The sequence below is a fragment of the Ptychodera flava genome (assembly GCF_041260155.1).
Source record: "Ptychodera flava strain L36383 chromosome 23 unlocalized genomic scaffold, AS_Pfla_20210202 Scaffold_23__1_contigs__length_28996876_pilon, whole genome shotgun sequence".
NCBI classification, from domain to species: Eukaryota; Metazoa; Hemichordata; class Enteropneusta; family Ptychoderidae; genus Ptychodera; species Ptychodera flava.
In genome coordinates, this window is record NW_027248277.1 from 18,546,978 (window position 1) to 18,619,066 (window position 72,089).

Here is a 72,089-nt window from a genome sequence, read left to right on the forward strand (position 1 = left end):
AGACCGTCGCCGATAAATAATTCAAGGAAACAAAAAAGTCGATAACCAAAGCGACGTTTTGAACGCTTAGAATATCCCAACGCTTTGTGTAATAAATCATAACCTTTTCTTTCAAAATAGCTGTTGACAGACATTAGTTTCCAACAACAAAAAAGACATATAAGAAAATCGTTGGCGAGCTTTCGGACAATCATAAAAACTGGAGCGTGAAAACAATCCTCATTTGTGACCAGGGTACAATGGGATGACAATTCACAGTGTTAGTGGTAGAGACAGATAGTCACAGGATGATCGTATCTCCAGCATGATTTTGTCATCACATAAGACTAAAGAAATAGTCGGACATGAGTTATGATTTCACTCTAATCTTTCGAAGTTTGTTCATGATTCGTCCTGTTACCGAGCACTCACCCTTGACTTTGACCTCCGTCAATGGAAATTTCATGATGAGACGGGGGCGAAAGATGATTAGAAATCTCTCAATAAGGTTAAAATGGCGTTATATTGTTTTAAGTTCATTCAATTTTTGAAAGGGTAGGTTGAAGGCGGTAAAAAAAATAGCGTCAATGACACTGTAGCTCCAATCCTGGACTATTTAGTGTTTGTTCTCTGGTCAGATATTTGAACATGTGTGAAAGGGATAAAGTGCATGAAGTGAAAATACTTAAATGAAATGTACTGGAGACAGTGAAATATGTTTAATGTAATTATTCAGAATATAAAATGGTTAAAAATACAGAATGAGATATATCGAATACTGTGATACAACCATTAACTCAACAAGTCATTTACAATGACATAGTCCCCACTTGTAAAAGGAGTATTAGTCTTGATGGGGCAGGAAAATATGGTCATTAAGAAGTATCACTGGAGTGTATATGTTGAGATCTATGGGCACATAGGTCTATGTCGTTGTTCCCAATTTGAAACACATGTGGCATGTCTAAGTTATGGTTCTAAATCGGGAAAAAAGATCAGACCTCTAGCAGTATTGGCCAGCCAAGAAATACATATGCGCATTATAAATGAGGTACAAGATGTGACATCTTAAGGTCTAATATCCTATCAAAATTGGAGGGTATAGAACTTGTGGTTACTGAAATATGCATATATATGTATAATCAAGGTCAAAGGTCATCGAGGTCACATGACATTTTGAAAAAAAAAATTATATTGCTAATTAATCCCTATATGCCAAAAAATCAGATCTCTAGCTCTATTCGCTTGCCCAGAATTAGATGTGTACATAATTAATGAGGTAAAGCGTGTGTTGTCATAAGGTCTCCCATCCTACTAAATACAAAGGACATAACACTTATTTATTGACATAAACATATATTTTAGGTAAAAGGTCATCGAGGTCACATGACATTTGGTCAAATAATTTCTCTCCTATAGTTATCCCTATATACCCAAAATCAGACATCCAGCTCTATTGGCTCGCTCAGAATGAGATATGCGCATAATTATTAAGGTACAGTATGTGGCGTCATAAGGTGTCCAATCATACCAAACATGAAGGGTGTAGCACTTGTGGTTACCGAGTTATGGAAAAATATGTATATTTGAGGTCAAAGGTCACCGAGGTCACGTGACATTTTGTCAAAAAATTGTATTGCTAAGTTATCCCTACATACCAAAAATCAGACCTCTAGCTCTATTGGCTCGCTCAAAATTAGATATGTGCATAATTAATGAGGTACAATATGTGGCATCATAAGCTGTCCCATCATACCATACATGAAGGGTGTAGCACTTGTGGTTACTGAGTTATGGACAAATATGTATATTTGAGGTCAAAGGTCATCCAGGTCACGTGACATTTTGTCAAAAAAATTGTATTGCTAAGTTATCCCTATATACCAAAAATCAGACCTCTAGCTCTATTGGCTCGCTCAAAATTAGATATGCGCATAATTAATGAGGTACGATATGTGGCGTCATAAGGTGTCCCATCATACCATACATGAAGGCTGTAGCACTTGTGGTTACTGAGTTATGGACAAATATGTATATTTGAGGTCAAAGGTCACCGAGGTCACGTGACATTTTGTCAAAAAATTGTTTTGCTAAGTTATCCCTATGTACCAAAAATCAGACCTCTAGCTCTATTGGCTCGCTCAAAATTAGATATGCACATAATTAATGAGGTACAGAATGTGACGTCATAAGGTGTCCCATCATACCATACATGAAGGCTGTAGCACTTGTGGTTACTGAGTTATGGACAAATATGTATATTTGAGATCAAAGGTCATCAAGGTCACATGACATTTTGTCAAAATATCCGAGATATATGCGTGAACGGATGGACTTACGGATGGACTAACAGACGGACATGACCCAATCTATAAGCTCACTTGACTTCATCTGTGGGGACTAAAAATTGTGTCACTGCATCCTTTTTGCAATATGAATACGATGAGAAACTAAATTTTATTTTTCGTGGCCTTATACATGGGAGTCTATGGAGATCTGCCTTATACATGGGAGTCTATGGACGTGTAAACTAAAGATATGCAAATTTCACCACGATTTGCCCAAATTTGGGAAAGGTCACTCCTATGCACTTCCATACCAAGTTTCAAATCAATCGGACTTGTGGTTTCAGAGCAGGAGATTTTTGACCAAAAATGGGAGAAAATTACAAAAAAAATCATGAAAAATAGCAAGTCCAAGATACTGACCCAAGATGTGCACAATCATTTCATGTCAGCCCAAAGTACTTACATGCTAATTTTTCATGTAATCTGCTCAGTGGTTATTGCGTTTTTTCAATTTTGACTGTTTTTACATTTTTTCACTTAATTTGCATATTTTTGGCAATGACAACTTCATTTGAACAAAATCTCATCTACAGCCCATCATCCATGTACACACCAATATCAAGATGAAATGTACAGCGGTTTTGGAGTTTTTGATGTTGACGGACAGACATACAGACATACAGACATCAGACGTACAGACATACAGACATACATACATACAGACATTTCCCTAGCCTATAAGAATAGCTTCCATTGCCATATATACATATGGCTATGGGAGCTAAAAACCGGACAATTTCCCACAAACCACGTTTGCCGTAATTTGTGGCAAGGCGTCACACTGTGGACCTATTTGTGGAGTTTTCTGATAATGGGCCCAGGGCGTTTATTCAAAAAATGGGTAAATTGTAAGGGCCACACCTGGAGCTTAATAAACGCCCAGAGCATTAATTTGGTAGAGTAACCAACGACCAGCAAGAACTTATATTTGAGTTGAAGCTCATATAGTAACAAATATGGAGTAAATTAAATGTTGTGTATAAGTTCTTTTTCTTTTTTGATCTTTTCCTCAGCCAATTCTGATAAATCGACCTGTGTCTCAGAGGGAAACAATGTTACACTTTCTCTGATCTGTGAATGACGTACATGATACAATACAAAAAGACGTCTAAACATAAACTGCTACAATGTATCAATGTCTATCTCAGGATCATTCCATTTGCAGTTATTTTCAATACAGTAGGGCAGGGGTTTCATTAAGTTTTAAGTTTGAAGTAGGGGGCCAGAATGGAAAAGTAGGCGGCTTGCAGCTGCCATGACCACAAAGCGGTCATCGTCGGGGGAGGGTCCCGAAGGCCGGAAACCCTGAAAAATGAGCTGAAATTCACTTTTTACAGCTCACAGTCACTTGATAGTATTTTCAGGAGAATTGTCAGGAGTGTTCTGGGGCAATTTGTGTTCATATCATAAAAGCCATTTTCCTGGGAGATTAGATATGATAATTTATAATTAAAAATGATAAAATGTGGTAATGTTGACGATATTTTGAACAAAGAAAACTGAAGTTTTTAGAGCCTCTATGCTTTTAGAAGGTAAACTATAATAATTCACTATTATTAATGATATAAATTTGATATGTAGATAATATTAAATTATACAGTGTTACATCTAGACAGGGGGATAGGGGATTCCCCCTCTGTTGAAATGTTGGCACCCCAAATTAATTTGTCAAGGGGGACCACTCCCCCTCCCCCATGTGCCAGTCACACCTTAGAGGTACACGTAGAACACATGAACTGGTGAAATGCCCCCCCCCCCCAATTTTCTGGTAAAGGGGGAAAATCCCCCTTGTTGATGCCACCCTGGATGAAACACTCATATTTTAAGCACAGTAAATGAGAAACTTTTCATTAATGTATAATGTTATGCTTAAAATTAAGAACCCTGATGTTTTGTATGGAAATCTGTAGATGATGAACTTTTATACCACCGGGGAGGCAAAAAGGATAATTTATATAACAATGATGATAAAAATTAACAATCATTACCATATTTCGCAAATAGAATCAAAGACCCTCAAGGTTATTTGACTATATGGGTATGCAAAGTAAGAACCTTGATATAGGATATGAAAATTTGTACGTTCAGCTTGTGAAACTTGTCCGTATCATTTCAGAAGGTAAAAAATGTTTTAGCCAATGAAAGAGTTCAATTTTCCGAAAAAGTAGCCGGCGAAATCTTGAGAGTAACCGGTCAATTTCGCCGGCTGCCGGCTCTTAATGAAACCCCTGGTAGGGGTGTCTGATGTTGATAGCTGCAGTCAGGAAGCCAGAAACCTATATTTTTATTTTGTTTGCCACACAACAGTCATCATGATGACAGCTCATAGGTAATTTTTAGTGTAAGGGCCAGGCAAATTGTGATGTCACTGGTAAAGATCAAGCAAAACTAAAATCCAAAATAAGCACCCCCCCCTAAATAATCGCCCATGGGCCTGCATGTGGAGAAAACTCTGGTACTAATTGGCCTTTTTTGGCTTAGTAGCACCCACCAGTCAACAGCCTGTTTCTTCTATAGTTGTGGTACGCACAGTATGCATTGTACTTGTATTGCTGTCAATATTTGGCTGCTGTGTACGACGATATCATGTTGTCGCACTTCACAAGTTGGACAGACAAAGGCGAGACACATTGGCTAACGATAGTACAATAACAACTACACTATTGAATAAATGGTTTGCGAGTAATACAGGTTCAACCCTTCAGTGCTGTATTTTTCCCGCCAAAATTTTAGTACAACATTCTACTACCGTAGTTGTTATGAATATTTCTGTAATTTTTTCGAGAATTTTTACCAAATGGACATCACATTTCATTGGCTACACTTTTTAGTCCCCACGGACACCGTCCGGGGGACTTATAGGTTTGGTCATGTCCGTGCGTGTGTGCGTGCGTGCGTCCGTGCGTGCGTGCGTCTGTGCGTCCGTCCGTCCGTCCGTTCACGCAGATATCTCAGAGATGCCTGAAGCGAATTCATTCAAACTTGGTACAAGGATTACTTCATATGTCATACAGATGCACGTCGATTTGTTTTGTGATACGATCCAATATGGCTGCCAGGCGGCCATTTTATTACGATTTTTTCATATACAGAGCCATAATTCAGGCATGTTTCAACTGATTTTATTCAAAGTTGGTACAAGGACATTGACCAATGTCATAGATATGCACGTCAATTATTTTTGTGATACGATCCAATATGGCCGCCGTGCGGCCATTTTGTTACGATTTTTTCATGTACAGAGCCATAACTCAGGCATATCTCAACCGATTTTATTCAAAGTTGGTACAAGGACATTGACCTATGTCATACATATGCACGTAAATTTGTTTTGTGATACGATCCAATATGGTCGCCAGGCGGCCATTTTATTACGATTTTTTCATGTACAGAGCCATTACTCAGGCATGTTTCTACAGATTTTATTCAAAGTTGGTACAAGGACATTGACCAATGTCATAGCTATGCACATCAATTTGCTTTGTGATACGATCCAATATGGCCGCCGTGCGGCCATTTTGTTACGATTTTTTCATGTACAGAACCATAACTCAGGCATATCTCAACCAATTTTATTCAAACTTGGTACAAGGACATCGACCTATGTCATACACATGCACATTGACTTGTTATGTGATACGATCCAATATGGCCGCCGTGTGGCCATTTTATTACGTTTTATCATGTCCAGAACCATAACTCAGACATTTATCAAGCAAGTTTATTCAAAGTTCGTACAAGGAGATTGACCAATGTCATACATATGCATGTTAATTTGTTTTGTGATACGATCCAATATGGCTGCTGTGCGGCCATTTTGTTATGATTTTTTCATGTACAAAGCCATAACTCAGGCATATTTCAACCGATTTTAATCAAAGTTGGTACAAGGACATTGACCTATGTCATACATATGCACATTGATTTGTTTTGTGATTCGATCCAATATGGCCACCATGTGGCCATTTTATTAAGATTTTTTCATGTCCTGAACAGACATCTATCAAGCGAATTTATTCAAAAGTATTTTTATCACAGACCTAATGAAGAGGACTCTATCCTCTCTGAGGACCTGTAATCAAAGCACCCATTAACAAGTGGGGACTGTGTCATCAACGATGACTTGTTAATCAAAATTTTACCAAAAATCTGAAAAAATAGAGAGGGGTACATTTTATAAAGGTGACAAAAATTGACTTTGACGCTCAAAGGGTTAACCAAGTAGATGGGTGAAATGCCAATGTTATTCTGTACAACTGTAAATAGCTGGGCTGAACTTTATACATTAAAACACTATGAAATTTGTAAAAAAAAAAAAACTGTCAAAAACTATAATCGTGACCACCCACATCTTCTCACAGGGATACTGTTTTTAAATGTACTAAATTTCTGTACTAAATTTCATCAAACTTGACAGTCTCTCTAGAAACAGAGCTCTTTTTCAAAAATTACTAATTATGCAAATTAGCACTGGTTATGCACGCCACAGTCAAACAATGGATGTGACGATGTATACAACAGAGTATTATCCTTGTGCAAAGTTAGAACAGAATTGGCTCAGACATGTCTGAGATATCTTGGCCGGACAGACAGGTGGACGCATGGAACCCAAACCATAAGTCCCCCGGACTTTGTCTGCGGAGACCAACAAACAGAAGAAAACGATTGTGTTTCTGTAATTTGTAATGATATCCAAGTTTATTTCTGTTGAAAATAATCTAGAAGAACAAAACAAATTTTGTATGAATTTGAAAAAAAAATCGAGAGAGTTGAGTGTCCATGTATACAGAGTGGTGAAAAAAGGAAAAATATAAATACAACACTGTGACAAGCACTCCAGATTGCAAACTAAACTTGTCAAATTTTGTCAACCCATTTTCAAAGCAGTCTGGTTAAACCCCATTGTTTTCCATGGTGAGGTTGAAACCATGTACACAAAATGAGGAAGTTCACAACATAGGGGGAGGGGGTGTCGGACGTAATCACATGACATGTAAACCGATAGCTTCCTTTGTGGTTTGTGCATTCTCAGGGGAAAACAAAAACTAAATTTCAACAAAAGTAGCAAAGGAAATCAATGCCATTTTCTTGGATCCACTGGATCAATAAACATTGAAACACCCTTTTCATAAGTCTAGCGCCCTCCTGTGGCCACTGTCAATTTGAAGTCAAACCAGGGCTACTGGGGAAAACCCTCCCAGCTGCTGCCCAGGTTTTTCCCAGTGGCCTCGCTTTTACTTCAAATTCACAGTGGCCACAGGAGGGCGCTAGACTTATGAAAAAGTTCAATGCGCGCCGATTTTCTAATTACATATTTCAGTCAATATTTTCATGAGATAATGAGCTCTTCGTTTTCTTGTGTCGTTGATGTTTTGACTTTTTTCTGTGTCTTTTGGTGATGTTACTATTGGTACCTGAAATAGAAGAACAGTTATATTATCCAGCAACTTGCAAGGTTGGCTTGGTTTCGAAAAATGCTTGATTTAAGAAGCAAGTGGTCCATTCAATGTGAAATAATAATAGATCAATGTAGTAGAACTTATAGATACAGTGTTGCAATACTACACTAGTCCTTATATGTTATTAACATAACAATAAAACATATGGATACAGTGTTGCAGTACTAGATAGTCCTCATATTTTATTAACATAATAACAAAACATAATGGATACAGTGTAACAGTACTATACTAGTCCTTCTATGTTGATAACATAACAATAAAACGTATGGATACAATGTTGCAGTGCTACAATAGTCTCCCTGGATTATTAACACAGCAATGAAACAAGTGGATACAGTGTTACAGTACTACGATAGTCCTTATGTGTTAATAACATAATAATAAAAAATACTATTACTAATACTATTACATTAGTCCACATAATGAAATATGTGGATACAGTTTTGCGATACTACACTAGTCCCCCATGGGTTATTAACATAACAATAAACATATGGATACAGACTTGTAGTACAACACTAGTCCCCCTAGTTTAAGAATAAAATTCCTATTCACAGGCGCTGGGCTACTGTGAAGTGTCTTGGAAGCCTTTAGCTGAATGGTTAGCTGAAACTCAGTTTTCATAGAATTATTTCCAAACAGCCAATAAGCTACTCAATAGCTCAAGTTACATACTCCTTAAGTTGCTGTGAATAGTGACAATCTACCAATCAAATATAACCTTCCAAGACACTGCATGTTTCCAGCAGGCGCCAGGTAGTGATGGTTGATTTTATTTGAAGAAAAGACCAACATAATGATTGTGAATAGACTGAATTTGCACTGACAGACTCATCATAGGATATGCACTATTCCTAAGTTTCTCATGATTTAAGACAAAAGCTGAAATAAATTATCCTAAGAATCTAATCATTTGTCCTACAAGGCTAATTCGATGGCAGAAACTAAAACACCATGACACTTTTTTCTGAATCGAGTTTGAATGTCCATACCATCTGCCTCATCAGCTTAGATACCACTGCTTTATACCTGATTTACACTCACGATTACGCTTGGCAATTACGCTAGGCTCCTACTACTGTAATTTCAAACAGCTCATGAAAACTGAGACTAAGCAAGGAGGGCCTTTACAAAGTTTTCAAATAGTAATTTCACTACATCTTGAGAATAGCCATTGCCAAGATGTTGATAGTCACAGTTTAAAACGTGACAAGCAAGTTCTTGGAACTCCATGCTTTTAAAACAAAAGTAACTGTACTGTAAACATTGGTGGTGCTAAACAATTGTGGAGTCTACACCTACAATTCATTCTTACTGCTCCTATCACAATGTTCCATAAGTATGTACAAAACACCAGCATTCAAATAACTGTAGGTTACTATTTTTTAATATGGATTTACTTTCTGCCTTTCAACATTTAAAATTTTTCACTGGAATTGAAACTCACTGGCTTTGCTGGTAATACAATAGAATATATCATCATCTAAAATTCACTAGGATTTGTATGCCTGATGCGTATGTATCAGTGAACAAACTGAAACGAGATCATGGTGTATAGTATTGCCAGGGTTCTCCACAGCTCGGAAAAGCAAATCAGTAGCAATTTACATAACGATGTGTGCATTCCTTTGAATCATAATGAACACATGAATAGAACGCTCTAAAAACACAGGAGTGTTCATTCCATCCCTCAATATCCCCTTGCAGAGAACCCTGATTGCTAATGCTTTCCATATGTACGGTACAGTCATGTGGAATGAGTAACACATAACATGGGAACCCCTGTACTGTTTCCGTTGTCCCTGTCCCTATTCAATTAATCTTCCCGGAGGAATTCCAGTAACATGAGCTGGAAACGCTTGGTGCCAGCCTTAAAGGGCCAGTAGCTATCGTTTTTGATGATTTTTTTAAAACTATTTTTGTTTTACATGTCAACCATAGTTCCTTGTTCTACTCCCAAAGTATGTTGAGATATACAGTATTCAGCTTGTCAACTCAACCTGTACATGTGTAGACTGCATTGTTATTGTTGACAAGTGAATTCTGGTGCAGACTAGAATTCAAATGTACACAATATACTAGTGCATTTTACATGTGTAGACGCTGTGATGGCAAGGTAAATACTGGGTATTTAAATATACTTTTGGGAGTAGAACAATAACTTGCAGTTGTCACACAACATGTGTGAAATAAATCATCAAATATGCGCAGACTGCTACTGTTTCTTGTTCAACTACCCAAAGTGTGTTGAGATATACAGTATTCAGCTTGTCAACTCAACCTGTACATGTGTAGACTGCATTGTTATTGTTGACAAGTGAATTCTGGTTCAGATGAGAATTCAAATGTACACAATATACTAGTGCATTTTACACAAGTAGATGTTGTGCTGACAAACTAAATACGTATTCACTAGGGAATGGAACATGAACTTGTACTTGACATACATAACAGAAATAGTGAAAAAAATCATCAAGAGTTACCCATACTATCCCTTTAAAACAAAAACAGTTGTTACTTACTTGCTGTTGAGTTGGAATCAGCAGGTGATGCATTAGCTGAGCTGCCATCCCAGGTAAATGCATCGCGTAGAAAAGAATTTTCAGTATCTTCATAGCTGTCAATATCTACATGGATGTCATCCGTCTCTCCGACAGTTCTAAAAAGAAAATCCAAACTCTGGTTAGATACCTTGTCATAAACATTTTTTTCTAATTTTAAGTCAAACCTGTCTTAGTGGTCACCCTTACAGAGCGGCCAGATACAGGGATTACCCTGGCTCAAGAACTGCATGAGATAAAATCCCCCATGAAAAAAACAGTGGGAGAATTTCAAAGTCTGTGGGAACCTAACTTACCCTGACTATTGGTTAATTTGCATAACAATACACTCAGTGTGACAGTTTTCAGACGACCCCAGTTTTCGGACATTTAGTGACATGCTGTTTGTTGTACTCACTTCGCTCCATATTGATAGCGTTTTACAAGTCGTGCTACCGCATATTAAGTCAGGTGACGCTGCCGTTCCGCTTTGGATATAGTCTTTTTTTTCGGTAGAAGCTATTTCGGGCTACAAACTTGGGGTATCAACACAATGTCTTGGTAAATCAGAAGTTGTCACCTGCAAGGTATACTTACCCATCAGGTCGTATTCTGACTGTGTCATCGTAAGATCCTAAGAGCTGAGCTCTGACAGCTCGTCTTTGTTCATCACTGTGTTGAGGACATCGGTGAGATCTGTAATGAAGGAAACAAGACACATTAAGGTAGTATACATGTATGCATTGAAAGTGAAAGGCCTCACTGTTGTTAACTCTTTCCTCAATGAAACTTTCAAAACATACTCTCACTAAGTCAAAAATCAAAATCGGGGGTCACTGTGCAAAGTTTGGTACAAGAGAAACAAATCACCTAACATTTACCGATATTGGAAATTCAAAATAGCCGCCATCCTTGTGGTAAAGTTAGGGGGTAAAAGTAAAATTTTTGATTTTCCAAAAACAAAGATGGTGGAAATTTTTCTTACCCTAAGAGCTTTAAAACGAGCCCCTACAAGTGATACATCAGAAAAGAATTGTAAAAATTTGAGTTCTAATTTCTGTCCCCAAGGCACATTCCATCTCAATGGCTATATGGGTAACATTCCATGACACATTCTTATGTCTAACAATACTAAAGTGTGTGTAGATACAAAGGCTATAATTTGCATACTCTTTTGTTGTGAAAATGTCTTCATTTACCGTACTTGTGCGAGTATAAGCCCCCGGTTCGGCAACACTAAACAGCAGTAAAACTAGGGGAGGGGCTTATACTCGAGCAACCCCATGTTATCTGGCATGGACGCTTAATTTATGCTAATTTTATGCACGATTTTTTTCAACACCACTCGATCTTTCTATCGCTTTCAAAATCGACTTACACATCCAAAGAAATTGATTGTACAATCTCTGAATACAGAAGTGAAATTTTGGTGAAATTTCAGCGTCGAAAAAAACCCCAAACTTGAAACAAAGACGTCATGTATGCTGCTGATCAACAGGGTCAGTAATGTGAACTGGCATGCATTGCCTACACGGAAAGGCAACTCAATATTCCAGTATCAAACTGCCTACATCTTGTGAAAACAACAACATAGCAGTGGGAATTGTAATAGTCACCAGGAAAAGTCTTCACAAATGAAAAATTGCTTCAAACAAGAGAAATTGCATGTTTCAAGCATGAAACATCGTGGGCCGTGAATGAAAATAAACAATGGCGGATGTGAGTGAGACTATTCTATTTAGGCGACGGGGGTGAGCAGGGTCAAAGAATCAAGATAGTATGGAAAAACGTGTCATTTTCCTTACAATATTGTCAAGGGAACTCCAGTTTCCCATTGTTTAACATCTTTTAATAGTTTCTTTATTATCTAAAAGTAATTTTACCATGTTAAATGACCAAATATACTCTCCTAACCTTTCTGTATTTGAGTTACACTAGGGTAGGGGCTTATACACGGATGTAATACATTTTCTAAAATCCTCTAAAATCAGTAGGGGGGCTTATACACGAGCAGGGGCTTATACTCGGATGAGTACGGTATGTAGTTATAACCATACCAACAGGTTGCTCAAAAAACAGAGGAGTGGATTGCTCCTCAAAGTCCTCTTGTGGGGAAACCTGATCAGTGTTCCAAAGCTTAGCAGAGTATGGAGTCTATGTAACGTCAATGAAAACACCAAAAACTGTCCAAAAATGTGTTGAGTCTCTTGCACTCCCCAACTGGTGTAATGTAAAACACTTTGAATTAGCTGCATGCTTTTTTAGAGATTTTGGTAGTTCACTGCAAACAGCAGGTTTTTGATGTAGCTCAAAAGCCATCCCAATCATAGCAAATATAGGGAAAACTTAAAATAGTGGCATTTTGAATTATATGGTATGATCTTATTTAACGCTTTGAGTGCTGTAATTTTCCCTCCAAAATTTTAGTGCAACTTTTTACAATTTTATATGAATTTTTCTCTAATTTCTTGGATCAAATGGACATCATATTTAATAAGCTACAAATTTTAATCAAAATTTTGGCAAAAATCTGAAAAAAATTGACTTGGGTATATTTTATAACGGTGGAAAAATTTGACTTTGCCCTCAAAGGGTTGAATACACCCACCTGTATAAGTGCGTATTGAAATACACATAGTTCTATGCATGTTTGCGCATGTGGGTTGGTTTGTACCATGGCCCATTTGAATTCCAGGTTTGGTATTACATTGCTTACCTTGTACACATTTTCCTGGTATGTTCTGATATGACACCACAGGTGTTCATCAGCAACTGTTTCCTCTCTTCCATGGACAGAGATTCATATCCGTTGTATGGCTGTAAAGTGGAACACAGGGAATGGTTAACAGGGCCTGTCTGCTGGGATATGGAGGCTGGGTTCTCATTGGGCAATTTTGGGTTGAGTAGAAAAGTTTCAATGGTTCACTTGGTTGCTAGGTTATGGAGGTTGGGTTCCAAGTGGATATTTTGGTTTAAGTGGAAGAATCTCAATGATTTACTTGGTTGCTGGGTTATGGAGGCTGGGTTCTGATTGGACAATTTTGGGTTGAGTTGAAAAGTTTCAATGGTTTACTTGGTTGCAGGATTATGGAGGTTGGGTTCTGATTGGGCTATTTTCTGTTGAGTTGAAGAATCTCCATGATTTACTTGGTTGCTGGGTTATGGAGGTTGGGTTCTGATTGGGCTACTTTCTATTGAGTTGAAGAATCTCCATCAATGGTTTACATGGTTGCAGGATTATGGAGGTTGGGTTCTGATTGGGCAAATTTGGGTTGAGTGGATGAATCTCAATGGTTTACTTTGTTGCTGGGTTATGGAACTTGGGTTCTACATGGGCTATTTTGGGTTGAGTGGAAGAATCTCAATGGGTTACTTTGTGGCTCAGTTATGGAGGATGGGTTCCAAGTGGATATTTTGGGTTGAGTGGAACATCGTTAATGGGTGGTCAACTGGTCTGATAGAGCTTAATGTCAGATATTTGTGCTAAAGAGAGACAGTGTAAATACCTGATTTGGGATATGCCAATATTGGTTTGGAATCAGGCTTTTTTCTCAGTATAACTTGAATGAGCCTGGTGAAATGGGATTTTGGGGTCATCAGGCCTTAGCACCTGCTATTTTGAGTGACCTGAAAGTGTACATTCAAATGGCTGACAAGGCACAGCCTGGTATGGAATTTGCTACGCCAAGACTTAATGATGTTTTGTAACCTAGGCCTCGGCAAATAGGTTTTTGTTTTCTGTTGGGTCACATGGTTAAAAAATAACATACTCTTAGAGAGCAACCAACACCAGTTTTCCATTTGGAGTCCGGTACATTTTCACGGTCTGGATACCCTATTATATGTACCCAAAAAACTGAAATCAGTTAGGGGCCATTTGTGCCCCCTCTTCATAAAAATTTAAAGAAACTACAGTTGCACAAATGTATTGTACCTGATATGGGGACATACTTACCTTACCACTGTATGAAATACCAGACTCTGAGTGTACACTACCTGTATCACCTTGGAAACAGAAAGATAAATATGTATTAAAATATAAAAATATCAAATAATCTATGGTAATAACAAATGTGAAAATATTAAAGTGAGAGACACAGTGCCATTGGCATTTCTCGAGATGGACCTTCATATTTCATGTATATATACAATGTACTGACTGGCCACTCACCCCCCTAAAACTACCGGTAGACAGTTTGGGATATTGCCTTTCAACAAGTGTGCACTCACACAGTCTTTGAGTCACTTAAGAACATTCTGGAAATTTCTTTGCATCTACTCTACACCAGTGTAAGTGATATGTACAATTTTCTGGTGTTAGTGAGAACTCTCTTGACTCAAGGTTGAATCAGTTTAAATAGCAATGTGGAGTAGCTTGGGAGGTTATATCTGATTTCATTATTTACAGCAACTTAGGGAGTCTGAAGCTAGGGCTATTCTCCGCCTGATTGGCTGTTTGGCAATAATTAGAAAAAAGACCAGCAGGTTTAAGCCAACCGATTGGCTAAAGCTTTGAGGGCACACTAATTATTAAACAGGATAAATGACATATGTAGAGACTTGAAAACTGCATTGACGTTATTAATTTCAGTCAAATCATAGTTTTATATGGCTGGCATCTGATGCACTAGTAAATATCAAATTCACGGGAATAAGTTGTATACAATGAACAGAGAATATTGCATATTATATTATTACTGATGTATGAGCTTATCCAGCACAAATTCATTGGCATTGCCAAAACTATAAAATAATAGCAATAATGTACCCCCTCCTGGCCTATAATGGACTCAAGCAAAATTTGCACTCCATAATGTACTCTGCTTCGACTCATACATTATTTTTTGTACAAAGTTTGCTTTTGTCTATTATGGGCAAGGGGTAGACTTGGTTCAAGTCGGTTAATTTAAAAAAATAAAATCGTTTGTAACAGTTTTTCTTGTGTCTCTCCTATTTCGTACAAACCTATCCGGAATTTGGCAGCTCACGCCAGGTTTTCCCAGCTATTGAATGCGTCACGTTTGAGTCTGCGTAATAGTGAGTTAGTTTTCTGCCGGATTCACCGACTTGGACTTCTTGCAAAGTACAGGCGGTGAGACGGACTGTGTACACAGTGACGTAGAGCAAATACAAAATGATTGACAGCCCCCGCCGTTATTCTGGCCAATAAGAAGAACGCATGCTAATAAACCTCTGCATGCATTAAAAAGTTTGTTGTCATCTCCGTGCAAAGCTAGACATCGAGTACGTTTTATATCTGGGCGAATAATGGCATCAAGTTCGTACATCAACCACGTTTTACAACTGATCGGTCGACCATCGCTAATCATGCGAGATTACCAAAGAAAGCTTGTTGAGAGTTACATTGAGGGAAAAGATGTGTTCGTCTGCGCACCAACCGGCAGCGGAAAATCACTGACATACGAAGTCGCCCCACATTGTTTTGATTTCCATCGCTTTGGGCACGTAAGAGAACAGGCTACAACTGTAAGGACGGTGTCTTTTTCCATCCTTGAATAACCGGCGACGATTTTCGCATTTTGCAACATGGGCCCCACAAACAACACAGATATGTGGAAGTGATCGCACTCGACATGTTGTCAACAACGCCATGTGAGCTTTATGCACGTCCCGTTTGGGTCAATTGGTAAACTCCCCCCAATGTGTAAAATTTAGTGATGTCATCTTATGAATAATATATGAGTAAAGAAAACGTCATCTCATGAATAATTTATAGCAACGCAGATCGTGCAAGAAAGCCAAGTCTGTGATTCCGGGTGAAACTCCGCTGTTTAGCGTTCACTCCACTCATCGCGTCCACTCAAGCGCGCGTTTCACATGAAAGCAGAATACAAATCATTGCGTTTACTCCACTCAAAAATTCACAAATCACAGACTTGAACCAAGTCTAGGCAAGGGGGTACATTAATGATTTAGTGGAAAACAGGCAAGAAGACAGAGATTGAGAATAAATCTTTCAACCTCTTCACCCAGTAAAGAGGTCCAAAATCACTTTGACAACAATGGCTTTGGGCCAAACTATTTTGGTAAAAGGGTTCTCTACCTACCATTCTTTGTTTTACTAGTGCCTTGTTTGGTCACTCTCCTTGGTGAATTCACCATCTTTTCCTTCTTGAATTTCTTGTACACTGAGTAGAAATAGAATGAAAAGATTTATTGGCGTTTTCAAAACGTTCACTTTTCCTGATCCTCAAATTTCAAGCACAGATTTCACAGAAGCCATTGATTCCATAGAGGTTTTTGTCAAGATTAAAGTTACACATTTTTTGCATTTTCTTGGTATAACCATTGCATCGATCAAAAGAACTGATTGTGTGCCATCTTATAATTGATTATCTGATGACACCTAAAAATAAATCCTATCAAAGACAAATCCTGGTTTGTTTACTAGGCTGAATGTACAACATGGTCACAGCAGACAAGGAGACAAACAGACATATGACACCATATGACCTGGTTTGACCTCATTTACATAACTGCTCATTTTCAAGAATTTCAATCTTAACCTCGGAGCATGCTGACATCAAAGGAAATTACAAATTTTGTTCAGCTTTACCAAATATCATAAATTGATTGACTTACTGTTTTTCTTGTCAACATTTGAAGACCAATCGTCTTCCTGATCATCAATGTCATTGTCACTTTCCACTTTGCCGCTATTTGCAATAAGTCTGTAACAAAAAAATCACAACGGTGTAGCAAAGTAATGTCATAACATGGGGAAAATGAATCACAGTTGAGCAAAGACTGACGTTATTTCATAGGGCAGGTTCTTTGTCAGTTTTCTCTCTGAGCAAAGTGACTACAGTAACTGTGTACAACTTTCAAAGGAGAGCAAAGGACTAAATGACATAAACAGTCCATGTCAACAACCACTGATGAAAGAAGCAGGGATTAAGAACTTCCCCGTTTAGTGTAGAAATGTTAAGTGAGAGATATAACATTAAAATTGAAAAGTTGCTGACTCTTGTCGCTATAACAGAAGTACCGGTATACTCATTTTCAGGTTTAAATGTGTGATGGTACATTTACATATACACTGACAGACTAAAGTATTAGATATAGTGTATACATGTAATGTTAAATAAATTGATCACTGTATATAATTTTATGGACCTATTGCTTTAATGTGACATCGTCACTTTGTAGCATGTCAGGGCCTGTGCACAATCAGTACTTCAATGCTGAAGTAATGGTAGAGATGTCCGGTGCAGTACTTTATTTTTGAGTAAGTACAACTATAACCATCATACATTTGATTCTGAGCCATACAGTATCACAAAATATATTTCTGTATAAATCCCAATGAATGAAAGGACACACAGTACACCCATAGTTATTCAGAGGTCACACACTTTGCTAGCTTTTTACATGGTGTACAGGTACCGGTAAGAGGGGGAACATATAGAGCGCCCTCAAGTGATGGATCTTTGAGTCTTAGGAATATTAACCCCTTGACTACCTATGGCGCCGGATATTTCCGGCGCCATATTGAATTACCATATACCTTGAGTGCCGGAAATATCCGGCACAGTTAAATAGGCGTATTTGCTTCGTTTTTGTAGCTAAAAATCCCGTAATTTCGGCGCCTGCACGCAGCTCAACTAAGATTGATGTATTCCGATTTGGCCTGAATGTGATTGCGCCCCCGTACGTCCGAATATGGCCAAAATCCGGAAGCAAATGTCGTGACCCATGACCTCAACCCTAAAAGGTCAGGCTGGTCACTGAAGCGTCGCGCTGATTGTTTACAGTTTTCAGAAGTACGGACGATCGCAAAGATGTTTATGGTTTTTTTTAATGAAATGAAATGTTTATTTATTGAAAACAAATGATTTATATGTAAATATGTTTTATTAACAGCAATATTCGTGAATGAAACTAGAGGAAATACAGTGTTTTACTATAAGCCAGTGAAATTTTATAGCAGCCATATTATCAATATGACTGGTCACATGACTGGTCATGTGTTTGGTCATGTGATATGTTGTTCCCTAAAATGTATTTTTAAATATTGTGAAATATTTTTTGATAAATCATAACCATTTTAGATGCATGTTTCTGCAAGGAAGACTTAAAGCAGGTGTTTACAAATATAAAATGTGTTGATTTTCAAATACAGAATCATGTCAGATGCTGATGTTTATGGTTCATTTACTCTGCCTTTTGTGAGAAAATCTTAAATAGGTACATCTATAAATAAAGTAAAGGGTAGTTATTATTACATATATGTAAAGACAATGCCATGAAAATTGCAACTGTATTCAATTTGCATAAGTTTATGGATTCAAAACACGTGCTGATGCTTCAAATATTCATATTCTTTGCCAACTCTGGTCACATGACGTGTCATGTGATCAGTCACGTGACCTGGAAATACAAAATTTATGTATGAAAAAGTGGAAATTTCATGCTGATTCAGAAAATATATGGTTTATTGGTACTTACTTAATTTTTACTCTAAGCAGTGTTTATGCAATGACCACACCCCAGATTTTATCAATATTTACATAAGGGGCCTGGTATATAGGAATACATTGGCCTTGGTAGTCAAGGGGTTAATACATGAATTCACAGGGCACACATCCCTAGCTTTTCAATGGATACAAAACAATGGCAAAGTTTTCTGCAGCTATATAACTATTCTTTCAATTGATGATTTCCCTCCCAGTAGTTGACCACAAGGTATATACAATTGTATCCTTACTTTTTACACATGCAATACTGGCTAGATAATACTTGTAGTTTTTTCACATGCATATAATCCTAACTATTCTTAGTGTACTTGTATGTATTCCATCGCTTCTCACAGGGCATATTAACCCTAGTATTTCATGGGTCGTGTTTAGTGCGCCCTCTAACAAACATGTACCGGTAGTTTTGGAAACATTGCGCAAATTTGAGGAATTGTAGAAATTTCTTTGCATCAGCCCTGTATCTTTACATCATGTGAACGAAACATTTCCTTGCATCACAGGCAATTTGAGGGCAAATTGTTTCTAACAATACTTATTGTACTAGCATGTTTCCCTCTTTTTCACAGGTCATGTAAACCCTAGTATTTCATGGGTCATGTTCAGTGCGCCCTCTAACAAACATGGATTTCTAGAAACTTTGTGCCATTTTGAAGAATTGTAGAAGTTTCTTTTGGTCTGCCCTGTATCTTTACATGTGAAGCAAATAATTTACTTGCATCAAAGGCAATTGGCAAGTGAAATGGCACACTGGTTATGTTTATCCCCAGATTTTCTGGTCATTTATTCCCTACCCTCTATAGGCTATTCATGGCATGTTTGTCCCCAGTTTTTCAAGGGTCATTTTATCCCTAGAATTTCAGGTCATATATTCCTTACCTTCTATTGGCTTTTCAGGCTATGTTTATCCCTGATTTTTCATGTATACTGTTTATGCCTAGATTTTCAGGTCATTTTATCATTAGCTTTTCATGGGTCATATTTTTCCCTCCATTTTTCAGGTCATTTATTCCTTACCTTCTATAGGCTATTCATGGCATGTTATCCCTGGTTTTTCATGTGTCATATTTATCCCTAGATTTTCAGGTCATTTTTTCCCTTGTTTTTTCACGGATTATGTTTTTCCCAACATTTTTCAGGTCAAATATTCCTTACCCTCTATTGGCTATTCAGGGAATGTTTGTCCCCGTTTTTCTCTGTGTGTCATGATTATCCCTAGATTTTCCAGGTCCTCTTATCGCTCACCTTCTAGATTATCAGATCATTCATTCCTTACCCTCTATTGGCTATTCAGGGAATGTTTGTCCCTAGTTTTTCTAGGGTCATGTTTATCCCTAGATTTTTAGGTCTTTTATCCCTTACCTTCTATTGGCTATCCTGCTGCTGTTTCTTCCCATTCCCATGCATTTTTCCAGATGAGGTGCAAACCTGGACGCTGACAGCGTTCTGTTACAGTTTGGACAGACACAGTCCAGGGTCTTCTTCAAGGGAACTTGGCCGAAGACATCTAAACCTAACTTGTCAACTATTTCTGCTCATGTCGAAAAACAAATTAATCATTCAGTAATATGCTTTTGAAGCTTCATGCATTTGCTGAAGCTATCAATCTCACTGACACTTGCCTTGGCAATGATTTTTAACCCTTACCTAGTGAAGCAAAATATGTCCCATATGGTGCATTTTAACAAAGGCTTGACAATTTGAAGCTCCCTGAAGACAGAGATACTGTACACATGATTTTTACAAACTAAAGCTGCTATAACATACCAAGCCAAGTGAGTGAAAATACATGTGGTTTTGGTTCAATACTGCTTTTTACTGACTTGGCTGATGGGGAAATGATACTGTCTGGTAGGTAAAAAGTTAAGGTAGCATGCGCCTACAAATCGAAAGACTTTAAAACTGCAAACTTTCCTCAACATAACTTTCAACCATTCTCTGTCAAAGTAAAGAATATAAATCAGGGGTCACTGTACATATTTTGGCACAAGAGAAACAAGCTAAAATTTAATAATATTTGAAATTCAAAATGGCCGTTATCAACTTATCTCTACAAGGAAAAACTGAATGTTTGATTTTCATAAAGACTTGATGGTGAAATCTTTACTTGACCCATAATCTTCACTACGGATCTATTCAAGCAGTATGCAGATCTATGACTTGTGAGGATTCATTTTAAAGCTTTTGGAGTAAGAAAAATATTCAGTGTCTTAGTTTTTTTCAAAAATCAAATTTTCAATTTAACGCTGGGGTGGCAGCCATTTGAATATTAAATATCATTCATAGTCAGGTAATTTGTTTCTCTAGTACAAAACTTTGCACGGTGACCCCTGATATTTATTCTTGATTTGTTGAGAGAAGGTTGAAAGTTTCACTGAGGAAAGTTTGAGAAAAAGTTTAAGTCTTTCACTTTGGAGGTGCATACTACCTTAACCCTTTGAGTGCTGTAATTTTTCCCACCAAAATTTTAGTGCAAGATTTTACAAATTTTTAGGAATTTTTCTATGAGTCATTTATTAATTTTGGACAAAATGGATATCACATTTCATTGGCTACAGTTTTTTATCAAAATTTCCGTAAAAATCAACAAAAATTGACTTAAAGGGTAAAATGCACAAACAAACCTATTTAGTCTTGGAGCCAGACTAGCCTGACACCTGTTAGAATGGTCTGCCTTCAAATCAGAGCAAGAAATGGGTTCTCAAAATATCTTTTTATGATGTTATATTCCAACATGTATGTCAGGGATTGAAGAAATACGACAGATTTCTGACAAGTTTTCGCGTAAACCTTTTTGATAAGTACTGATCACCTCAGCTATCTGTTACAGTACGGTAGAAATTTTGATCCATTTTTCAAACTGCAACATTTGGCATTGTGAGCATCCAGAAACTATATACAGTTGCTTTGCTCATCATTAGAAAATATGAGTTCTGCAGTGCATGTCTTGCTGGTGCCAGGTCTTCAATACTTTTCTGGAAGGTAAATGTGTGCCATGTGAACAGACAGGAACAGTGCAGTGCTTCTGACATTGGACTTGCTGAGTCTGTCTTGCCTGTGCTAAATATGACATAAGTGGTTATAATAGAACCAGTTACATCTCAAAGATTTTCACCTCTGGCTTGTCAACTATTCTAGTAATAATAATGTACAATGTAATATAACTTACCATACTGCTTCATTGTGCTGTTGATAATGAGAGGGAGAGAGAGAGAGAGAGAGAGAGAGAGAGAGAGAGAGAGTACTGATTTCTTTCATTGGCACACAGTGAATGTGTTCTCAATTCATTTCTGTCACGAACGGTACCAGTATTTCTATCAAGAAACTAGTATCTATACAATTATTATACATCTACCATCGAGAACAATAGAATTTTGCGTGCGCTAAAAAGCCGTACGGAATGCCCATTTCGTAACACGAACGGTTTCTAGGTGCCCCATCCCCTGCGGCTGTACTGTGCGTTCACTGTTGAACGGTTTCAAGGGACCCATTGGACGAGTGCCAGAACATGTCTCGCATGCGCTCTGTACGTACGTGTGCAGTGCACACATTCCAAAACTTGCAGAAGCGCGTCCGAGATAGCGTTCCACACTGGCGCGATAAAATCAGAAGAAAGATTGTTGACACTGCATGAAAACGGTCACTAGTCTGAAAATTTGATACCTCAGTCAGGAATGTAAGATGTATAATAATAAGGTTATTACGAAAATACCGCAAAGGATGCACTCGGACATCGGCGCTGCACATCATCCTCCGCTTCGCATCGGACGACACGCTGCCCCAATGTCCTTGTGCATCATTTGCTGTATTTTCATAATAACCTCATATCACAAAATAGTGAAAAAATCGTCAATTCAGTGAGTGAAATCATCATCAAGAGGGCTATACCCTTTCACCACCATGGTTTATGCCAATCCTATTGTTTTCTATGGTAAAGTTGGACCTCTAGAGAGTGAAATGGGGATGAAAGGCTCAAAGGGAGGAGGGGGGTCGTTGGAAAAGGAGATGCCTTCCACATGTGTTACATTTTGAAAAGTATTCTGGATGTTGACCATATTGTTGACAATAAAACAATCAATCAGAAGAATTTATAGAGCGCCAGTATCCACTACGAAGTAGTGTTCAATGGCGCTGTACAAAGTTATGGCAAGGTGTCAGTAGGCTCCTTCGAAGAGATGGGTCTTGATGCTTTTCTTGAAATTTTCCAGACTGGAAGACTGCCGTATTTCTAAGGGTAAATTATTCCAGTTAAGTTGAGCAGCACGCGAGAAGGCACGTTCACCATAAGTTTTCAGTCTGCATTGTGGAACATGAAGAAGATCCTTGTCATTTGGCCGGAGAGTACCGGATATAGGTTTACGGTGGATTCAGGGGGAGACCCACATTCACAGACACTTTTCTTTAACCTGATTTTTCACCATTAAAATGAATCTTTAACCCGACATGTAGTATATGTTTGGGTAGGTCGACAGTTGAAGATTATAAAAATTGTGAGAATATTTCAAAACCTGTTTGCATGTGTTTGTTTTCCTCAAAAATGTGTGTTTTTGAGTTTTTTTCACTTAAAAAGTGTAAGTACGAGAGGGTGATGGCCATTGGTGAGCCGTTTACTGCAATCGCTAGCAGGGTAAGGTGTGTAAAAAACCGTGTCTTGGATTTTTGATACTCCGCTTTGTTTTTGCACAATTAGCCTTGAAAGTGAGAAGTGGTGGATTCTGAATAAATTAACGGCTTTTGTCCACGTTTGTCACGATATCTTTTGTTTTTGGAACATTATCGGAATTCTGAGACACGGTTTTGTAGAAACAGTCATTAACTACAACCTGTGCAAAGATAAGGCTAATCCGTCAACGCGGCGCCAAGTTACACTCTCCAGAAGTTGCCATACATTGCCAAAAACGGAATGGAGTAAATCGCAGAAATGTGTATGCGACCCTAGGAGTCGCACAAAGTCAGCTAAAATTCCTGTTTGCTCACATTTTCGGTGGAAATTCCCTGCCCATAATGAAGTACAGGACTTTTGACACAATTGTCTGAATTTGTGGTATGAATGAAATGATACATGACGTGAAAATTGGAAGAAAATGAACACTGAAACGGCCAGTTCGCGGCGTAAGCGTTAGGCTTTATTTACACAACTGTCATTCCGAGCTAAATCTGGGGATAATCTTCTAGCTAAATACAAACTAGCGTATTAACTGTGCACTGTTGTGTACCAGTTAAAATTTGATTATCAAGCGAAGAAATGGCTGGCTGCGTATATACTTCGTAAAATTATGTGATTTTGCATGCCAAGTCCGATGACATCGTGTTTTCCTCTCTTTTGGTTGCGCAATCGTCACCGCGTTTTCAGCTTCCTGCCCGGAGAGAGACACGTGACAATGAATTACAATGTGGTACATACCGACAAAGACGAATTCATTCAGACGCCGTGTTGCGACGTTAGCTTTTACGTTCCGTACTGCATGTTGAAGTACGACCACAGTCCGCCTTGAACATGGCATGGGGCTAAAAACGGACAGCTACATGAACGCGGTTTCCGACCTCAGAAGCACCATTGCCAAGCTAACTTTGTGTTGTGCCAGGTTAGAACCCATCGTTAGGCTAAACTAAATACAACACTTGACAATATCTGGTATCTAAAACGATTTCCTAATAGAAAGATAAAAAGTTGGCGAAAAACTGAAATAAATCGATTTTGACAAGAAACTTGAACAATTCTAAAAGCGACTTGTTTTGGCTTCACGAATACCATGGAGGAGAGTACCTAAAACAGATGTGAATCTGAGACCACGCTGACATTAAACTGAATGCGTCATTCTAAAATCGCGACAGTCGAATTTTGTACAAGTAATGAAATGCGTGAACTTCAGTCAAAACAGTTGAATATCGCGTTCTCTGATATGTGGAAACGAGCATTCGTCGTTCTCCGGTGGTGACTGTACTGTCCGTTGAACTACTATAATAACGACGATAGACAGGCCAGCAGCACGCTGTTTTTCAACGTGATTGGGTTTATCAACAGAAAAAGTAGTTGCTGATTCGAAAAAAGCACGTTCATGGTTGTTTAATTTTTTTCAATTTCATGGAAACTATTCTATCATTTTCAATTTTGGTTTCTTTAAATTTATTGCATAAGTTTATAATTACCTAATAACAATTAAATCGCAATGATTTTAAAGCTATACTGACATGAATTTGTGCTGTGAAATATCGGATACTTTTCAATCGAGATTGATTTCGACCCTGGACTTCGACTCACTTCATGAGCAGTCCGCCAATAAAAGTTCAGTTGATCGAGACAAATTATATATGCTATATGATTGGCTCCGGTACAGATTGAAAAACAAATGCTAGGTCAACATTGTGTTTGCATTGTAAATCACGGCATCATTCTAAACTGTACGTGCATTACCCGCATCACGTTCCCTCTGTGTTCGCATGGAATTTACAAAACAATAAGCTCACGTTTCCTAACCGGGCAGAGCAGACACCGGCGCGATTTTCTCGTTATAAAATTTTGAACTATTGGCATATTTCTAATTTCTACTGAGAGGAATGTTGCTCGCCCAACTGTCGAAACAAAAAGACGTCGCAACCATTTTCACAAAAAAAGATAGAAAACTTGTGGTGACGTACAGGAACGTAATCTTCATTGCATGCTTTACGTGTAAACCGTAACGTAAGCGGTAACAGTTTTGGTTGCCGGACTTCACTGGGCATTTGCAGACGTAAAAAAATCATCTGACATTTTTATCATCAGTCGCAATTAGTTCGGAGCGGGATCAATTTGAATGTCGGACTTCATTAGGTGCAGACAAACATGTAAACTGTTATCAGAAAAAGACGTAATTTTTGGATTTTCGGAGTAGCCTAGTTTGATTGGGGCGGGGTCAGTTTTGAATGTCAGACTATACTTTGCATTGAGTCCACGTCATTTTTTAGCGTACACAAATGTACGTTTTGGTTTTCGGCGGCGATTAATTTTGAATGCTGGACTTTATTTAGCAAACATGTAAAGACAAAGACCTACTATTTGGATTTTCTGCTGTTATTTGTTTTGTACGGGAACAGTTTTATTAAATACGTGTTATAGGAAAGCGAGGTAAAAATAACGTAAACTACAATGAGTAGCCTCTCTGTTGTGCGCAAGATGTATCACCAGTTTTTGTTCGAAGCTCAGTTTAGTCATGAGTAAGCGTTCTGCGTTACATTCCTCGCTTGCGACCATTTCCAGTTTACACCTTTTCAACGCATCGGAAACTGGAGTTTTAAGCCTGACTGTAACTCTGACAATTTCAACTGTTCTCTCATTCCCGGCCATACAGTATGCTTGATATTTCGCTTATGTGGACCATGCTTTTGCAATCGACGGCTACCTGCAGCATGTTCAGTAGCCACGACATACTTCCTGCCGCCAGCTGGGAAGAAGACTGACGCATGCGCACTCCTCCGGACGGAATTAACGTAATCTACTTACGCTCTTGAGATAGCCTTGACTAATCTGGAAACCGTTAAGACATAAGAAAAACACGGCACGCGAACTGGCCTACAATGCTCATTTTTGTTAAAATCTTACTCATTTCCGAGTATGTTATGGTTTCAAACTTATCGTCCACTCAAAGGCCATATTAGACAGATTCAAAATTTACCATAAAACAAAAAATGACCAAAATCACTCAAGGAAGGTGGGTCTACCCCTTAAGTCTGATATATATGTTGGAGTGCTGTCATGAAGTGCCTTGCAGGTGATGAGTAGAGTCTTGTACTGGATTCTGAAGACAACTGGTAACCAATGTAGATTTATAAGAACAGGTGTGATATGATTGAATTTCCTGGTACGTCACACTATTCTAGCTGTAGTGTTCTGGGCGTGCTGAAGTGGTAAGATGTCTTTGGCAGGTAAACCGTATAATAATAAAACATGACAGCTATTTATGTTGAAAAATACAGTAAATATCGAAGGGGCGGGGTTGTCAGCACTGTGCTAATACGATGACAGGTAAATCATGTTTGTCAAAATGTACATCGTAACATTTAAATGTTGTAGCTATGTTGAAAAGATATATCTAGATATTGCGCATGGAATACATAATATAAACACAAAAGTTGCAAAGGCACAGATCTAACGACGCCCTTCCCTTTGTAGTGATACTCACTCTGGGTCCACGTCATCAAGGAAGAAAGCACCAGTTTTGCAAGATCGGTGAAATTCAAAACAGAGTCCCAGAGTTACTTCATCGATCAAGTCTGTGAATAAGTCAGCTGCCATATCCTGTGGAAAAATGAAAAATTCACACATTGTATGTGAGGCCGTGGTTTTTATATCTTGTCATTGTGCCCTACAACATCAACGACTTAATCAAAATGGATTGAGACGGGCAGCAAACATGTTGCTTCTTGCTAGACCCGTAAATTCACACTTTTTTTTTGTCTGGCAGTCCAGAGAGTACGTGTACGTGTACGTTGCACACTGTGCCAGACAAGGGCCCACATTGAAATTTCAGGAAATTTCTCATCAATAGTCCACTGTGCAAGTTCACATAGAAGTGTACAATAAAACGGCTAATTTTTTGTTGCATTGATCAGATTGCTCCCTATGTCATTGTAGGGTTATGCTAGGTTAAACACGGTACTTGTTCTTGTGATGGAATATTATAATAGTTTTTCCATCGATCAGATTGTCTTAGACATCATTGAACTGTTACGTCAGGTAAAAGCCTATTCCTGCCATACAGTATCACTTTCCTTTCTGCCAAGACACTACAATGTCAGAAATGAATGTTTTAGTTTTTAGGACATTGAGGGCAAATTTGTATAAAGGTATGCATGGGGTCTTTTGTAACTCTGTGCATTTATACTAAAGTATAGTAATCATGGCAACTTGCCACAAGTACCCAGAATAAAAAAATCTATTGAGATGGTAAACTTGAATTTACACTATCCTTTCAAAATCACAGGCAGATAATTTAAGGTGACATGGAAACAGGCATTGAATGGCCTTATTATTTCCAAGTTATCAAAAATTTGAAAATTTATATGGCCACCAACTTCTGAAATAACTTTTGTACAGGTAAAGGACTGGGTACATTGATCTTGTACTTTTTTAACCCTTTCACCACAGTGGTTTGACCAAAACCAATTGTTATCTAGTGTGATTGTGGACTTGTTTACAGGGAATTAGGGGTGAGCAATCAATGGTGAGTAAATCTTCCATGTATTTAGCTTTGCAAATAGCGTAGTAAACTTTATAGAGGGATTTATGCGTGATGCGTGAAGTTTATCTGAAAGCAAATTTTTGAATCAGCTGGTAATGACCAGTGCTATCAGAAAGCATGCACAAAGGTGCAAAGGAAAAAAGATGGCTGCACAAGCATTGAGATAACAAGATGAATAAATTGTAAAATTCCTTTGCACAATCTGAACACAACATACTTCCAAAGTCCTGTGTTAAAACAGAATATAACAGGAACTTGTACAGTATTATGCTGTTGAATATGTGGGCAAAATGGACACTGTATACACTTTGTGACAATATCAACAAAGCCTTGGGACCCATGATAATTTTATGTGCATAAGGATTGACCATGGAGTTACCTCCATAGATAGACCATGATCTAAGTTACCTCCACGATAAACGTAGATTCGTGGCAAAACCATGGAAGTAGTGGCGGAGACCTCCATGGATAGACCATGGGCGTACATACCGCCTATAATGCTTTGAACAGCATAGAGCTAGTAGCTAATAATGTACACGAAATAATAAAACCCTTTCATATGCGTGTGAGGTCTTATGTTCCCCGGCAAAATCTGGACCCACCAAATCTTGGCTTTGCGGCCCTAAGCAGAGAAATTCCGGTCAGCGACACCGTGTAACGGTACCATGCGGTGCACACCCGAAGGCGAAATTTTGCACCCCGTACTCGCAGTATTGGTCTAGCACACTGTTGGCGGTGATAATGTCATGTCATTGACACTTCACCGTTGACAAGACAGTCAAAAGAACGGACCCGGATTTTGGTCGAATTGGTCAGACTACGGCAGTCTGGCTTCGAGAGGTGGAGAAATCGTCAATGTCCGAAAAAATGCACGGATTAGATTTGTTCGCAGATGTCGAGAGCTGCGCTGAGCGTAGGGCACGTTGGCAATGAATCAAAACGGTCACGGAGCGTTCACCGACTGGGAACCGGCAAATTATACGTTCACGAAGTTGCTTTCAGAACGTCTCCCTCCGTAAAGATTCTCTAAAAAATCCCTTTGTTTCCAAGGGAAATTTTCAGAATTGAAAGGCTCGTCCAAATACAGGAAATCGCCGGTTTCCTGTACTGTCTTGTTAACATAGGCGTCAATGTCAAGTCGTTTTCAGAATCAGTGGACACGACACGGTTGTTGGCCGGTCGCTCACGGACTTACCTCTCGCTCGGCATTATCATCCGTGTCGCTGCCAACAGCCGACATTTCAATTAGACACCTTCTGTACTGTCTGCTTTTCACGGGGGACATATGCCTGGCATTTCTATCCAAAATTTTGAGTCAAGTTTAAATGTATATCGCCCGTGAGCTCGCCTTTTGTCAATGCCTGTTATTGTTGTGCTTCCGTCGTATTTATCTTCGTATTCAGAATCAGATTCTAATACTGTACATCGGATTCGTAATGGATATCGGGGAGAACAGCTCTGTCAATCGATTTGGTTGGAAAGAGCGAGCTACCCTTTGTCGATTTTGTATACCAGCTCTTCCATTTTAAGTTTCGACAAAGACAAACCATGATCATTCTTGAAAGTAGTACTTGCACAACTTTTCTTTCCAACTATTCAGGGTTTACTCGACATACATGCGTGCATTTGATTTTGAAATGGTTCTACGCAAGTAGTAAGTGTAATGATACTATGTTCGTTTTGAGTCGACATATTATCGGCGTATTTCAACTTTCTCCTTGTCGGCAAGACATATGCATACATGCTTGCACACACAGTCCTGATCCCTCCGAGCTGGCATGGAGCTACTATGCCGTGGAACATCTAACGACACCAACTGTCACTAATTTACATGCTTGTGAATCTGATGCTGTTCTCAGGAAACGACCTTTCAATCCGAGGTCAGGCTATATCTGTCGGTTGCTTCACACGCCAGACATCTCCCAAGAATCAGCCGCATGATGGCGTCGTCTAACACTCTAACCCTGCTCCCAGACATACACCTCGGCCCTCGGAGAAACAAAAAAATCTGAGAGAGAGAGAGAGAGAGAGAGAGAGAGAGAGAGAGAGAGCCGGAGAGAGAGAGTAACTTGTTTAGTTTTTTATAGTTTTTTAATCTTGAGTTATGAGTAGAAAAAATGATGCTTTCTTTTTGTTACTATTGTGTTTGATTTGAAAATTAAAATGCTTCTTTTCAAACACTATAAGTATTCCTTTATTGATGGTTTTTGGTTTAGTTTTATTTCTCTATTTAAAATTTCATTAAAAATTCTCGGGTTTCTTTTTGTTCTTGTTTCAGAGTTTTTACCACTTATTTTAAAATTGACAATTCCTTTCAGATTTGCATTTTTATATATCTTAATTTTAGTTGCAGAAACAAACAATCACATATTAGTGACATTAATATTTACATACGTTAGTCATTGGCAGCCATTAGGTACAATATTGGTGTTTGTATGTATTAAATCCGGAATTCAACTTGGTTGCCAGGTAGTATTTTCAATAACATAAAAACAATAGACTAAAAAACCCTAAGTAATTGTGGTAAATAAAAAAAAGAAAAGAAAAATAACTAAAACTCTTTGAACAGAGTTCAAAGTACAGCATGTCAAAATGGCCGGTAGCTGTAACTTTTGATGATTTTTCACTATTTTCTTTATTTTTATGTCAACATGGCAGTTCTTGCTCAATTTCCTAACACAGCATGTTGAAATACCCACTATTTAGCTAGTAAACATGGTGTGTAAACCTGTACATGTAAAATGCACACTTTGAATTCTGGTCCAGACCGTACCAAGATTCACTTGTCGATAAGAAAGTTGCAGTCTGCACATTTTGAGTACAGTGTGCCTCAAAATGCTTTTGATGGGGAGTACCATAAGAAACAGTAGTTAATATACAAAACAAAATGAAAAAAAAAAATCAAAAAGTTACAGCCACTGGCCCTTTAATGTACGCAGACATAATTGTCTAAATGAGACAATTTATAGTGCATTTTGAAGACATTACGATATCGGCAGCATTCTTTCTTGTTTAACAACAAAACTGTAAAAAGAAATAATGGTACTCCAGTATAAACTTTAACTTCACTGAACCCAGCTTACAGGAGATACAACTAAGGTTTCTTTAACCGTGACCAACTGTCTTGCCTCCTGAGATAACCACTCTTACACAGCAAATGTAACCTGATATTTTGATGTTAATTTTTATCAACTGTAGTATAGACCGGACGAATTCTGTCGTCGATGTTTTCATGGCTTTTGTTATGTACTCACTGAACTTAAGGTTGTATGCGCCTCGAAATTGAAAGACTTAAACTTTCCTTCAAACTTTCCTTGAGGAATCTTTCAATCATTCTCTTTCAAATTGGGGGTCGAACATTTACCAATATTTAAACTTCAAAAGGGCCGCCATCCCTGTGTCAACTCTCATGGAAAAAAATAAATTTTTCGAATTTCAAAAAACTAAGTCAGCGAAAAGTTTTCTTACACCAAGAGGTTTAAAATGAAAACCCACAGGTGGTATATCACAAAAGAATTGTTACAGTAGAAGTTTTAGAGTCTGAATATTTGTCCCCGAGGCGTGTTCTACCTTAAAGGTATACAGTCACCTGTAATCTAAATATGCCCATATATGGTCAAAGGGGCATTCCTTGGTATTCAAAATGCCCATGCGAGGGAGCTGTTTTTAAAAAGCAGCCACCCGCTTAAAATCTGTGATTGGTTAGATTTTCTCTTTCCATGGTAACTGTGGCAAAATTGGAACAGTTGACAGTATACCTTTAAATAGTGTGTTAATGAAATGGGTTTGCACTTGAAGGCTACACAGGCTTGCACTGTAGGCTTGCAGGCTATGAAGGCATGAAGGCTTTGCTTCATAATGTCACTCTCTGAAGGTTGGTAAACTGTTTGATATTACGGCGTAAGTTCCTTCAGAAGACCATGGCAATGAAGTCATATTTGACCTTGGGACTGGCATAAGTTATTCCAAAGAATAACTTGGAGTCACATTTATGCAAAAGTAAAAAGTATTGTCATTTTCCTTATAATTGCACATTTGTTGTTGGCAGCCTAGGTGAGAACCCACGAAATATGTAATGAGACAGTGTTCCTGTTTTCATTTTCTGAGATACATTAAACTGTGAGCAATACGCAATAAATACCCTATAATTGTTTGCAGCTCACACAGCTTGGTGACAAATTTCAGTGCTAAAACATGTATGAAGGTGATTCAGTATGAATCATATCTGTTTCTGGCAGCCGAGATCTATAACATTCTTTTCACACATGACTTTTTAGTAAACTAGAAAACCATGCTTTGTTCACCACACAATGAAAGTTAAAAATGACACATTTTTATCACCAGGATGAAAACTGCTGAGTCAGCATTTTTTGCACTATTTTTTTTTCTGTAGTCTGAAAGGAAAATTCTTGTCCTTTTATCTTGAAATCAAGCATTATATAAAATCACTTTTTGAGTACGGTCTTAAAATGACCTATCATTCTGAGTATTGTGTGAAAATTTTTCAGAAAATTACAATATAGTTTCATTTCTACATGCAAAACCATTGTAATTGGTTGATACATGCATAGTCCCTATACACTCATAGTCCTCACTTTACCATTCAATTACTCTCAAGAGATTTTCAAAGACTTATTGAGGTCCTAAATACCATTTGAATAGTAAATTTTTATGATAAAGCACTTTTAGAAATCATTACATATTATTTTTTACCATATGTCATGACCGATCATTTTGTAAATTTTGGAATATGTAGTTGGCCTATAAATTTTTAAGGACTTTGCGTGACTCAATTCTCATTGTGAAGGTCTTTTCCATGACTTTCCAGGAGGTTTAAATTCAAGTGCTTTCAAGGACTTTTCAGGGGTTTACAGACCCTATTAATAGCACTACAAGGGAAACTGTCAACTCCCATACACTGGCAGATAACCTATTTTTTTTTTTTTTTTTTTTTTTTTTTTGAAAAAGATAAATTTATTTCAACATAGTCACAAATAAAACAAATCTACATAACTGTGAATGCGTTAAAATTACAATGCGTCTTGTGTGAAAAAACAAGTAATTAGCTGTTTGATTACAAAGATCATCATATGAATGCATTCAGGATGCATTCTTCTCCTTCCAGTCTTACAAGGCTTGAAAACTTTGTGATAAAATCCTCAGTTTTGTTCATCATCTTATAAATGAAATACAATGTATTCATCCATGAGGAGAGATGACATTTCAATTGCATGACATTGAAGGGAAACTTTAATCCCATCAAGAGTAACCGAATTTCGAATATTCCAAACTGTATATTTTACAAAGGAAGTAATACAGTAAATAATGTCAGATGTTGCATTATTATCATTTTCGATTCCTGCAATTGCTAATCTTTTGATATTGATATTATTATCAAAGTTGTGGTTTCTGACAAAGAAAGAAATACATTTCTGCCAGATTTCTTTAACATATTTACACTCAAATAAGATGTGTTCCAGTGTTTCTTCTTGGCCACAAATATGGCATTTCCCATCACTTAAATTGAAAGTTTTGGCCAAGCTTCCTGTGACTAGGCCTCGATGGAAAATCTTCCAATTTAAATCATTTACTGAATTGCTGACAATTTCTGTTGAATTAAGACGGCTGAATAGAGTAGCTTTGTAACTGTCAGTAAGACTTAGATTCTCAGCCCATTTTTGACCAATCTGACCTCTGACTGCATGCCATTTCTTATCAACTAATTTCCAATAAAGTGACTTGGTTTTGACCTCACTTTTTGTCAGACCATAATTCTCTAAGTCTAAGATGTCATAGTTTTCTTCATTTTGGATGTTTGAAGAGATGATTTGTTTCCAGGAATCTGGAATAGCATTGAGGAGTGTTTCATACTCTGTCTTAATTTCCTCTTGCACATGTCTATTTGTACCTCCTCTAATTTTTGCAATTATTTCCCATTGTTGAAGCCAGTCATTTCTGTCATCATTCCAGATGTCCTTAAGCCTTAAAATTTCACTCTTTGACCATTTGTCATAAAAGAGGACACTTCCTTCATTCTTAATATTGTCGTTATACCACAGAACTTCTCTAAGAAGATTCTGTTTTGATGTTGGCAGATTCACTCTTGTAAGTCTAAGTGACTTCCAGGTATTTAACATATCCCCATACACCATTGGGATTCGTTTGTTGTTGACTTTGAAATTGAGATGGAGGTAGTGATAATCACTATTAAGTTTATTGTCATAACTCGCTATGAAATATTTTGATAAGCTGGCCCATTTAGGGGTCCCCTTATCTGGATTTTTCTCAAATAGTTTCATAAGCCACTTTAATTGGAGTGCATTAATTTTTTCTTCAATGTCGACAACTATTTTGCCACAGTCATCATATCTTTGAATGAAAATACCCCTTTTTATAACTTCTCTTTTACCTCTCCAAATAAATTTCCATAATTTACTATTTGCTTCATTAATAATTTCCTTAGGTACGTGATCAAATGATGCCAGGTACCATAATTTTGATGCAGCCAGCATATTAGCTACTATTGCTCTGCCTTTAAACGACAGATTTCTAGTATTCCAGATCTTAAGGCAATTCGTAAATTTTTCCATCACTGTTTTCCAGTTTTCTCTAGATGTGTTACTGTTTCCAAACTCCCAAGATCTGTAAAACCTTGTTTGAAAAATCGATCCCTTCCACTGAATCAGTGCGGTTTTTAAAACTCCCAACCCATAAACTTCGGATCTCTTTTTGTTCAGCTTTGCACCTGTTGCTTTTTCATATTTGTTGAACATTTTCAATGACTGAGTAATGCTTTTCAAATTTCTCAAGTAAAGAGTCGTATCATCTGCAAAACTCTTAATTTTTCCTCTTGTTTGTCTGGTAGTATGAATCCTGATATGCTGTCATCTTTACGAATATTTTCGGCTAGCACTTCTGCTGCCATGATATACAGTAACGGTGATAAGGGGCACCCTTGTCTCACAACCTTCTGAAGTTGAATACTGCGAGAAAGAAAGCCATTACACTTAATTTTGCATGTAGTATTATTATAAGAATTTTTATCCACTTGATAAAGTCAGTGCCAAAGTTGAATTTGTCAAGGACTTGAAAAAGGAAGTCTCTGTTTAACCTGTCAAAAGCTTTTGTTTGGTCAAGACTTATGACAATAAGAGGTTTATCAGTAAAATTAGCGTATTCAATAACCTATAGAATTGAAACAACTTGAACAGCGCCCTCTAGGTCCGGGTCAGCTGTTTCCATATACTACTGCACATACAGCCACAAATGCATCACATACACATGAACATCTCTTTCCACCCCTATTACATAGTGTACACGTCCAAAACACCCTTGAAATTAATGGAGTTGGACCATAAACCTAGTAATGATAGGGTGAAAATGTGAATAATTCCAAAATCAACGACAGATATTTTCTTTCTCTATATTTTATTACACAGTGCAATTTAGAATCACAATCCACATTTAAGGTAGTACACGCCTCCAAGTTGAAAGTCTTAAACTTTTGCCCAAACTTTACACTTGGACACTTTAACCCTTTCACCACAATGGTTTGTCCCAAATCCATTGTTTTCTATGGTAAAGTTGGACCTGTATACAGGGAACTGGGGGTGAAAGGGTTAAACCATTCCCATTCAAAATCAAAGACAAAATCAGGGGTCAAAGGTGAAAATTTGGTACTAGAGAAGAAAAAAACCCCATTATTTACTGACATTTGAAATTCACATTGTGTTGCCAACGCCGAAACATAAAATTTTACATGTTCATAAAAATAAGCCAGTGAAAACTTTATTTCCTCCATAAGTTTAAAATAAACCCTAAGAAGTGTTTGACCAAAAATGCTTAGTAAAAGTTTGAGAGTCTGAATATCTGTCCCCGAGGCGAGGTCTACCTTAAGAAGTCCAGTACAGTCTTGGAAAATCTCCAGAAAAATTTGAATCATGATTAGAATCTATTTGACACATTCACACGATATGTATTACTTCATGAAAGAGAATCATACAATGATGGCAGAAGGAGGGGAGAGAGCTTGTCACCCCCCCCCTTAAATTTGGTTTCATCCATTTGTTTGGTGTTATCAGGGTCAACAACACTGAAGGTATAGGAGTGACAGGAAACATTCATTGTTCTTTGGGATGAATACACAATGTTGGTACATGAAGCTAAAAATTATTTTGAAATTGTTTCGGGAGAAAGTTGGTCAACAGGCAAGAGATAGGGGAAACAAAAATATGGTTTAAGGTAGAATACGCCTCGCAAGTGAAAGACTTAAACTTGCTCAAACTTTCCTAAAGGAATCTTTCAATCATTCTCTTTCAAAGTCAAGGATATAAATCCAGGGTCAACATGCAAATTTTGGTACTAGAGGAAACAAATTTCCCAAGATTTACCGATATTTACAATTCAAAATGGCCGCCATCCCTGTGTTAACTTTTATATGGGAAAAAAAAATTTCTTGTTTTTAAAAAACTAAGATAGTGAAAATTTTTCTTCCACCAAGAGCTTTAAAATGAGCCATACAAATGGTAGACCAGAAAAAAAAAAGTTTGAGAGTCCAAATATCTGTCCCCGAGGCGCATTCTACCTTAATTCTGCCAAAATGAGAATGTACTGATGAAAAAACTCCAAAATAAATGGTTCACATTGAAAAGGATTGAAAAAAACAACAATTGTGAAAAGAAGCATAGACAGCCAGTGATGAAAAAAAACTTCTTGAAACACCCTTCCATTACAATCACTTGGTTTAACCCCATTGTCAAGCATAACTATGGCTTGATCCATTGACATGACACAGGTATGGAAGCCTGGCCATACCAAGTCTTGGACTCACCCTCCTCTGATATAGTGAGTCTGCTACTCCGGCTACACATCGGTCTTGAACTATTAAACCATTTTGTCTCCTAAAATCACATGCCCAGATGCCTTACAAGAAAAACGGTTACTGGCAACAGTAACCATACACAAATCTATCATCACATAGATTGATACATGGTATGTGCTCGGCATAGAGAATACATACATGACTGCCAGGTACAACAAGAAGTGTTACAGATCTGTGCACATGAAACTGTAATGTGAAACATACTCTACAAACAGGAAACACCTCTTTCAAATTCCCTTTAGCACATGTACAGATTAGAATATGACTTATCCTATTTCATGTTACATTTAAACATGTATGTAATCCACTTAAATAATGAAATATTTCTCACTTTATACATGTACTGTAAACATGTTTCACATGACAGTTGGACATACATATATTGCTGCATAATGCAAGGCAAATATAACTTGTGTATTTCATTGAAATGTGGGACATCCATTCTTTAAACCTACTTTTGTTCACAATAGGTTGGACATACAGCCATAAGCACTGTTACATACATACTGTTTGAATTTGCATTTACAATGTTCTTCAGTGCAGTCATACTTGACCATAGACTGAAATGTATGTTGTCAGAGGGCGCCCTCTACGCTCAGGAGTGCCGTAAAACAATGCATCTTTCAGTTTGACTTGATTATTACCCACATATATGAAGTGAACTGGTCAAAATCGAGTGGTATACCATCTCTGGGTGTGATTTAGTGCTATCATATCATAACAGTATATTGAAATTCTGGCATGGAACGTCAGAAAAGGATTTTTGCTCTTGCCTAAAGCTCACGCATGTGCCAACCGTGGTATATCGCGAATATACCACGGTTCTTTTCACGTCTCGACCAATCAGATCGCCGCATTCGTGCCATCAATTTACAGGGTATGATATAATACATAATATCGTGTTACATAAATTGTCATGGTTACACAGTGTTTTCCCTGGTGAAAATAACAACAACAGTACAATCTATGTATAACACTGCATGTATCATTGAAGGATGAGTGCCTAGCGCCTGTAAGTTTCGTTATTTTTCACAATTATTGTATGCACGTCATTTGCAAGTTCTCGTTCTACTCCCCAATAGGACATTAAACTGGTCCAATAATCATTTTCATTCAAGGTAATACATTACCAGTTCCATGGGACATTTGAGATTTACAAATTTAAGTAGGACCATCCTGAACCACTGATAGTTAGTGGTGGTACCAGGTGTCCAGAATGGGTAAGCGTACCCTGCTAGCATGCTACACCCGTCAGGATTGGTCCCAAAATTGTCTAAATATTGTATGAAAAGATACAGGATATGAATCACTGTAATAAGTCAAAGCCGGGAATGCTGTCGCTAATCAGTTGAGTGACCGAGGTGTCATAAGCATGTTGAAACATCCACTATTTATCTTTTTAACACAGCCTCTCTACATGTAAAATGCAGTGTAATTGTTTACATTTGAATTCTAGTCCGGACCAGAATTCACTTGTCAACAATAACAATGCAGTCTACACATGTACAGGCTGAGTTGACAAGCTGAATACCGTGTATCTCAACATGCTTTGGGGAGTAGAACAAGAAACTGTGGTTGACGTTAATAATAAAAACGGTGAAAAAATAATCAAAAGTGACAGCGTCTGACCCTTTAATAGGTAAAACACAGAGAAGCATTATGTGAAACAGTCAGTCACATCAAGTGTACATTATACATACATATGATATTATGTAATTTCAGTATGTGAAACATGATTCACAGAAACATGACATGAATCATAACATGTGTTACATGAATACAGGTATGTTATGTATGTTGAACATAAATGAATAGTAATTCATGAAATAATGTTTGATAATGTTCTTGTATGTGTGTTCATACCACATGTACATAACAACATGTGAAAAATTATAAGCAAGGTGGCAAGCAAAATTATGTTTTGGATTCAAAAAGTGAGTCTTGGGTACACAGCATGCTGGGCTAGCTGCGGTATTTATTCAGATATTCTATCTCTACATTTTGCTTTTGTGCATGTAACAAGTGTTTACACAAAATGCAACAGACTGGTACATTGGACAGTAAAGGTCAAGTGACAAGCCCTGTGCTCTGGTCGGTTACTGTGTTCCACTCATTTGCATAAATATTCCTCAAAAATGGGGAACATTTGTGCAGATTAGACCAGACCATGCTTTCTGATCACAACAATCGAGTGATGCTTGCGTGCACACACTTCACTAAGACTGAAACCACAGATAGGAGGCCAGGGTACAGTGTTGTATACCACAGCTAGGGGGCCAGGCTACAGTGTAATATCACAGCTAGGGGGTCAGGCTACAGTGTAATATACCACATAGCTAGGGGGCCCCGGCTACAGAGTAATATACCACAGCTAGCTAGGGGGCCCAGGCCACAGTGTAATATACCTGCTGCGCTTCATAAAAGACCATTGTTACTGTAAAATATCCAATTCTGTGTTATCTCCCACACAAAAGCTGTGAAAATTAGATACAAAATAAAAGTTTAACATTTTCAATTAAAGAACAAAGATTCTTGTCTAAAAATGGCAGGAAAGGAATTGTGTTCACAGCACACGCATATAAAAGTACTCTGGTTAACATTTGGTGGGAAAAAAGATATTTTCTCCACCACACTTAAAAGTATTCACATAGGTTTTATGTGTCGCAGGGTTGAAAAAACTGGGTTCACGCAGTGCTAGTGAACAGTTTTGAATCAGAATTTAAATCCTTTAGTTCCATCTTTGTTTCTTTTTTGCCAATATTAAGCAAAGAAATAAATCTTTTGCAACTCCACACTACGAATGTATGAAAAGAAAGATAATTCACATTAAAAGCATTACTCACATGAGATTTGAAAGACAAACATTACATTGACATATTACAAAATGTACTCTTACAAGTCTGATTGAAAAATGAAACATGCAATATTCATTTTTTATAGCAGCAACGCGACAAATCTTGGTTTCATTAAAGAAAGTGAATGAGTTAACCTTTTCCCCACAATGGTTTGGTCTAATCCCATTGTTATCAATGGTAATTGTGGACATGCTCAGAAGGAATCGGGGGTGAACAGCTTAAATGTATGTATATACATGTATTTCCTCATATCTCTGTCGGCAAGTTTTTTCAATTTTTGTGAAAATGGCCTTGAGATGTCGAGAAGTTTCGGTGACAATCTTCATGAAATTTTACTTTCGAAGTTATGCTGGCTTTGTAAAGTAAATCCATCTATGTTGTGAAATGCTTATGAAAATACATGCAATTGTTGTACTTGTGTTTGCGGCTGAAGTCCTTTATTTCTCAAAGACTGCGTGTAATTTTTAGAACACACCTTATACCATTTCATTCTACCTCCTGAAAGTAGCTGAGCCCATCAGAGCACGTAAAACAATAGAATTGGGATCATCTATTGCTGATGAAAGGGGTGGCCCATCTATGCATGTGGTAATGTGCAACCTTATATATCAGGCAGAGTTTTAAAACAAACGTGAAAAGATTAAACAACAGTTTCTTCATGGGAATTAAACAATGTTCATTTTCAACAATGTCATGGATACACTAGTTCAGCTACACATTTTAGTTTGTTGAATTTTGACGTACCCTGTAAAAGGAATCAATAAATAACCTTTGGACCCTATACGTGCCAAATGGACTCTTCCACTTGTAATTTCTCTCAATGAAGGATGATTAGCCCACTCTTCAGAAGGGTGGAAAGAGTTCAAAGATTGCTGGACTCATTCGTAACTTTCAAATATAATATTGAGAAATTGATGCTTTTGATAACAAATTTTTTGGTGTGAAGACGATGTTCAAATTAAAGCCCTTTGCTAGCTTAGGATTGTTTTGTAATTTTTGTTAAAACTCTGTTATTCTTTTACGGATATGGTTTTGACACAATTTTTTTTTCCAAGGTTTAAGAATGGAGGTGGAAAAATGTGAGATCATTAGATTTGTCCCCATACAGAAATTTAGAATAAATATAGTGCTTTAGGAATTGCGTCCTATGCAAGTAAAATTTGACAGTATAGAAATAGTAAATTGTGTATTTTGCAACAATAAATTATGCACAACCCCTTTGAACAATTTCCTTTACAGATAATTCCTGGCATATCAAGGAGTTAATTCAAATTTTTTTGAAGTTTTCAAGTATTTTCAGAGAGCGAGTTGACCTCAAAAGCAAATTTGCAAAACTGCTGTAAAAGCTGTAAAAGCACACACTATTTTTTGCTTCACAACACAATTTAGGGACATGATTCTGAACATTTCATAAATATTTGATATTGTTTGTTTATCCCTCAGAATAAATTTGACAGCAACAACGCGTAATCAAAATATCGCATTGAAAACAAATGAGCACAAGACAAAACACGACATCATATGATTTCAACATTATCTACAATGCTTTCACTATCCAAGTATGTACAAAGTATGGGCAGTGTTGAATACTGATAGACGAAAATGCCACAACGTGACAAAGAATTTTGACCGATTTTCATCAATATACAACATTTCTTCTAAAATTTTTGAAGCTTACAAGACAAAAAATGCTTTCTTAATTATTCCATGCAGTTTTACAGTCTGCATTTGGCAGATTGCTATGAAGAGATTCTGACTGTTCCAACAGGTCTCTGAAGGCTGATGAAACTCTCCAGTCCAACAGGTCCAGCTCTGGTGGAGGATTAGGCACGGCTGAAGAACACAGGTTCCATCTCACATGTTGTACAAATATGGGCTTGCCTAAGGGGCCCTTCTGTGATGAATAAATACAAACATATCCCCTAACATTGTGTTGAATGGTACAAGGGTTCAGTGTTCTAGCATCTGGTTCACTCAGTCAACATATACAGGTACAAAGTCTCTGTATCAAGTATAGAATGCAAAGATTTTGAGGGTCACTCTAATTTGGAGATTTCTATATTGGACATGCCAGAATTAAGTCCAACAAGTCTTGTTTTTTCAGCAGGTCCAATACAACTTACAAGCAGTAACCATTGGTCCAACAAGTGATATACACCTTGGTCAGGTAAAACTGTGATGTGAGTCACTCTGCCTTGGCCATTTCCAAAGTTTGACTTGCCAAAATCAGTCCAATAGGCATTGTCTTTGGCAAACTAAGTAGTTCCATCCGAAGCAGTAGGTCTCCATGACGATGACATGACCTGATAATGACCTCAACCATTTGAGCTACGCATTTCATCCTATAAAACGTTGGGAACAATTTACATGCAAGCGGTATGGAAACAAGTTCTCCTTGTTGTTTGTTGTCACATGGGGTGTATGGGGTCAGAGGTCAGAGTTCAACACCAATAAGACAGACAAGAAAATACAAAGTTTGAAAGTGCAACTTTGTGTCACTCTTAGTTTCAGTCGTAAAACATTGTTTGATGAGACACAAAAAGTGTTCTCCACATGCATTTCAACTACGAGTTGATATTTTCAGATTGACTTGGGATATTGGTGTAAGAAGTTCTATCATCTGGTTTGTGACGTCATCGAAGGATTGCTGTGAGCACACAAATAGGTGGTAAATACTACAACAATTGTATGAAACACGACACTTGACATGGCACTACCAACATGAAATGTACATAACTCAGTTGGTAAACTACGGTCTCTCGACGCACATGTTCACGACGTTCATTCCATCTTCCATGAAATCCATTGATAACATGTTCATTGTCCGACATTCCCTGACGGTTAATGTTACTAAATGTGCGAGTTTAAAACAATAATTCCAATATTCCAGTTTTCCACACAGCGATCGCACATATCCATGGAAAAACAACACGATTGTTCCATGGTTTGGTAGTGAAAGTGTACTGCAGTCTTTTCATATATCTGAGGTCAATGCATTCTATATCAGTGGAGCTACTGCTACATGAGCAGAAATCAGTCTGAAGTCGGCACCTTGGAACAGATAATGTGATTGTCTAGGTATCGCAGTCAACTGTATGTAGGCGTCCCAGGACTTGACAACATAGGATTCCATTTGGTGGTTGGCTCTCAGAGTTCATCTGTCATCCTTTGGAGTCTAGCCAATGGCGTGGCGGTTTTCTGAGAGACAATTTAATCCTTCTCCATCAGTCAACTGACATAAGTGGACCAGGCGGTGTGATTGGATGGTGATGTTCCAACACATGATGTTCGGACAACGTCAGCACTGATACAAAATAGGAAAATGCAAACTGCAGGATGCACTAATGAGCAGGACGATATTGCAGCATACATACCGGTATTAGTACATGTGTAAACATAAAGTCCATAGTATTTCCTGTCATGGAGTCTAACCTGCTATGAAATTCTGGTTTTTATAACACTGGCAGTAACCATTTCTGTCGACAAAGATGGCGTCAAGGAATCAGTGCTGCAGACTAGCTTTGACCTTGACAGTGAATGTGAGAGGCATTGTTGCCGTAGCGCCTTCTCAGTCTCCAGGCAACAGGTCCTAACATCAGCACAAACACTTGGAATACAAACTGCTGCAAGGTATGGCTGTTGCTTTGCTTCCATACGACTGTGTTGCACAACACTCTATCACAACAGCTTTCGGAATACTGAGGTCCCTCCTCACCCTGTGGGTCAAATGGTGTTGTCCAACAGAAGGCAGAGTTCCATGCACCCTATGACTTGAATGGTAGAGTCCATCCAATAGGCAAAGTTCCCATCTTGACGGTCGTGTCTTTCACTGCAAAACTTACACAGCAAAATATGGCAATGTCTGGCACTTTTTGAGTAAAGGACGCACACGTCTATTTATAAACAGTGTCATCACAACCCGTCTAAATCACATGTACTTCAGGAAAAAAAATCTTGTCACCATGACAACTTGCTTGACATTTCACCGTGAAGTTGCCATGTTGAAAATCGGGTTCGTGTATCTGTCATTAACCTGACCGCTGTGGAATCGCTACAGCCCTTGACGTAGCCCACCGTTATTCAACTATCCTGCACACATCTATCGGTCAAAATCAAAATCATCTATACAATATTAGCTTGCAAATTGAAGGATATGTACATGCTGAGCAAGCAGGCATATGAAGACATTGCTATGGTAAGAAGAAATGAAGAAATTGACAAATTCATAAAAGCAGTAGTAATGGAACTCCTTGATTCAATCAGTGCGACATTTCTATGTTTGACACACGACATGATAAAAAGTCTGTTTTTGGATTTTGTTACACGAAACAATCACTTAGACTTGATTTGCATAAACATATTAAAATATATATAAGCTATCATCATAAATTAAAAATCTCTCTGTCTTGGTAAACGCTCACTGTACGGTCACCGTCGGCGTGCTCGCCACGGTCGGCGTGACGCTGCCAGCGGGCTGCTGTTGAGTTGGGTTGGTGGCGGTCACCGTCAGCGGCAGCATGGTGGTCGACAACGGTGACGAATTGGTGACCAGTAAGGTGTTCACTGTTGTCATGGGAACAGAGGCGGTGACGGCGGGGTGCTGAGTGGCGTGGTGCTGACGTAGACCCTGTGCCGACTTGTAGCTCTTGCCACAGCGACATTTGTAACCTTTGCGGACCTACACGAAAGAAAGTTGACCTCATGAAAGTATCTTCTTTATCAATTTAGATAGGCTATGGAAAGGGCAAAACATTGAGTATTTGAAGCTTAGCTTGTCAACTATTAATATGCCGCAAATAGTGATTGGTTAATTTCTGACCCCTAAATGCCTTTACATAGCAACTGGCTACTTCTGATCCTTTCAACTGGCTGGTTTCTGACCCCTAAATGACCTACATTGCAACTGGCTACTTCTGACCCCTTCAACTGGCTGGTTTCTATCCCCTAAATGACCTTACACAATGGCAACTGGCTAGATTCTGACCCCTACACAATATAACACTTTAGCATTTTGGTAGGTATGAATCCACCAAATTATTTATTCATCTTAGAAAAGCACACCATATTCCATGTAACCTGGAATCGATTGTGCCAACAAATTACTTCAAAGCAAAATATATGCATTTGTTTTTATGTAAGTCATATGTTGGCAGACATTTGTGTAACTGTAACTTGTTTGCCCTTGAATAGCACAGCATTACCCTAATATTATCAGCTGTTTTCAGCAAAATGCGCAAATCCTGCTTGGAAATTACCTATATACGATACGATAAGAAATTTATATAGTGCAAAGTATGTATCAAAATGTTGACTGGCACTTTACACAGTGTCACATAGGTACCTAATCATCATTGCTCTTTGGTACAGCCCTATAGTTTTCAATAGTGTAACTGGACCCTTTCACATGAAAACGGGGGTGTAAGCATTCACAAATGTACCTTAGTGTCTTTCCTGTGTCCATTTTTTGCATGGTACTTGATTCCATTAACGTTCTTGTACCGTTTTTTACATCCTGGTACCGGGCAGGCGAACGGTTTCTCGTCACTGCCCGTGGTGTTCATCATACTCAATATCAGCTCAGAGCTGAATTCTTCTTGGGTGGTCCACGAGTCATCGCTGTCTTCTGATTCGCTGTACTGCTCATCGTCATCAAATTCACTTCCTGTGAAGAATAACGGGATCAGAGTATTACGTTAAAGTTGGCTAGAGCTCTTATTACTGAAAATATTATGAAAAGACGTCTCTCTTTTAGGAATCAGTTATCCTTTCAATGCTAATCTTGTTACAACTGTATTGTCTTCTGGGGCAACACTGAACAATCATAAACCAGCAGAGACACAGAATATACGCTGAAACTGTAACGGTCTGACAAGAGCCCTGCCTTGACATACAGTGTAAGTGTTTACTGATGCCAGAAAATGACCTTTCGAACCTGGAAATCTTCTTAGTTCTTCACTCTGGGCAAAATTTTGTTTGTCAAGAACACAAGTTACAAACTGTTGCTGAGGCTGCCACTAACATACATGTATTGTGTGGTAAATCCAGCTTTGAAGTGTTTATTTCAATTTTAGTCAAGATCAAACGATGAGTCACAAAACCCGTTTTGTCAGCTTATGCCAAACGATTTGTATATGGCGTACTTCTTGCCTACGGGTTAAACATTGAATTCGACTGGACAATGGTGCCAACAAAACCATGTGCACAAACACACAGAAATGAATGTATTTCGATAAACTTGGGCTTGTTTGTGCTGCCATCACATCAGGGAAAGACACTTATTTTTTTATCCACTTGCCCTTCGGGGGGTTCGGTTCACTTGCCCAAATTGGGAAAACCACTTGCCCAGTATAATTTACGCGTTTGAAAAAAGCTAAAACATTGGTTTTTCATTTCACACACTTTATTTTGAAAATTATCATGTTATCATGAGAAAATGTCAGACATTCTCATAGGGTTCTCCTCACACTCCTAAGAGTGCTGGATGGCTCATTTATATTAAATTAATTATCAAAGCCCCACTAGCAGTATCATATAGCATTCTTTATGTGATTTTACTTCTGAACTAAAACAAGATTTTGGGAATGTGCTCTTTGAGGGGTTGGAATACAAGTATTGTTAACTGCCCAGTGAGACTGCATGTGCAATTTTGAACAAGAAAAATAATGTGTGCCCAAACGTAAAATGGCACCCACTGCAAATATAGCAAAAACAGTGTACACCGTGCATATATGCATTTGAATATTCACGGAAACAACAGAGTAGTCCAATGTAATGCATAGTGTTGAATGTTTTCAACTGGGACAAAAATGTTTTGTTTTCTTTGTAGTATGGTGGGAAATCAAAATAATGGTTAAAATGTAAATTTACTTGTCCAATTTTTCACTAAAGAATGTTTTATAAAGCTGCAAAAGACTATATCCTATTAATGGGTAGAATTTAAAGAAAACCAGAAAAAATAGGAAGCCTTTTTAGGTCAACAAATTTCAAGATTTACAGCTAGTGGGGCTTTCATATTCATAGAAAAAATTCTAACAGTTCATATGTTTGTATGTTTACTTTCTTAGGTCTTAATGTACATATAATAACAGCCATTTTAATTGTACCTTCAAAGTATTTTTGCAGTTAAAAGTTTTAACTTATATATACAGAAAGAAAAAAATCTGTAGCTATAAAGGAATGTTTTGAAGCTTCTGAAAATTAATGTACTTCTTTGTCATGTTTTTTACTGCGCTGACACAAGCCCTATGAAGTTTGGATTACCATTGCACTATACCAGTATCCTATGTTTTTCTAATAACCTAGGTGGTCTTTTTAATGCTCATGCGCAGACTAAATAGAATTTAAACCAACAACCTAAGGCGTCGGTGGTTTTCTATGTGTCTTGAAAGATGAATTGTCAAACTCGCTCCAATTGCTTCTTGACAGTCATTTTAGAATGGGAAAATTCACAAACAGAGAGGTTGGTCGCCACGGACAAGTAACTTTTAGCTTATTGACCTGAAAATTAAGTCAGTGTTCATTGAAAATTCAAAGACTGGACCCGTTGACACCAAAGCTTTCTCATTACTTTCATTGCATGCGGTCTTGCCACGATGCCACTCACTGTCACTTAACAAGTTAACATTGAAGAGTACGTTTTAGTAAAACTCCCTTTTTTGTGGTGATTTTTCACCACTGGACTTTATTTTTACATCATTATAAACGTTCATACAAAGCACAAAAACCGCTGTGTGTTTCTTTTTTTACCGTATCAACATATTGTGAGACACCGTAACCTCACAGTCAATGCAATGAACTTTGGTGAACGTACGCTCCACCAGCTGAACAGCTTTTTCATATGCAAAATCAGCGTACGGTATTTAACCGGTGGTATTGTTTGAACTGCATTTTATTGAAAGCGATTACATGATTCTTTTCATCAACTCTTCATGCAATTTTATGAAAAATCTTATGGAAATGTTCACAATGACATAACATGAAAATTTTTTGTTGTTTAAGTCCGTGTTCCCTCACCAGAAAATCGCTCTCGTGAATTTGATTTCTAGGTATTATTTTTTTCACTTGTCCCGTCGGGCAAGTGGCATCGGAGGTTCACTTGCCCGAACGCGACTTTCACTTGCCCCGGGAATCAGACAACCCTTATTGTCTTTCCCTGCACATAATCTCTTGGGTGTACCGACTTTACGGAATGTATTACGTCCTTATACTGGAGTAAAACCGTCAACACATAGATGACTGTAGTGTACACTCTTTGACTTGTAAAAAGCTTACAAACTTTATACAGGTCACAGTGTTTTTGTTGAGGTGGGTACCCCGGTCAACTTTACTGTGCTTCTTGGTCATGCTACATGTGTTCTGCCATTTATATTAAGGTAAAATGCTGGGATGTAGAAAATTTTGGTTACAGATAGCAAAAATAAAAGTACAGGCTGTTACAAGTAACTTTGTACAAAATGTCCTGATTTGTTACTAAAACTAAATTTGTTACGGCCGGCAAATTTTAGCTGACGGCAGGTTGTTTTTGCCGGCTGCTGGCTATTTTCTACATCCCTGGAATGTGCTTTTGGGAAAGATATTAATCTCAAATTTTGCAGTACTTTTCTGGTCTACGGATTGTCCAGGCTCATTTTGCAGCGCTTTGAGTGAGAAAATGATGTAAATAAGTACATTTGTAAGCACACAACTCTCAATGTTGATTAAAACGATTTCTAAATTGTTTACAGTCTTTTACAGCCTCATAGATAATTGGATGCCAGAATATATCTGTACTTTTTGTTTCTTCTGGTAACAGTCCTGAACCAAGAGTTGACATAGAATTACATATCAGAATGAAAAGCTAAGACTAGATATTATCCTGACCTGTCGGTGTTGTGCTTCTCTGAGAATTGTTCAGAGAATGGCTTTTCCTTTTCCTCATCACTTCACGAGCTGCATCGGTGACGAACCTGTCGTTTCAATGAAAAAGGAAGAGACATTTTGTTTGTGAGCAAATGTGTAGAGAGTGAATGTGTACGGGTGCTTCATGAAATCTACAGCATGTCTACTGGTCACAGCCAGAGAAATTGTAACAACTATAGCTCTGTTCTTGAAACCACTCTAGTTTTATGGGTGGGGATTGAGCTGAGCGGCTTTGACTGTGATGTGTTCACTGTGTGACTGGGTGCCGTACGATGTGAGTTCAAATCTTATATCAGACATGGTATCATTATACTGTGGGTTGACTTTCTCATTGATTTTAACACTTTGAGTGCTGTAATTTTTCCCGCCAAAAATTTTTGTGCAATATTTTACAAATTTTATGAATTTTATGTAATTTTTTCATAATTTTGGACCAAATGAACATCACATTTCATTGGCTGCAGATTTTTACCAAACTTTCAGCAAAAATTAGGAAAATAATGACTGGTGTGCATATGAGAAAGGCGACAAAATTTGACTTTGGCGCTCAAAGGGTTAAACGCAGAAGTTGTAGACTCTCTGACAGCCCCTCACTGACTACATGTATGTGTTATGGTTTTCTTCTGCTCTGATTTGGAGATTTGTGTAGCTTGGCTCAATGAGCTGGTACTGTGTAACCATGGATAACCATTTGCCTTGGAGTTGGCCTGGTCAGTCAGCTAAGGGTGCATCAGTGGAGGAAAGAGATTAGAATCTGTGTAGCAAACCAAGGGGCTGCGAGTCTTCATAAGTTCATGCAAAACACATATATAAAGCTACATTGATCCAAAATAATGGTACAGTAATAATAATGATAATATTTTCAATAATGATTATAATTTCATTATCTTGGTTTATAATAAACAATAACCTTTCCTTTTTCTTCTCCCTACCAGTACCAGTATGTTGAAACACAAAGAACTAGCCTTGCCAACACAAAACACTGTACCGGTATATACAATATTGAATGTTATTGTTAAAAAAACATTATCTAAAACTAAATAGTTGTCATGACACTGGACATTTTCTATGTGTACTGACTGCATTGAGAAGTTGAAAGGCGTTGTTGAAAGATAAGCGTTGTTGCATGATTCATGGAATAAAACAAAAAATTGAATTTCGGTGTGACTTGACCTGATACCAACTGATGAAACTGATTAAAAATCTCAAAAAAAAAAATAATGGTTGAGTAACTCACCTCATGATGTAACTCAGAGACAGTGACGGAGGCTGCTGGATTTCTAACTTCTCCAGGTAACGGGGATCATAATCTGTAACCATGGCAACACGTCAGCATTAATGACGACATCATTTTGCATATACCCCTTTTCCTGCCAAGTCCATATTTCACCACCAGGTCAAGATGGTTAAATTTAATAAAACACAACATATTCCATATAGTGTATTTCAACACAATACTGTACATTTGAAGGCTGTTGAAAACATAAATACTGTAAGGCCAGAGAAAAAAAAAATCTTGTTCATCGGATTTTTTGGACCAAGTCCCAGGAGCGGCGAGCGAAAATTTTTTTTTTTTATTTTTTTTTTAGGCCGAAGGTAAACGCGGTTCTCTGGCATTTTTGCACAGATGCAGACAAGGCAAGATAATTGTTTCCCTTTTTACCAGAAATGTCTCAGACAAGAAACACTGATACTGGTAACTGAATTCAATACTATATTTCCCAACAATAACATAGGCCATTACATTCACAGTTAGTGTTTGCACAACATATTCTGAGTATTCTTGACCGCGGACATCCGGGAACTTGCGGTTTTTTACGTCATTTTTGCGTCACACTGCCGAGAGAACAAAATATTGAAGTGTGAATATTTCAACCTTTACACCAGTATTCAAAGTTTCAACATTATGTCAATGATAAACACTAAGTTCTGTCCCTTGTCACATAATTTCTGCATTGTTCACTGTCCTGTATAGTCAAATCCCAATTCACCTCACTCGCGTGCAATAGGTGAAAGTGACGTCACTCCGCGGTCAAGAATTTCAACATTCTCTCAGAATAAAACTGAAATGTACAGCAAATCACTGAAATCCAACAATTCAGTATTGTCCTTTAATATTGTCCTGGTGGGACCTAGCATGAGTTCTTTCATTTTACTTTGGCCCAATGTTTTGGCCTATTTACCACTGTCTCTACACATTTTACACAATGGTCTAACAACACTGTACTGTGATCGGAATGAAGTTATATAGTCATCATTCAGATCGTACTTTAACATCGACGCAACCATGTGTTTTGTCATTGCCGTAAATTTTGATACTTTCGATGCAATTTTCATTCAATCGGACGCACCGTCCATCTGCTGTCATGATCTTGTTGAATAAATCGCCAAACGTAATATCAGGACAAACACTGAATAGCGTCTTTGGAACTAACTGTTGGCCATCACGTCAAATGTTGGCAATCAAATTAATACTCACGATGTGACATGTACGAACCTTTACAAAACGAGGAAATTTCTGGCCAAATCGACCCACTTTGCGTCGTGATTCGCCAAATTCAGACGTCACAACAACGTGTTGGCGGTCAACTACATCGGAAGTCTCATTCAAAATGCCGTGCCCGCGAAAACCCGACAAAGTGTAGGGCGCCACCAGCGGCAGTACTAAAAATATTTGTAATGCGGAAGTAAGAATTTGCCGCGATCAAAAAAAAAAAAAAATTCCAAATACGCCAAAGTAGAAGCGGCGATTCCGATGAACAATTTATTTTTTCTTCCTGGCCTAAAGTTGATATTTTTGGACTAAGGATGCTATACCAGACCAAGCCAAGTGGGTGAAAATACATCATATTTTGGCTCAATACCGCTTTTTACTGACTTGGCTGATGGGGAAGTGATACTGTCTGGCAGGAAAAGGGATACTGGTAAGAAGAAAAAAGTTCCATAACAGAAGAGTTGCATGTTGAAAATACCTGTTTCAAGCTGTTTTTACCCTCCTAACAATACTCCTGTGACATGAAATACAATCAAGTACCAGGGGTTGCAGCAGGCAACATGAATATGACTGTAGCTATCACCATCATGCTCCAGCAGTCCCTATCAATTATTGTACTGATAAATTTTTATGAGTATAGCTGGATGAAATAAAATTGAATTTTCAGACAAATGGTTGCAGCAATTAAACAGAAGCTCAGAATTATGAAAGTGTGTAATTTAACACATGCATCCTAGATCTGTTTTATTGTTAATCTAAAACACAGCTGTCTACCCCAATGCCTGTTTACTATTTCATTTTTTTTCATTTTATTGTATAATTAATAAGAAGCTAGCTATTGTTTGTGTTGTTTTTTACTTCTATGAAAAGACAGGATATCTTAAATTGTGGTTAGGAATAATAATTCGGAAATAAAAATCCTGCGATTCTGTTGAAACTGCAGTCATCAGCTTATGACAGCTGCTTTCAACTCATTAGCATACTTCATACTTCAAAGCATACTTTTGCTAGCTGCAAAGACCAGAAATTAACATACACACATACATTTCAGTTAGGTACAGTGTACTATATATTTGATCGTTCTGGTAGCTCAGTCTAGCAAGCTTATAGCAGCTTAAGTGCAGCAGAAATTAATATCCTCTTTCTTCCAAGTGGTATTTATTTCTATGGTTTGTCTATGGAACCTTGTAGAAAGAGGATTAACATTATCTGGTAGCTACATCACCAGACATCTTGTCAGCTGTATCTGTACTGTGTATGGGAAGCTTCAATATAGATAGATTGGCACATTTTTAGAAAAGTATGGTTGTAACCATCCTTTCTGCCTACTCCACACATAATTAACATGGAAATGTCCCTCATTGTCTGAAAATACTAAAGTTAAGACAGTTTAGCAGTTTTGCTAGAAAATGTGGCTATGTGCTTTATATATATATATATATATATATATATAGATATATATAGATATATATAGATATATATTTCTCTATGTCTTTATGCTTTGGAGTCAATGAAATTAATGTGTGACTTGGCACAACAATGTTTCTCGAGACAGTTAGAAACATTTGGTTTGGTAAATTTGTGTGACTATCAACAATAATGAGACATCACAAAACATCCCAGACGGTTGTTATATTTAAACATTTTAAAAACTGTCTCAAATTTATAAGATTTAATTTGAATACACTGAAGTTGAAGTAATGTCAAATTTAGGTCAATATATTAACATGCATATAAACCTGGATGATAACGGGTTCACGCGATTTTATAAATAACTCCTTTGTTCAGTACAAGTATGCCACGGACAAACAGCTAGAAGTTATGGCGGTTAGAAATCGTAAATATTACGTGATTGTGTTTCCTTGGAGACCTGTAGGGAAAGCCGCTTGCCAACAAGCCTACGTGATGTGCGTGAGGCTTGGATTATAAACATTGCTGGCCTATAACACATTGGCAGCGTACATACATGTGCGATGCAGCCCTACACATGGCCCCACAATAAACGAGTACAATCCAGCTAAGATAAACACAGACTTCGCATTATAAATCCAACCTAATTACCTATGTGGGTGTCTTCTATGTGCTCGATGAGTTCCCCAAGCGTTGCAAAAGTCAGCCCGCAGCCACCAAATCTGCAAGTGTTGCTGTAAAATGCTGCCATGGCGAAAGTCTAGGGATTCATTCAAAGCCTGTCATGTTGTTGTTCCGACACTTCCGGGTTGAGATACGTTCCCGCCAGGGAGCGTCGTAGTACTACAGCCTAGGCGAGCGTTGTTTCCGAGTGAAGGCGGCGTTCACTTGCTCGCTGCTTCCTACGGAGAAATGGATAAATACGAGTGTCATAGGGCTGTGTTGACGCCAGAATGAATTCCGAATTTCCCTGAAATGCACCAGTTATGTTTTCACGTAGGCGTACCAGGTTACTGAACACGCGTCGCGAACCTAGGACACACGCTACACACACAACAATGACACTTCATGATCGCTGAACGCAGCATACGCGACGCAGCTGCACCGGACAAAGATGCGATTGGAAGATGCAGCCAGGAACACGCCGAGACGTTTATTTTGGGTGAAGAAGTATTTCTGTTGTCAGCACTTACCTGAATACTTGTATTAACTAGAACAATAGTGTCATCGCGTTCTCTTGTCCTCGCAAATCACCGACCATCACACTTGCGACATCAGGCCCTTGTTCTGCCCCTGCTGTGGTCCTCATCACTTGTAGTTGGGGTATACTGCAATTACACTGAAGACACCCCTCTAAGGCGAATATCCAAGAGTCATCACGCATGCGTTGTAGACGGTCTCCGTGGCTGTACGTGCACTCAGGATCCCATAGGTAAGCCTGCACTAAATCAAAATCTTTACTGATCACGAAATATCGACGCCATCGACATTTAACTTTATGCCGCTTAATTTTAGCAGGAGTCAATATATTATTAAGATATCTGATTTTCGTACTTTGTGGTGATATTTTAATAATATTTCAAATAGTGTACCGGTTTCAACATACCGGCGTCCGCCATTTTGTATTTTCTGCTGCAGGAGCTTCTTGGCATTATTTTCGTCTTTGCCCGACTCAACAAAGTTAAACACAATGTATATGTGCTCAAGGGTTGTATGCTCTCCAATGGCTCAAGCCATGGTAAGTAGTTAACTTTAATTTGTGATTCCTGAACCTCTTCGTGTGTAGTCGACCTTCACTTGGGGGGCTCTCGACACCGGCTATGTGTGTAGGGTTCACGTAAGCATGTCGGAACTTTGGACGTTCAGTGCAACGACGATACAGGTAACAACGGTCAAATTCTGCTCTCCGTTCAAAGAATTTAATTTCACCAGGGCTTGATCATGAGGCAGTGTGCCGAGATCGTGGTTTTTGCAACATTAAAAGTATCGTTGGGGCGTGTAATAGTCCCAAAATGAAATCGTGTGTGCCCTTTGAACTTTCGCCTTGAAAATGGGACGCAATTATGCGGCGCTAAAAACGTGATTAGCACTGTTTTCAATCCAGTTATATGTAAATATTCTTACAGTAAATATGTATGTAAATATTCCTACAGTTATTGTCATTCACAGTGATGATCATGTAGTTTCGCTAGAACAGACATCAAGAGAGAGATACCATTTTGTGCAATATCTTATCAGGCCCTCTAATTAGTGATCGTTGCCCCCAGGTTTCATTAATTTGGCGCTGTGTACAGAAACACAAATCCACTTAAACTTTGCTATTGAAGGGTCTACTCATCCTATTGGAAATTTACTGTTGTTAAGATTTAGTATTCCCTCAGCATCCCTGCTAATGAATTTGAATATTTAAAAGGAATCTGAGATCATTTATAGCAGTTAGGAAATTATGAAATTCGTCTTCACAAAAATGAAAAATATGAGGCCAAATATACAGGTGTATTTATGATATTGCAATGTGGTGTGTGAAGTGAATACAAGTAGGGTCACCAACTTGTCCTCTAATAAATGGCTTCCAGGTGCTGGAAAGGATAATGGAATGAGTGAAAAGAAATTTGGTATTCAGTGCTGTCGCCATGTACAAACTGTATGTCACCATCGTGTGTTTGGGGGGGGGGGTCCCTTACCTTCCTGTGGTACTTCTCGCCTCCAAGACAAGAAAAGGGAAACACAATTAGTAACTTTGAATGTGCAGATGCAGGGTTGGCAGCATGCCAGTGTTATATAAGGACATAACACTTTACATTTCCATTTTCCCATCTCTATTGTATCCGAGGATTGACTGCAACATTCACCCCATTCGCTGATTTACTTGCATGTATAGAGCTGGGCATGAGGTCCTTTCCAACTGTAGGACCATGTTGATTTTCAATTGCGAACAAAACATACTATCCCTCTAGCAAACAATTTAGCTGGTGGTATTCGCTGGTATGTCATTGGTCATAGATAATTGTCTGCATTGATCTGCTATAAAAAAGAAATTTTGCGTGACTGATACAAATTTGAAATAATTTCCTTACCTGCCTATATATCTCAACTTTGGGATGACATACTCCCTGAAGTAATGTGTCAAGTACACCTGTATAATTTGTTTGAAAACACCGTCTTCAGACCAAATGTATCCTAAGCATCGAGGTGCATCAAACTTTGTAAAGTTGTCTTGTCCTGTGCAGGTGTCCAATGAAAAGTTTACAAGTGGCTCTTTTACAATTTGCCTCCCTGACATACAGCCATTCACTTATTTGACTGTTTGCTCTGTACTACCATCTTATACATGCTTAGGTTTTACCTTGATATCTACAATGATAGTAACTGTAACTCTACTGGGGGAGGGATGGTGAGTGATTGAAAATACCCATGTTTTGGGGGTCAGGAGGTGTAACAGCAGTGTTTGATGACCAGACAAGTTTGTTAATCTTCATCTTTGCTGCAGGTTAATATGGGGGGGGGGGGGGGTGGTTAAGTGCATTTTATACACTTACCTCATTTGAGTCAAGCCATCAGGTTTCTTTCCTACATGCAAATTTCCAATAATATTGCCAAGTTCAACAGCAGGTGATCTATATTTTTTCCCACAAAGCTACTACGATTTAGTAGACCACATTCTGTCATTTTCAAATCTTTTTCTATAAGGGGATAACACCAAGTTGGGCAGATCTTATACTCTTGCAAGAGTTTTCTTATTTTGTATTCATTTTCTTCTTCCCAGGTATTCAGGGGTTCTAGGGCTGTTGTCAGACCAGTCACTGTTGCCATGAATACAAGAGCAAATGAAATCAGGTGAGTGCTCATTTTACACATGGACATATCCCTATAGCAGTGTTGATGGTGTTGATGGAATCTTTTAAGAGAAAACCATACCCAGAAAATGTTATTTTGTTTTCTGCTGTAGCATTCTGGCATATCAATAAGGAATTTTTCACATTTCAATTTGTAAATATCTTCAGTAAGTTTTGTTACTAGGCGGTACTCATTGTTCAAACCATTCAAGAGCTGTTTTTTGGCGATCTGTCTGCATCTTAATACATTTTTCATTTTTCTAGCTCAGTGTTAGTCACTTTAGCCACATGAAACTGATAGTAGGTATTGAAAGAAAGTGTGAAAATTTGTTCATCTTTCACAATTAGCATATTCCTCAGACCGAATACATAAAATGGGCAATGAAATGTACATAACTTTGTCTTTTTGTAGTTTGAAAATATGCACAACAGTGACAAAAGAAATGAAACACTGACATTGCCACCCACAGATTTGATAAATTTTGCTGCACCTATTGATACTTTGACATCTTTTATTTGATCTTGGCATACTGCTCGGTGAATAAATGTAGTACAAATTAGACTCAAAATTTGCTATAGTCTCTACGAAAAATATACTTTGAAAACTTATCTTGTCCCAAGTCTAAATCATGCTGACAAATTTTTATCACACACTGGCATCTGATGTGATACAGAGGTGGAACAATTGTTTCTTGGTGAATTGCCAGAGATGTTGGATGGGCTTGTTAATCCGTAAAAGGGAGAAAGTGTTGGTACTCTATATCATCAGCCATGTCAACTGATGTTTGAAATTTCTGTCTTGTTTTCAGTGTCACAACAAACAACAGTCCAACATCACAGAGTATCCTCCCGTCTCTCAGTCAGGTAAGGCTTTATGAATTCTCTGTAACACTCTGGCAATGTGACTGCATCAGCCAGCAAGTTCGATGCAAAGTTGATGGTCAAATACTTTTACAGCTTGTGAAGTAATTTACATACTAACTACGGGGTGCCCCCTAACATTGTACATTCACTAGTTGCAGTCACAGTACAGTTGACAACATGAGATCATTCAGACCATTTAGAAAGACATAAAATTGCTTTTGAGTGGCATGACTTCACGTCATCTCAAAATTTTGTTGACCAGCAAGACGTGTTTGAAGTAACATGGGAAAATTTGAAACGTTGATTTAGTTGCAGCGACACTAATTCCTGAAGAAAAGAGCTATGCATGTGACAAAAGTATTATAGCTCCATAGAATAGGTTAAACTCTGAATTCAAATGGACCACAGTACAAACAAAACCAGGTGCACAAACACGCGCAGAAATAAGATTATTTTCTTACGCATTTGTACATGTGGGTCAGTTTGTACTGCCATGATATCTCTTTGAGAACCAGAGTAGAACCATTCATACATGTAAACTTGTGAGAATGACCAGAGATCAAGTATTTTGTAAAGTGTACATAGACTCATACACACATCAGCGCTTACCTGGCAAAGATACATATTCGGAAAGGAAATCTGCGTATGTTCACTGATTGACCCGAGGAGCAAGAAATATTTGGTTGGTCCGAGATACATATTCGGAAAGGAAATCTGCGTATGTTCACTGATTGACCCGAGGAGCAAGAAATATTTTGGTTGGTCCGAGGACATTGACAGGTTCTTTGCTTCTGAGTACAGGAATTCTTCAACCCCTCTATACATTTACAATATATGATGTGTATACATTCCTGAACAAGCACTCATAAAGACATCATGTCATTGTAAATGCACACTGGGATGTATCCAGAACTCAGAAGCACCAAACCTGCAGACTTTTGCTTGGACCAAACCAGTACTTGTACCATTGGTCTGTCAGTGCAGTGCAACATGAAACTCAACTAGCCATTACAGAGTCGTTCAAATCATAAGCTTGTTCAGTGACCAATCATATGCCAATTAAAGGCCTGTGGATATTTTCCATTGCAAATTATTCATTGCTTGATTTACAGACTCAAACAGTGCTCATTAATATTCTTTACATAAATGAATATATTAACCCTTTGAACCAGGCTCAGACATAAATGTCCGATGACGTCATAGAGTACCAGGGGGTCAGGGTGCAAAGGGTTAAGGACATATAGCACTCGATAGCGTCATATTTCCTGTGAAAATATCACACTAAATGGATCATTGGTCTGTGTAAATGGCTTTGTATAAACTGCTGTTCAACATTGCTTTTCAATGTTTTCTGCTTTTATACTTATATTTCATACATTTTCTACTTCCTCTAGATACGTGAATTCCAGACCTCGGCAGTGCAACGCGACGTCGAAGCCGCCGCAAAATTTATTGGTGCTGGCGCTGCCACAGTCGGTGTCGCCGGATCCGGTGCTGGTATTGGAACGGTCTTCGGTAGTCTCATCATCGGCTATGCAAGAAATCCTTCCCTTAAACAACAGCTTTTCTCATACGCTATTCTAGGCTTTGCCTTGTCCGAAGCTATGGGTCTCTTCTGTTTGATGGTTGCTTTCTGATTTTATTTGCCATGTAATTTACTATTTCTCCCCCCCAAAAGTTGCTTGGATGAAGAAATTCTGTCAAGAAGTGCGATTGTTTGTTTGTCCATGAATGACTGCCTTCTTGCAAGGTGATGAAATACACTCAGAGAGAATTTGGTAGGTTTTGCATGTTACCAAGTTTCACCCGGTGACCAATGAATGAAATTTCTACAAACAAGGGTTGTACAATGTAAAATTATATTACTCACAGTAAGTGTTAGTTTGTGTTCCTGCAGTGTCAGAATTAAAAAAAAAATTACCAAAAATCTGATTTCCAAAATATGTTTGTTAGTGTCTTTATTCATGTGTTGTATGTACACATCTGAATGTTGATTTTGAATCTCTCCGTTCCTCCCCTCCCCCCCCCCCCAAAAAAAAACCCAAACAAATACACCCCTCCAGCCTGCTGTAAAAATCTTCCCTGCCCTTGCAAATTCAGTGCCCCCAAGAGTGTGACGACCCTTCTCTGATCACAGCGACACTACCTGTAACTTTGATTATCTTTGCATTGCTCTTGTCCCAGATTGCATTTTGCTATCATTCTCCTGAAGATGGTATACGCCTCTAAAGTGAAAGACAAACTTTTGCTCAAACTGATCAAGGAAACTTTCAACCATTCTCTTCTGAAAGAATGAGCAAAAATCAGGGGTCACCATGCAAATTTTGGTACCAGAGGAATAACTAAATTTACAGATTTCTAATTCAAAATTGCCACATCCCTGTGACAACTCCATAGGATAGAATTGAGACTTTCACAAAAAGGAGACTGAAAATTTCATGTCACATCACAAACGCATGGTAAAAATTTGAGCATCAGTCCCTGCAGTGCATGGTACAAGAATGTTGAATTGCAAAGTATTGTGCCAGTGTGCAACATTGAGCACAATATGCAAATATCATTGTTGGCACATGAATTTTTGCCCTAAATTCAATTGACTTCAGACAGGTGAGTTGGAGCCTTGACGTTTTGGCATTAGTTTAGGCATAAGAAACTTGCCATTAGGTGTATGTTGCTAAAAGGATAGCCCATTTTACTTTTACAATTTGTCCCACTCTTATGAATTCCTACGGTCTGTATGCTGCTAGAAAGTTATCTATCCACAATTTTCAAAACTGATTTCAGGATACTGTGAAAATGATATCTGGAAAATGGTATTTTGGACCTCAAAAGTCTTTGAATTTTAAGTGACTTTGGAGAGTATGGATGGTGAATGTTGCTGTGTTTACAGTCTCTTTACTCACAATAAGTCTGAGGTATTACCCTCTGTGACAGGAGTAATATGACTTCGAGGCTGAATGCTGTACCTTATGCAGGTTAAAACCCATGATACTTAATTCCATTGAACATTATGTATCTGGAAGAGGATTTGTGAAGCCTTTCAATTGAGGATACCACGTTTGAAATACAATCTAAACTTGTCCCCTTCATGTTAGAAAACCTAGTCCGTGCTTTTCGTGATGACAAGATAAACACTCCGCATTCCGAAGTGAAATTTCAAAGAATTCCACCCTGTGTATCCATTTGTATGAAACCATAGACAGTCTACTGTCTATGATGAAACCTAGCTGTCGGGTACAAATGTAGATCCTTCGTGACATTTCTGAAAGTTGCCTGGTCATATGATAGCAGTTATTGGGTCACTTTTTGAGGTTCTTTTGACAGTATTCACAAAGTGTGAACTACAGAAGAATTTCTGTCCCAGCAACCCTGCCATCACCGTTTTGTGGCTTGAATGTTTTCCCCATACATAAACCTTGAGAGAATGAAATACTGAGTATGTACATAGATGTGTGTCACATCGAGGCACACGATTGTTATGCTAATTTAGTGGCGACGATGGCTCAGCCAACACTACCGGCGGTGTTGGCGCGTATCGTTCACATACTTCTCGACCCCGTTCGTGTCATGTAGACTTTGACCAAGAAGATCTTGACAAAATGTAGACTTTTAACCCCAGTGCTTGCTTTTACTCATATTGATGAAAATGTAGAGTTTTAACGTCAGCATTCGGGGCAAAATGTAGTATTTTGACTTTTGACACCCCTGACATCACTGAAAATTGTAGTTTGTACGATGTAGTTCTTTTACGGGTAGTCTGTACCACCGTCGCTTGTGAACCGAAACACGGCCGTTGTGTGGTATGCATTAGAAAAGTACTTTTCTAATGCATACCCACATAGCCGCCGTCGTGTATCGGTTCACAAGCATCTGTGGTCTTTACGTATACTTGCTCCAAGTCTGTGGGCATATACTTAAACATCAAAACACAGTACATTGTAGGAATAAACTTGAGCAGAATACTGCATCGGTGGTAGACTGTTTTATAGACCCTGGGGTGAACGCGGTGGCCCAGCAAGTGGGCTGCCAGGCCAAGAGAAGCCAAACGACGAGGGCCCCCAACCGGTATTGTGGGCGTGCAGTGCGTAACTCGGCAGCTGATGATTTTAAACACCAACATGCTGGTATGGCAAAAATAGTCTTTAAATAGTAAGCGTATCTACCGGTATTTATCGTTCGATTCAAACGAGGTCGCCTTCCAGAAATTCAATGTGCGTCTGTGCAAGTAGGAAGGGATAGGACGACAATATTTACTCCATGGTGGTTCGAGAAAATTGCTTGGAAGAACTCTGAGATGTGATCAATAGATATTCCCATGGTCCCTATGTGATGGAGGGACCGTTATATGCGTGCGCATACAATAGACTGAAATGTTCAGTCGTATCAGGCTTGCAGTCGTATATATGTGTCTGCCGCCTCAAATTTTAATCTGGCGGAGACCCTTACACAACTAATCTAGGAATCTCGTCGGTTACAGTGTACGCCTAGGCCCCTATTACGATTCGGTGGGAGCATAGCGTACAGCGTGACAGAGGAGAGGTCCTAGACCGAGTCTTTCAGTCCAGCACACACAGCAAACTCCAAAACCCAGGCCCAGTAATGCCTAGTCGAACCTTCTAAGTTGATAATCGAAAACGTCCGTACTTGCCGGCGTTTAATATTCAATACAGACGAGATTTGCGTCCGACCTATACGCCTACTTACACGCATGTCACGCTGTATTAGTAAAGTAAAATCACATACATCCACGAATAGCATAGACAGAACAATGACATTTTAGTAAACTCCCATTTATTAATCATTCCAACGCGATCTGGCACTGTTTCGGGAACATCCAAACATATTGAATGACATGAAACACTTCTTTCCCTGGATTGACAAGATGTCCCGGTGGTGGCACTCTTCGGGAAAATGGTTACCCACGCGTGTAGCCAAAATCTCGGAAAAAGGGAAGTTTTTTTGTTCACCATAAAGGTCCATGAAAACAAGAAAAAGTTTTTTTTTCCAAAAGTTGGTCCGTGACGTGGTTAGAACATCCCTCCGAGCCCAAGTAAATAATTTTCTTGGATGTGTGCTCAATCGAAAACGATTTTGTTTCAAATAATGTCGTCGTTCTCATCTTGTACACTTTTCCTGAAATTATATTGGTTCAGATTGTAATGAAAGTATTAGGTTATCTGGTACAGCCAACAACAGTACATTATACCTTGATGTTTTAAAGGTATACTATCACCTGTTACAATTTTGCCACAGTTACCATGGAAAGAGGAAATCTAACCAATCACAGCTTTAAGGCGAGTGGCCGCTTTTTAAAAACAGCGCCCTCACATCGGCATTTTGAATACCAAGGAACCCCCTTTGACCATATATGGGTATATTTAGATTACAGGTGACTGTATACCTTTAAACCAATCGCAATGCTCTATACAACACTGACATGGCAGCCATTGTATTTGAAAAAATACCCCTCCCTCTCCTCGATTTTGCACTTTGGTCTCATTTTCGCCGATATTGCTCAAAATAAGGGTGGGTGTCTTTTTTAATTTCGTTGAAAAATCCCAGATAGAGTGTTTTTGAAATTTTGCGGAACAGGCAGTTTTCACGACGTCTTCCCGTGTCTGATTTTGTGTCATCTTATTGCCTTTTCTCTTCAAAGTTTGCACACTGCACTACAGCTAGCAGAGAAAAACAAGCAGCGAAGCCATAGGTGATACACTGATACGTTCGGGCCATGTTTTCTGACAGAAAAATAACTAAAAATTGTAAAATAATTCAAAATACCCCATCTCTGGCAAAAAATGACGTCTTTTCAACTGTTACTTGGCGAGGAATTTAGAAATACGGGTGCAGACAGCAGACCAGTGGAATTGAGATATCTGTGCCTGGCTTTGGCCATTGTAGTGTTGTCACGATCTGAGTTTTTTTCACGGTTTTTTTTTTCATGAGTTTTTTTTTTCATACGAAAGCGTGGGGGAGGGCTGTCGTGCTAGTTGAGTTATATTCCAGTCTACAAGGGGCATACGCACCTCCACCAAATCATCTTAGCTAACCAATGGTTTTACAGGCAGAGAAAACATGCCCCAGTCTAGCATCACTGCAGCCTTTTCCGAGAAATAAAGTGAAATTGAGGTTGTCGAAAACCTTACTGAATTTGAATTTAATATGCATGCAATATAAAGTCGGAAAATAAATCTTCCAATAAAATCATCCATGTTTAATATTTTCTAACACACTTGACGTGGACAAACTAGAAAGACGTGAGATTTTCCAATTTGCAAGTTGATAACATATTTATCCAAAGAGTTATGATTCAATACCGGTTGTCATGGTACATTCCGCACCAGCCAAACAAAAACGCAATATCAATATCATTAATAGATAAAATTTGGTTAATTTCCCCTACCCCTTCAGTTTATTTTATTTTATTCAATAAGGATTTACAATGTATCGTGTGTGTTTGGCAGTATCAGGGTCAATTTTTTTAACAGCAAATATTTATTTGATCATTTCAAGTGTTCCCGAGTGGAATTTCCTAAGGGACTTCGGGCAAATAGGTCAATATGTGGAATGCGTTCTTCACTGTATACTTGTGAATGTTAACATAGCATTGGTCCTGTTTACAGTCATGTCTATATACATTGCTATGACAAAAACTCTGTTCACAAGCCTAGCTTGTAAACAGAGATTTTGTCGTAGTGTTTTTTTTCTTGTCATAGCACATTGAAATGCTTTTTGGAGTTGACATGGACATTAATTGCATTTAATACTTAATCAAGGGGGATGGAAATATTAAAAGATCTACCCGGTCCTCAGAAAACGCAACCCAGACATCATTATATTTGAGTTGGTTCTTGTTCATTACCACTTACTTGTTCAAAGGAGTCTCTTCATTTGTTTGTATGTATGTATGTATGTATGTATGTATGTATGTATGTATGTATGTATGTATGTATGTATGTATGTATGTATGTATGTATGTACGTACGTACGTACGTACGTATGTACGCACGCACGCACGCACGCACGCACGCATGTATGTATGTATGTATGTATGTATGTATGTATGTATGTATGCATGCATGCATGCATGCATGCATGTATGTATGTATGTATGTATGTATGTAGGGTTTCGTTCTTGATCGGAGAGTTCAAATTTACGAACATTTTTGGAGAGAATGAAATTGAACGTTGAAGCCTGTCCATGAGGCAGTGATTCCCAACATCGTCGTCCATTTTGAAAGTCCCTATGGACAAGACATGACAACAGTGAGTTCACATCTTTTGATCCTCTAGCACGGTGTACATCAAAACAGAAGGGGTGTACTTTTTAATATTTTGTCCTCTGCTCATAAACTTTTGACGGGTACTCTTTGCGTGCATGGTGAGTGCCATTGGCATTAAAACAGGCGACCCGATACGTCAACCGCAGTGACGTCCCAAATCGCGTCATTATAAAAGGCCAAGGATCCTTCAAACCGGCATTGCAAAAGTAACGCATTGTGTCTGATGTCACCCCTCCCCAGGCCAATCAAACTGAAAGCTTGCAAATGTGAAAATCCGGCAACGACATAAGGCAAATTAAAGAAGATTCTTTGTTTGCCGTCCGTGGATTTTTGAAAACCTACCAGCCAGCCAGGGGGAAAATACAAACACAGATAAAAAAGCAGTGTATTAACATAAGCTCATTTTTTATTTGGTTCTGCTGGAAAAAATAATATTTTCATTTGTAATAGTGTTAAAATTATGTTTGTTTTCTTAATTTTCTTTGAAAACCTACCGGCACGCGGACGGCAAGCAAAGAATTTTATTTAAAGCGCATAATAATTTAACTGCCCCGTACATTGCACAATACTGTAATAGGTTAGTGGATGGTTTAAGTGAGGCAGTCGTCGGAACTGCGCGTGTGTGACATTTTTGTTTACAAACAATGTATTTTATGCCTGGTATCTAGATGCATCAAGTCAACATAGCTGCGACATTTAAATTTTGCGATATCCATTGTCAACAAACATGTTTTAACTTTCATCAATGGCCAACGTACCCTAGATATAGTGTTTAAATCGGTCGTCGGGGTCTCTGGCAATCTTTGAGCAGAGTTCCGACGACTGCCTCCCTTTAAATTGAGGACAGATCTTTTAGGCAACAAACATCTCAACGAGAACAAAATTTCGACGGCGATTGAGTATCGATATATAATCGCGATCTCCAAGGCGGAACCGTGGCACACAGGCAAGTCGCACGATTATTGAAATAGAGGTAAACACCCACGCAAAAACGCAGTGCAATTGCAGAATTAAATTAGTCTGTAAATTAATGGAAACGCAAAATAATTAATAAGTCGAAAATGTCACTGGCTCTCGTTAATATGGGAGTAATAAAGCTTATGATAATATTTGTCTCACTTTTACGTGAATTAAATTTTCATCAACTTACATATTTCTATAAACCTAATTATCTCGCACACAGCATACCCTGGGACAATTAATACAAGATCCGTCAATATGCAATTGTAGCTGAGGAATCGTTGCTTCCATGAGAATTAATAAATATCTGTAGAGAAAATAAAAGTTTGACAAGTGGAACTTGTCAATTTGTAAGTTACAGATTAATATTAACACTGCAATATCGCCAGACAATAATTCGGCCTTTTCTAATCGCCGTTATTTGTTAAACTTTGCATTTGAATGCATTTGTTTTAACAGACTTTGGAGGAATCAAATTATTCAGAATAGTAAAGAAGGTCAGTGAAACATGTTCCTTGGAGAGCTGCCGTCTAAATTTGTACACGAGGACGCCGCGGAACTCAACTGCAAATACCTCCTCTTTCAAATTTTCCTGGTTGCTCGTTTTAGTTTTGCTTATTCATTAATCGTAATTAAAAGTCCAATTTGAAAGGAAAAACGAAAATGAATAGCTGTTTTCCGGTAAGTTCACTGTTTAGTCAACGGCCAATGTACCTGTACATTAATCAATTTTGACATGACAAAATTCAGAAATGAGCAAAAACAAATGCATGAGTGGATGGATATTGAGGATCTCCATATTTTCTGAAGTTGACACTTTTTCTCAAGTAGTAGCACAACACCTTTTCTGGATAATTTTGCCAGAATCCCCCCTCTCCCCCCATTTGGTCAATGTACTTTCAGTCCAGCTGATAAACAGCCTATCAGTTTTAATTTGTTGAAATGCTTAGCTAAACTCTGAGACTTGTTGTTTCATCACTCTCAAAACATTCCCGAAAACAATATTTTAGTGTTTGTATCTCATAACAGATTCTTATAGTGACGATAGACATTAACGCGATGATATTATTCGCTATCACAATTAGTTTACTTGAACATAAAGCTTACCGGCGCACACACACATGGCATGTGATAATTCAATCAACGGAACAGACCATCCCAAATATCGACACAATGGTGTATGTACTCTTGGTCACATCAGGAAGGCCAGGGAAGTTATGGCTTCCCTGATTTCTTAGAATGACGACAGATATGAACGAGGAATTTTGTATTTTGTCTTATTTTTCCATAAATTTAATGGTTCTGAATGCATAACACCGAACATTACATTTGTATAAAAGGTTATTCAGTTTAAAAATATAAGGACAAAACTGCTGAATTTGCACAGAAAATATACTATTATATTGACATTTATTACATGCCTTATATATTGAATGTCGCGTGCCCCATAGGATTCAATGGTAATTTTTGTTGTTGATGATATCGTGGGCCACATAGTAATCATTTAATGAAAATGAACCGGACCTATATTCAACTTGACAACTTCTGGATTTATAAATGATCAAATTACATGTATTACATAGGTTATCCGGGTTTTTTAGAAATTTATGCATATAGAAATTAAACTTGTAAACCGCATATTATTCATTCAAATATATCAATGCGCCGTTGAAAATCTTGAAAAATCATTCTCTTTGTGCATGGATTTTCGTCTTACACGGGGAAATAAAAATATGATTGTCATTTACAAAAAATAATCCCAAAATTTTAAGTGAAAACTATGAAAGAGAGGCATGTAATAAAAACATAGCCCAAACAAGGGTCAATACACCTTCGTGGGAGGAGACCATTTGCCCAGTTGACGTCGGGCAAATAGTCACCTGCCCTTTGGCACAGTCCCATGTTTGTTTTGTGTATCATTATAGGTTGCAGTTGACTGCGTTTCAGAGAATTTGCAAAGAGTAAAAGCGACTATTCAGCGGACCGATTCTAGAAATTTTCCGGAATAAGTTGGTGAATAGAAACGAATCTAAGCACAGATGTGGGCTCCTTAAAAGTACAAGGTGATTTCAGAAGTAGAGATTGCAAGAATATAAGTGAGCGGGCAATTTTATCTCTTAATTGACATTATCACACGAACGAGATATGTGAATATTGTAACATTTGGTTATTTTTCATTTATCGTCCTAACCCCTGTGAGAAGCATATCGCTTGACGAATGGGGTGTCTCGTTTTGTAAAGCCAGAATTATTGCTTTGGTAGAGGACGACGCATTGCAACGTTAATGCAGTCTGTTCGTTCCGCGAAGCATTTTCTAGAAATATAGGAAAACTTATGCAAACAACATAAAATAATCATCCCGTTGTGCTATGTACCACTGTGAGAGAGAGAGAGAGAGAGAGAGAGAGAGAGAGAGAGAGAGACAAGGGAAGGTAATTGATGCCAATGGTGTTTTCCCTAGTTTCTACAACTGTAAGTTCAGCCAGTATGGAAGGGACTTGCGAAAAAATAATCCAACAAAACAACAGGCTGTTTCACAGATGGAATATCACGCATGGCATTCACTTTGTCACTTGACATCCATATCAGATTTTTTTTAATGTGAGGTGCTGTTTATCTTTAGTCTCTCTTACTCTGCTCTAAACTTTCGTCTGGTTAAATGCGCTTGTCGGTCTATCTTTATACTAACCTTTGAACCTCATTGTTTGCATATTTTATGGTGATTACTTTAAACATCGAAGTGATCCAGAATTCCTTGTGTGCCGCACTCGTGATAAATAATTCATTTCAGCTGAAATAGAAGACGAATATCATTTTGTTCTAGTCTGTCCATTGTACAGAGATCTCAGAGAGGAATACTTACCAGAAGAATTTCAGAAAGACGCAAAATTCCTTAAATTTACAAGACTTATGAAAACAAATCAGTCTGATCTGTTGCTTAATCTCTGTAAATTTGTATTCAAAGCTTTGTGTAGGAGAAAAGCAGTTCTTTGAGTGCATGTTCAGATATGTATCTTTTGCATGGCTCTATTCTTTGTACATGTTTCCTGATTTGTATTTGGGCCGGAGGCCTGGAAATGCAATAAATGCATATATATAATTCATTTCAGCTGTTTGTTTTTCTCAGTAATTTGACTGATCGAAGCAGTCAATTCAATTATGTCAATTAATTTAGGCATGGAAAATGTCAAGCAGACGAAGCTTTGCCCAAGCATGACATAAAATTCAGGGGTCGATCATCGCTGTTGGACAGGAAAAATATCAAATATAAGACAAGTACACTCACGACAAGGCCGTAAACCAAATAAAATACTGATCAGAGTGAATATTTGTACTTGTCTGTTTAAATACAATTCATCATATGCCTTGACATGTTGCCTTGCAACAGTATAAACTCAACATTTTTCCAGCTCCCAACTATTGGCCAAAGTTCTCCACAAATTGGATGTATAACAATCAACCATTCGCGCAGAGTCGCGCGATGGGATTAGTAGTGACGTAAGCGTTTTGGGCAGTTGACTATTATTGGCCATCCGCACGTCAGCCGTCAGTCTGATGTGAGCGATCTGTCGTTTTTAAGCGACTTCAAAGTAGTCTGTTTTTCTATGAACTGCAAGTAAATTCTCGGAAGATGGGATATCATCAGAGAAGTCTACCCGGTGTCTTGGCGGCTATCATTATCACAATTCTTTGTTTTGGCACTGGTGTTCACACAACAGGTAGGTCATTTTTCAATTGATAATATCCTAATAGTTTGCAGATTATATCTGTGGCCGTTCATGCTTCTGTTGCACGCAGATCATCTTAGTATAAATGTAAACAGCATCCAGTAAGTCACGCTATACAGTGTTTTTCACCCTGTGTTACAGTCCAATGCTCGTCGCCGGTGACGCTAACGGTGCTTTGTTGAAACAGAATGTTAACATCATGACTGCTTTTTACCGTGGCGCGCATGGAAAATAACACGGCGAACAGTTTCCCAAGGATCGCACCGACGCATCGTACAGTATAATACAATACAAACCATAGTAACCGTCTCCGTAGTTTTGTACACGCACATTTTACGTACAATGGAGTAACCGCAAAACAGATAGCAATCGTGCTTTCTCACTCGCTGCCACCCCCTTCCCCATGGAAAAATGTCCCACTAGAAATGCGCCAGTCACCAACTCGATACTTTTACAGAGAACGACAAAATTTTCTATTCAGTAGGATCACAGTGAATCACTCTGTAAAGTGCCATTGATCTCTACCGCGTTTCGGAGTTTAGCGTTATAGATATCTATTTGATTAATTGATTGATTGATTCATTTAATTTGTTGGGCCATGCAAGCCATAGATAACGAATTCAAGCAGACAGACTTTCTAATAAATAAAAGAAAAATATCAAATTATATACGGAATATTTCGGATGACCAACAGCAACATCGGACGAAATTACATAGCTCAACTGTGCCATATTAAACATGCTATATCATATTAATCGCTCGGCGAATAGCGAGTCTCAATTTTGAAATAGTGCGTCATATCTGTGCTCTCTGGCAAAGCCTAGCATAGTAACAACAAATTCGTGTTTCAAAGGCCTTCAAACATTCTGGTTGGCAACTGTTGCTTTAGACTCTCAATTAGAAATTGATAATTATGCTCAACAGAAATAGATTGGAGTTTACATGCATGCTCCATTTTATTATCAGATTTATCAAATAGGAGATCTATTTGTAAAAATTTCAATTGAGAACAAAAGATTGGTCTAGTCAATTCAGGTGGTTTGAAAGCTTTTGGCACATGATATGTCATTCAATGACTCCAGGGGTAGAATAGACTATTTTCTGACTTCCTTGAGACATTCAACGACTTCGCATGGACAAGATATTTCCGATGACACAGGAACGGTACCTTTGAGGGAGTCAAAGACAGCTGTACGCAAAAGTGACTAATGTTATTTGTACTACGCAATGCAAGAGTACTATTTTCATGCAGTACAGAATTAGCCTTGGTTCACACTTATTTCTATGATTTATTGCAAAGTCCCTTGAGATCTCACCATTAGTGGAACTGTTGGCGCTCTTAATGTCATGAACCATTAATCAAGCTACGTTTATTTGTGACACTTGCTTTTAATGTCGTGCCCTTACAAAGTAAAGCGAATTGTCATCATGACGAAAGACAATAAAATAGCAACTGCAACAGCATTTATTCCACAATTCTCGACAATTCTTGATCTGCTGCTTGCAAACATTATATGTTTGGTTTTGCGTGTGAAAGACACAAAAAAAAATAAAATGGAAAACAAAAGCAAGGATTCGGATCGAATATATTACACTAATTTCATGGACCAAGGCTGTAAGGAACCTTAAACAGATGGACATAAACCTGAAACGAACCAGATATGAACTAAAAATGCTCACATGTTTCATCATATATTGCAGTTGTGAGTAAATTTAAACTTTTGCCAAATGTTTGTAACTTCATTAAACTGTTATGATCAACATAATGAACAATATTCATCACAGATTAATTCTTAAGGTGATTAATTATGTAATTAGCTGAAATAAGAATTCGAAATTTCTTTAACTGCTGTCATTGTATCACCACTTTATATAGCAAGTGTAATTGCATTTGGTCAAGTCCTTCAAGCTATGCATGCCAAACTGTGAAATTTCACTCGATATGAAAACTATAAATTAGCTGACATAAAAATGAAAATGACTTTCAAGATTCTTTTAACCTGGTATAAATGCACATGGCATGTATTGCCAACTTTGATTAAGTAAATCCCGGTATATATCCCAATTAGGAAAGTTCATTAAATATGCAAATTAGGAATTGGCTAAAGTAAAAATGCTTAATGACTTTCAACTATGTTGTATCAGAGTATCTTTAATGTATATAGTAAGTTTCGTTAACTTTGGTGGAGTCAATTCAGAGATATGTCCATTAATAAAGCTCATTAAATATGCAAATTAGAAATTGGTCGAAGTAAAAATGCTTAAAAATTTCAAGAATGTTGTATCATAGTATCTTCAATATACAAACCAAGTTTCCTCAAGTTTGATCAAGTCAATTCAGATAATATCCCTAAATTAGGAAAGTTCATTGAATGTGTAAATTTGCAAATATCAAAAATATCAAAAAGTATGCAAGCCACAACCACCAAAAACTAATCAGTTCTTGCCATTTGAAAACTAATGTACGTACCAAATTTGATTCTGATCTGATAAGGCCAAAAAAAAAAATTGATTTGTTTCTGGTCAGCGCGCGCATCACTTCAAAGTGTGCGCGTCAACTCTTTTTTTTTCCTGTTTTTCATTTGCCCCTATGGAAAAAAGGGGAAAATGTATCAAATTCCACCAAAAATTAAAAAAATTGAAAAAAAAAATCGCGTCGCCGCATCATTTTTGCCACATGTCAATGACCAGAAACAAACCTATTATTTTTTTTGGCCTGATAAGCCGTTTTTGAGATATCGGGACAACAGATAGACATACAGACACACACAAACACACAGACACACAGAAAGACATACATCGCTGCGACATTAGCTCACGTGTGTGAACACTTGAGCT

The 72,089-nt window shown here is 38.0% G+C and overlaps 3 protein-coding genes across 3 annotated transcripts; 1 reads left to right on the top strand and 2 right to left on the bottom strand.

Annotated features, from left to right (window-relative positions):
• Window positions 1–6,992: 6,992 nt before the first annotated feature.
• Window positions 6,993–29,434, bottom strand: LOC139123557 (ataxin-7-like protein 3). Its single transcript, XM_070689730.1, has 11 exons — window positions 29,238–29,434; window positions 26,984–27,099; window positions 21,994–22,010; window positions 20,187–20,355; window positions 16,933–17,021; window positions 16,398–16,478; window positions 14,285–14,334; window positions 13,046–13,146; window positions 10,927–11,025; window positions 10,312–10,448; window positions 6,993–7,741 (listed from the first exon to the last, which is right to left on the bottom strand). Exons 1-11 carry the CDS (start codon window positions 29,325–29,327, stop codon window positions 7,644–7,646), a joined length of 1,047 nt encoding a protein of 348 aa, XP_070545831.1. The 5' UTR covers window positions 29,328–29,434; the 3' UTR covers window positions 6,993–7,643.
• Window positions 29,435–39,676: 10,242 nt separating this feature from the next.
• On the bottom strand, window positions 39,677–53,895 carry LOC139123558 (juxtaposed with another zinc finger protein 1-like). The gene is made up of 6 exons (XM_070689731.1): window positions 53,774–53,895; window positions 53,232–53,482; window positions 49,914–49,986; window positions 48,638–48,723; window positions 45,217–45,440; window positions 39,677–44,456 (listed from the first exon to the last, which is right to left on the bottom strand). Exons 2-6 carry the CDS (start codon window positions 53,329–53,331, stop codon window positions 44,196–44,198), a joined length of 744 nt encoding a protein of 247 aa, XP_070545832.1. The 5' UTR covers window positions 53,332–53,482; window positions 53,774–53,895; the 3' UTR covers window positions 39,677–44,195.
• On the top strand, window positions 53,408–59,221 carry LOC139123559 (ATP synthase lipid-binding protein, mitochondrial-like). Its single transcript, XM_070689732.1, has 5 exons — window positions 53,408–54,012; window positions 54,219–54,318; window positions 56,347–56,417; window positions 57,226–57,280; window positions 58,675–59,221. Exons 1-5 carry the CDS (start codon window positions 53,963–53,965, stop codon window positions 58,915–58,917), a joined length of 519 nt encoding a protein of 172 aa, XP_070545833.1. The 5' UTR covers window positions 53,408–53,962; the 3' UTR covers window positions 58,918–59,221.
• The last annotated feature ends 12,868 nt before the right edge of the window (window positions 59,222–72,089 follow it).

Coding starts and splice junctions, on each gene's coding strand:
- LOC139123559 (XM_070689732.1), top strand. CDS start 53,963: ATGCGTTGTAGACGGTCTCCGTGGCTGTACGTGCACTCAGGATCCCAT. Junction 54,319..56,346: donor CTCCAATGGCTCAAGCCATG/GTAAGTAGTTAA, acceptor TCTTCTTCCCAG/GTATTCAGGGGTTCTAGGGC. Junction 56,418..57,225: donor ACAAGAGCAAATGAAATCAG/GTGAGTGCTCAT, acceptor TCTTGTTTTCAG/TGTCACAACAAACAACAGTC.
- LOC139123557 (XM_070689730.1), bottom strand. CDS start 29,327: ATGTCCCCCGTGAAAAGCAGACAGTACAGAAGGTGTCTAATTGAAATG. Junction 14,335..16,397: donor CACTAGTAAAACAAAGAATG/GTAGGTAGAGAA, acceptor TCTGTTTCCAAG/GTGATACAGGTAGTGTACAC. Junction 13,147..14,284: donor GTATTTCATACAGTGGTAAG/GTAAGTATGTCC, acceptor TCCACTTTACAG/CCATACAACGGATATGAATC.
- LOC139123558 (XM_070689731.1), bottom strand. CDS start 53,331: ATGGCAGCATTTTACAGCAACACTTGCAGATTTGGTGGCTGCGGGCTG. Junction 49,987..53,231: donor CATAGAAGACACCCACATAG/GTAATTAGGTTG, acceptor CCATGGTTACAG/ATTATGATCCCCGTTACCTG. Junction 48,724..49,913: donor TCTCTGAGTTACATCATGAG/GTGAGTTACTCA, acceptor TTGAAACGACAG/GTTCGTCACCGATGCAGCTC.